The sequence below is a fragment of the Aegilops tauschii genome, chromosome 3 (assembly GCF_002575655.3).
Source record: "Aegilops tauschii subsp. strangulata cultivar AL8/78 chromosome 3, Aet v6.0, whole genome shotgun sequence".
Taxonomy (NCBI): domain Eukaryota; kingdom Viridiplantae; phylum Streptophyta; class Magnoliopsida; order Poales; family Poaceae; genus Aegilops; species Aegilops tauschii.
This window is the reverse complement of record NC_053037.3, coordinates 571,215,999-571,287,432: the sequence shown is the minus strand read 5'-3', so window position 1 is coordinate 571,287,432 and position 71,434 is coordinate 571,215,999. Positions and strand designations below refer to the sequence as shown.

At 45.3% G+C, this 71,434-nt stretch overlaps 5 protein-coding genes across 6 annotated transcripts; 4 read left to right on the top strand and 1 right to left on the bottom strand.

The window, feature by feature from the left end:
* The first annotated feature begins 25,406 nt into the window (after positions 1-25,406).
* Positions 25,407-27,824, top strand: LOC120976044 (uncharacterized). Its single transcript, XM_040402838.2, has 4 exons — positions 25,407-25,463; positions 25,739-26,767; positions 26,909-27,127; positions 27,353-27,824. The coding sequence occupies exons 1-4, from the start codon at positions 25,407-25,409 to the stop codon at positions 27,578-27,580; spliced, it is 1,533 nt and encodes a 510-aa protein (XP_040258772.1). The 3' UTR covers positions 27,581-27,824.
* A 4,721-nt stretch (positions 27,825-32,545) lies between these two features.
* On the top strand, positions 32,546-34,025 carry LOC109744133 (uncharacterized). Its single transcript, XM_020303232.4, has one exon. The coding sequence runs from the start codon at positions 32,622-32,624 to the stop codon at positions 33,849-33,851; it is 1,230 nt and encodes a 409-aa protein (XP_020158821.1). The 5' UTR covers positions 32,546-32,621; the 3' UTR covers positions 33,852-34,025.
* A 4,749-nt stretch (positions 34,026-38,774) lies between these two features.
* On the top strand, positions 38,775-42,116 carry LOC109744134 (uncharacterized). The gene is made up of 2 exons (XM_020303234.4): positions 38,775-40,050; positions 41,706-42,116. The coding sequence occupies exons 1-2, from the start codon at positions 38,836-38,838 to the stop codon at positions 41,742-41,744; spliced, it is 1,254 nt and encodes a 417-aa protein (XP_020158823.1). The 5' UTR covers positions 38,775-38,835; the 3' UTR covers positions 41,745-42,116.
* A 910-nt stretch (positions 42,117-43,026) lies between these two features.
* LOC109744135 (FHA domain-containing protein FHA2) lies at positions 43,027-48,307 on the top strand. Of its 2 annotated transcripts, none has more exons than XM_020303237.4 (4): positions 43,027-43,378; positions 43,636-44,304; positions 45,110-45,267; positions 47,849-48,307. In XM_020303237.4, exons 2-4 carry the CDS (start codon positions 43,707-43,709, stop codon positions 48,056-48,058), a joined length of 966 nt encoding a protein of 321 aa, XP_020158826.1. In that variant the 5' UTR covers positions 43,027-43,378; positions 43,636-43,706; the 3' UTR covers positions 48,059-48,307. The 2 variants fall into 2 exon arrangements, with proteins under 2 accessions (XP_020158826.1, XP_020158824.1); XM_020303235.4 differs by having other exon boundaries at positions 43,030-43,378; positions 43,636-44,349.
* Positions 48,308-49,826: 1,519 nt separating this feature from the next.
* LOC109744131 (DNA (cytosine-5)-methyltransferase DRM2-like) lies at positions 49,827-51,461 on the bottom strand. Its single transcript, XM_020303230.3, has one exon. The coding sequence runs from the start codon at positions 50,997-50,999 to the stop codon at positions 49,827-49,829; it is 1,173 nt and encodes a 390-aa protein (XP_020158819.2). The 5' UTR covers positions 51,000-51,461.
* Between the last annotated feature and the right edge of the window lie 19,973 nt (positions 51,462-71,434).

Sequence of the window (71,434 nt, the reverse complement as noted above, 5' to 3'; positions counted from 1 at the left end):
CGGGTAAGGCATTCATTATGCAAAGCAAGCATGTGAAGGAAACTTTCCTTTTACTTACCCGAATTCGGAGCTCTCCAGGAGCGTTCACAGATCTACCCAGCAGCGTATCGGATGCCGCGGAGTTCTACCGGGCCGAGGAAGGGGGCTCGACGGAGAAGTTGTTCTGGTCTCAGTATACTGGGACCGAACATCCGATACCCTTGAGCGACCAGTTGAAGCAACTGGTCGAGCTTCACAAGGCGGCCGAACTGGCCATGAAGGGTCTCATAGTCCGGATGTGGCCTGGCGAGCCCCTACCTGGCAGCTACTTCGGCTTGGTAAAGCGGTCCGTCTGCATTGAAGGTGCGCGCCGGGCCTTTGCCCGTGCGAAAGTGCACTGGGCGAAGATGGACGCCGAAAGAGGGGTCGCCGGAGGGCAAGGAGCATCGCCACCCCGAAAAGTATTATGACAGTGTCCTGAAGGGTGCTTGCCTTGTGGCGTAGGAATGTGCTAAGGATGTAATTTTTGAATGAATGTACTCATGTGATTATGTAATATGAAAACGAGTTCATGTGCGCTATATAACGCTTGTTGATTTAAAATATTACCTTCTGTGCAGCCGTTTATAAAATCTGAGAGTTGGCTAGTCGTCGGCTTCTGCCCCCATGTAACTAGTACTGACGTGTTCGGAATAGATCTTAAACACTCTTTATCCAAAAAAATTGGTCCTTTAAGGAGGTGTTTAGTGCAGCGAACAAGGCAATCGGACTATAAAGCTTTATCACTCTCACTTAGCCCTAGAAGTCTACAATTTTAAATTTCAGCGAAGCCCCTAGTATTCGGAAGGCCGAACTTGGGGTGCTATGCACGCCTAAATCGGACAAGGCCGACTCCTCGCCCGAAGCGGAAAAAAATCTTTAAGGATTTGAGACCTCACGAACAGCGACCAGCTCTCGCCGCATCATGACAGTCAGTTTTCGGCTTTCTCTACTGAGGTGCTCGTCTGGAAGAACCGGGACACAATCGCAGTAGTTCTCCCAGCGCTACCTTAGCCGATATAGCGGAACGTAAGGTACCAAAACATGGGAGCCGGGCAAACCCAACTATTGACCCAAGACATGATTCGGAGCTGATGCATATAATGCTATAAGTTCGGGGTGCCGCACTGTCGAAAGTGTTCGAACTTTTCTTGTCGTGTTATGGGGTACACTGAAGCCCCTGGCGCACTGGACGTATCAAAATGTACGGGTGCAATTTGTCGTAAATAAGCAGACAAGGAAAAAGATGAAGAAATGTAATAATAAGCTAACGTTGTACATTGTTATTTAAATAATACGTCAAAGCGTATGTATACAAGTAGTGTAATAAGCAAAAAATAGGACTATCTGACATATCCTATCCAAGGGCAAGCTGCGTATGGGTATGTAAAACAGGTATAGCGATCGTTATCAGAGACCACCTGGGGATTCCCTTGTACGTCAGAGCTTCTTGCTTCCTTGGTATTTCCTTCCCGTAATGGGTCCGATAATCAGGCTATCAGAAAGGGCTTTCAGAGAATAGGGTCCTGAAAGAGAAAAAATGATAAAGATATACGGGCCCTGAGGCGGTTGAGCCGCATTGTGGGCCGTGCCATAGTCGTGCCTCCGCCTATGCCCATGGTATCTTGAGTGTGTAATTATGTACGCGCGGCGCAAATTTCGCCGCTTGACTGGGACTATGACGGAGGCCGAATTGCTAGGCGAGCTCTGAACGTGCCGGGCGATCCTGTTGCAGGGTACTCCGGACTCGCTTGAAGGTGTCCGGGGGCTTTATCGCTGAATTGGCGGTTTGTCTCAGAAGGCTGCTTTGCACTTCTGTTGTGAGGGCTGCAGTGTGCTCCTCCGTACGGAGCGAGCGTTTTGTGTTTCCATTAACTGTTATAACCCCGCGAGGTCCTGGCATTTTGAGCTTGAGGTATGCATAATGCGGTACCGCATTGAATCTGGCGAATGCGGTTCGTTCGAGCAGTGCATGATAGCCACTGCAGAAGGGGACGATATCGAAGATTAACTCCTCGCTTCGGAAGTTGTCCGGAGATCCGAAGACCACTTCCAGTGTGATCGAGCCCGTGCAACAGGCCTCTACACCTCGTATGACACCTTTAAAGGTGGTTTTTGTGGCTTTGATCCTCGAGGGGTCGATACCTATTTTGCGCACTGTATCCTGATAGAGCAGGTTCAGGCTGCTGCCACCGTCCATAAGGACTCGTGTGAGGTGAAATCCGTCAATGATGGGATCAAGAACCAACGCGGCAGAACCGCCATGACGGATACTGGTGGGGTGGTCCCTGCGATCGAAAGTGATTGGACAAGAAGACCATGGGTTGAACTTTGGGGCGACTGGCTCCATCGCATAGACGTCCCTTAGTGCACGCTTCCGTTCCCGCTTGCGAATATGGGTTGCGTATATCATGTTCACCGTTTTCACTTGGGGAGGAAATTTCTTCTGTCCTCCTGTGTTCGGCGGCCGGGGCTCCTCCTCGTCGTCGCTATGCAGCCCCTTTTCCTTATTTTCGGCATTCAACTTGTCGGCCTGTTTGAACACCCAGCATTCTCTGTTGGTGTGGTTGGCTGGTTTATCGGGTGTGCCATGAATTTGACACGAGCGATCAAGTATGCGGTCCAAACTGGACGGGCCCGGATTGCTTCTTTTGAACGGCTTTTTCCGCTGACCGGATTTAGAGCCACTGAATCCGGCATTGACTGCCGTGTCTTCGGCGTTGTCGCCGTTGTTGCGGCGCTTGTGTCTGTTGCGACGTGGCCTGCCGTTGCTATCTTTGGCATCTGAATTGCCAGGATTTCTTGATGTGTTGTTGCTGCGAGCCAGCCAGCTGTCCTCGCCCGCACAAAAGCGGGTCATGAGTGTCGTGAGGGCTGCCATGGACTTCGGCTTCTCTTGGCCGAGGTGTCGGGCGAGCCACTCCTCGCGGATGTTATGCTTAAATGCCGCTAAGGCCTCGGCATCCGGACAGTCGACAATTTGGTTCTTTTTAGTTAGGAACCGAGTCCAGAATTTCCTGGCTGATTCCCCTGGCTGTTGGGTTATGTGACTCAAGTCATCAGCATCCGGTGGTCGCACATAAGTTCCCTGGAAGTTGTCAAGGAATGCGTCTTCCAAATTCTCCCAACTGCCAATGGAGTTTGCCGGCAGGCTATTCAGCCAATGCCGAGCCGGCCCTTTGAGTTTTAGTGGGAGGTACTTGATGGCATGTAGATCGTCACCGCGGGCCATGTGGATGTGGAGGAGGAAATCTTCGATCCATACCGCGGGGTCTGTTGTACCATCATATGATTCAATGTTCACGGGTTTAAATCCCTCTGGGAATTCGTGATCCATTATTTCGTCAGTGAAGCATAGGAGGTGTGCGGCGCCTCTGTGCCGGGCTATGTCACGTCGCAGTTCATACGAGTCTTGTCTGCTGTATTCGGCCCGGCCGGATTTGCTTTTAGTATATCCGGCGTGACGGTCGTCATCACGTGTTGGGGCGCGCCCCCGTGATCCGTAGATCGATCTTGTATGTCCTGCTTTGTTTTCCAATACGTCTCGCAGGTCCTGCGTGTTGCCCCGGGCCTTGGTTTTTTTGTTTGACTGGCGACGGCGTGCGGGCTGGACTTCGGGCTGATATGCCGCTTTGTCTCGGCCACGAGGTGGTCGGTCAGCCGCATCATACGCTGGTAGTGCAGGCTTTAATGCTTCCTCCTTGAGTTGGGGTAGCAACCTGCTCTTTGGGTAACTTTTGGTTGGGCGCTCGAGTTCGTATTCCTCGGCCGCCAGGACCTCAGTCCATCTATCCGCTAGCAGATCTTGGTCAGCTTGAAGCTGTTGTTGCTTTTTCTTCAGGCTTTTTGTTGTGGCTATAAGCCGGCGCTTGAAGCGCTCCTGCTCGACGGGATCCTCAGGCACGATAAATTCTTCGTCGCCGAGGCTCACCTCGTCTTCAGAGAGGGGCATGTAATTGTCATCCTCTGATTCTCCGTCTGCTGCCTGTTCCTTAGGGCTAGCTTGCCCGTCGTCCCGCTTGAAGTCTGGCTGGAGGGGATTGTCTTCGTCTTCGGCACTATCCGCAGCGTTATTGTCTCTTGTGCCGGTATCGCTGCTTTTGCTATGGCGGGGCTTAGAGCGGCGTCGATGACGCCGGTGCTTAGGTTGCTTCTCGAGGGGATTATCCTCCGTTGCCTTATTGCCATCGCTTTCTTTGGGGGTGTCCGCCATGTATATATCATATGATGAGGTGGCAGTCTAGCGCCCTTTGGGCGGTGGTTCCTGTTCTTCTCCTGCATCGTCGTCCATACCGTCGATGTCTTCGGAGCCGAAATCGAGCATGTCGGTTAAGTCGTCTATAGTGGCTATTAAGTGGGTGGTGGGTGGGGAACGAATTTCTTCGTCGCCCGCTTCCCACTCAAGCCGGACATAGTTCGACCAAGGGTCTCCTGACAAGGAGAGAGACCTCAATGAATTTAGCACGTCGCCAAAAGGCGAGTGCTGAAAGATATCCCCGGAGGTAAACTCCATGATCGGCGCCCAATCAGATTCGATAGGCACGGACGCAGGCGGTTCGGAGCCCGTGGCCGGGAACGAATCCAAGGGTCCGGCAACACAGGTCTCATAGGAGGTGAAGTTAGTATTCGGCTCTATCGCCACTGAGTGTGCGGCCTCCGTGGCGGGGTCTATCCACCCGTCCTTGGACGGCACGATCTGCTCCGGATTGAGGGCCGGAGTAGCCACAGGTGTGATCTCCCGAACACCGTCTGACGGCAGAGCTAGGTCATGCTCGTCGTGACTGTGCGGCGCACCTGACATGGGCCCGAATCCGTCGAAGATCAAGTCTCCGCGGATGTCGGCAGTATAGTTCAAGCTTCCAAACCTGACCTGATGGCCAGGGGCGTAGCTCTCGATCTGCTCCAGATGGCCAAGCGAGTTGGCCCGCAGTACGAAGCCGCCAAATATGAAGATCTGTCCGGGGAGAGAAACCTCACCCTGGATCGCATCGTTGCCGATGATCGAAGGAGCCATCAAGCCTTTACGCGACGGCACAGTGGAACTCTCAATGAAAGCACCAATGTCGGTGTCAAAACCGGCGGATCTCGGGTAGGGGGGCCCGAACTGTGCGTCTAAGGCTAATGGTAACAGGAGGCGGGGGACACAATGTTTACCCAGGTTCGGGCCCTCTCGATGGAGGTAATACCCTACTTCCTGCTTGATTGATCTTGATGATATGAGTATTACAAGAGTTGATCTACCACGAGATCATAGAGGCTAAACCCTAGAAGCTAGCCTATGATTCTGATTTTTGTTGTCCTATGGACTAAACCCTCCGGTTTATATAGACACCGGAGGGGGCTAGGGTTACACAGATTCGGTTACAAGGGAGGAGATCTACATATCCGAATTGCCAAGCTTGCCTTCCACGCAAAGGAGAGTCCCACCCGGACACGGGACGAAGTCTTCAATCTTGTATCTTCATAGTCCAACCGTCCGGCCAAGGTATATAGTCCGGCTGTCCGAGGACCCCCTAATCCAGGACTCCCTCACTTTTAACGTAAAGCTATACAATGCGGTGACCTACTCCCATTTTGTTGCTCGAATTGGGCAGCACTATGCAAGGCGTATGGTTTTCAGGAGGGTATGTCACCTTTGATCTGGGTGATGATCCTGAAGATGACATGGATGAAGATAATGTCGACGAAGATAATATCGACATTTGGGTCGATGTCCATACGCTTCCACTTCTACCTCTATGTGAGTTTCTCAAACATATTCAATAAGTAATTTATATTGTATTTATGAAAATAGTTAACAGCTTATTTTCATTGACAGCTTATTTCCATTCTTCAAGAAATGTACGAAAAGTAGTAGACAAAACCTACTACAGTTATGGGTCTGAGCTAAATTGCGAGGAGATAAATCATTTTGTTTCATGGATTAAAGATGTTGAGACTTTTAAGACGAATTATCATATCTCTCCAAGTTATTCTCAATACGTGCCACTAGTGCACGTGTTCAACTACGGTAACATCCATCGAGATATCATGGTAAGATTTTTCCTATTATGTCATCGGTGCATTTTTTGCATAGATTCTTTTCAGCTAAACTACATTTTGCTAAGTATGTTATTATGATGTTCTTCAACAGAAACTCCCGGCGGATTGTATACCTAGGTTTATGGAAATGAAAGGTGACATGAGGATTGTTAGCTTACGGCCAAGTTGGCCTACGTACCACCGCAGTGCATACACGATTCATCGAAGCGATGATATCCTCACAATCAAATATTGGAGAAAAGTTCTGAAAGATCGCAGAGAACTACTTGGGGGCAACATCAAGCGCAGCCTACAAATGGGAGACAGGTTCATCTGTATTCTTCATAATGGAGAATCAGGGTTTACCTGTTTTATGCTATTTTACCTTCGAAAGAGTAGGAGGTCTTAGGTATTTATGTGCTACATTGTGCTAGAACGATGAGCTAGTTCTTATATGACTATGATGATGAGTTATGTGCTACCTTTGTGCTTGAATGATGAGCTAGTTCCTATATATATGACTATGATGGTGAGTTGTTATTATAATGATGATGATGATGATGTATGAGTTCTTATATGAATATGATGATGAGTTATTATGATCATGTTGAGTTATTATGTCATTGGGCGGAAGAAACACGGATTAGATTCATGTGACAAAAAGTTGGATTAGTCGTCCTACTAATCCAACTTTTGGTCACGTGAATCTAATATGTGTTTCTTCCACCTAATAATATAATAACTTAACATGATCATAGTGATATAACAATCCCTCATGTTACCAAAATTTATATAACGATGTATAAATACAAAGGAAAATATGCAGCAGAAACTTTTTAGTCATATATGATTTTATGCAGCAGAAAATACCCTCCAAAACCCCTAAACCCCTTCTTTCAAAAAAAAAACAAAAACCCCAGCGCCTGGCAGCTACTGACGCGTGGCTGCCCTTTAGTCCCGGTCGGTGTTACCAACCGGGACTAAAGGTCCTCCTACCTGGGCGCCCCACAGCGGCCACGTGGAGCTCCTTTAGTCCCGGTTCGTAACCCAACCGGGACTAAAAGTGAGGGGTTTTAGTCCCGATCGTTTTGTCCCGGTTGCAGAACCGGGACTAAAGGCCCTCTGAAACCGGGACAAGTGCCCTGTTTTCTACTAGTGGCGGCACCGTTTATGTCATAAGCATGTACAAGACATCACAACAAAAGAGAGGCTAATAAGGCTGGACAATGCGCCAGAAGACAGCACAGATATGCAAACTCAGAGGCCGTTGAATGACAAGTCCAACAATAGCAACGCCGAAACCACTAAGACAGGCGCATGGTGCCATCATCAAGGAGTCACGCCATCACCACCCCCCCTCTCCCCAAGCCATACAAACCCAACATGAGGGTGGTCATTGTTGCGAGGATAGAATGACGATGGAGAAGACTCGTGCTCAATGAGCATGCACATGGACAATGTTAATTCACCCCCGGGAGTGGGGTGTCCGATGGTGGGAATACGCGGTGGAGTGACATGCTCAGAGATAGTGCCTAAGAAACAAAATATCTCTACCAAGAGTGGTCATTAATTGGCCATGGAAAATGTAAAATGAAGGTCACACACAACCTCAAGTTGGCGACAACAAGGACCCAAGGAGTGGCAGACAATGAACTGTAGGAAGCTCAAATGGTGTGAAGCGTTCATCGGGTTTTCGAGCAGAATAACATCATGAGAGTTACCAGATGGTAGCCTTGTGGCGCCAAAGGCACCGCTGCTGAACCCTAGAGAACACTGTCGAAGGCGAAACATGAAGAAGAAGATGCTAGGAATATGTCCTAGATACAACAATATAGTATTATTTATTTCCAAATTCATAATTAATGGTATATTTTTGTGCTATAACTGTGATGATCCTTGAATATGAGATTCATAGAAAAACTCATTACACGCATGGAAGCATAAACACCAAGTAGTTCCCTAGTCACTCATGTAAGACTAGCTCAAGTATTGCATGATGATCCCATTTTCCTCATAGGACATTGTGAAAGTAACAAAGGATGTCGACAACAATGAGAGCAAACTGTTAATAGAACAATGGTATTGGACAGACCCAGCTAAATGATATACTACCGGAACACATCTTCGCAATGTTATAACTATAATCATCAAATGTCAGTACTAGAAAAGTGTTTATAAGTGAGGTCACATTAGTGGCGGGCAGGTTGAGAGCCCCACCACTACTATTTTGACTAGATACTAGTGGCAGGTGTGAAATGATGCCTGCCACTGGGATTTAAATATCAGTGGCAGGCCCATTTCCTTGCCTACCACTCATTCTTTGGACCATGTTAGCCGTGGGCCAACTGTACCAGTGGTGGGCCCAGAACCTTTGCTCGCCACTGGTACTTAGATCATTAGTGGAGGCCCCTGGTAGCAGGCCACCGCTGGTAATTTGGCTACCGATTTAGCCCACGTTAGTCGTGGACGGAGGTATACCAGTGGGGGTGCCTACGTCTGCCTACCACTGATTAAACATGTAGGCATTTCGTTTGTGTTTCGCAAAAAAGAAATGCTTCCCGCTAAGAGGATATTTTCTAATGCGTAACGGCAATAAGATAAAGGTTGCGCACGTGCCAGTATATATTCATATACAAAATAGATAACAAGGACACACAATATCAGGAAAACTCTGTATTCCATTAATTCTTTTGGAGGATTACATCAAATGGTTCCCACGCAAGTACATCATGCTTCTCTACGCAATCTGACTAAATTCTGCGACTGTGTAGCTTCAGATTCCCGGAGCCTCAAAAGACGATCCGGTTAACTACATCCACAAGACACATCTTGTAGAAAACCTTCGATTAAGCTGCTCCCGATGATCGTCGTCTTGAAGCCTATGTAAATTGTCCTCCAAACGTGCATGAACAATGCAAACATGTATTCAACCAAAGCTTCGTCGGTCAATGATGAGTATCATCCGGCACCGCTGGTGACGGGATTTTCGATGAAGTCTACGAGCGAGAAGTGTTCGGCCTCATCGGCACCCAACAAATAAAAGTCCAACCTCGTCGGCTAGGACTAGTTTCCAGCCTCGTCGGTCACGGAAAGACTTCATGGCAAATCACAAGTGCCGTACTCGGCTGCGGATTAATTCTAGTTTCCAGCCTCGTCAGTCACGGAAAGACTTCATGGCAAATCACAAATGCCGTACTCGGCTGCGGATTAATTCGTAGCTGTCAACTACTCCCCCGTTTCTAAATATAGGTCTTTCTAAAGATCTCAACAAGTGACTAAATAGGAAAAAAAAATGAATGAATTTATACTTTAAAACATTTGAAATCTCTAAAAAGACAGAACGGAGGGAGTACACACCATGTCGTTGCACCATGCATGCAACGGAGCTACGGGGACCAGCAGGGGCCACGGCTCCCACCAACATGCAGAATTTTTTTTAATACCTATGCTTATTTATGTAGAGAAGCATGTGGTCTGCTGTATGCCTCTCTCCAAAAGTGCATTTTGACAAAATAGAGTGCTAGTATTGTGCACAGAAGATCCCACTGAAAGTGCCTTGCTTTGTTGACTTTTGTTCTCACTCCCAGCCACACACACGAGCCATCCCATTCTTTTCTTTATCATTCCTGAAGCGTCTCGCTGTCTAGAAATTCCCCAAGAACCGCTCCTTAATTCTCTCTTTCTGCGTTTGGAGCACATCAGGAAGCACTCATCCAGGTAAAAGGTCACAGATCTGTCACTTTGTTCTTCTTATTTGTATTATCTATTTGTGGATCTGGTTTTTTATTAGAACCGTGATTAATCTCTGTAGGATACTCATGGCTAAAAATAAAATGAAGACTATGGACTACAACATTATGAGCTTGATGTGCCTACAGTTTGAGATACTACCCCGCTGACTTTTACCGAGGATCTGGTTTTTTATTTGAGCAATGTATGTTCTCTCGCCTCAAAATACTACCCCGCTGACTTTTCAGAACAAGAAAGAAACAATTTGAGATGTCAACTACAACATAATGAGCTTGATGTACCTACAAATCCAAGGTTTCAGAATCTGTCAAGTGTAGGAGATCTTTGTCAACAACTTGCAAAAACAGGAAAATCAGTGGATTATTATTTGATTGACAGGTCATACAATATTTCCGCTCTTGTATTATTTGCTTTGACCATTACATCAAGTGTTAATTGATTTTATTTGCAGGTTAATTCGACTTGTTCTCACTTTGCCTGTCTCAACCGCAACAACAGAACGTGCATTTTCGGCAAAGAAACTTGTTAAAACAAGACTCCGAAATAAAATGGAAGACATGTTTCTAAGAGATTGCTTGTTGATCTACATCGAGAAAGAGATTGCAGTAGGATTCTCAACTGATGCAATTATTGACGAATTCAATACAATGGACCGTCGTGTGGAGTTCGAGTGATAACTATTAGTTCATCAACGTCTAATTGTACATTTTACTTCCAACCTATCGATGTATAGAGATATGCCTATGTTATGAAGATATGCCTATGTTATCGCGTGGAGATGCTCCAGGGTGGATAGGAAGCAAGCATGGATAACCTATGATGCGGGAGTTGTAGATCATACCTGCATGGTGCCATCGCTTTGCATCTAGAGTACCTACGCCCAGCGGCATACAACAGGAACCCACGCACTCACTGGCACTCATCCTCAAAGCTTGTCTTAGTTGTAGACAGTAGACAATCGATCTGTTCCTTTCCTTAAAAAACCAGGCGAGCAGGGGAAGCACATCTTCATCGCGTGTCCTCCTCAATGGGAACCCTGGCCAGGCCTTCAGACATGCTTGTGGCGTGCGGCAGGGAGATCCGCTTTCGCTGATGCTCTTCATTTTGGCCATTGATCCGCTCCAACATATTCTCCAGTTGGCCTCCGCGTGTGGGGTTCTCAAGCCCATTCACGCTCACACTGCCAGATGTCATATTTCTCTATACACCGATGACACCGGCATTTTTGCGAATCCGGACAAGGAGGAGCTACGGGCGATCTCTGAGATCCTGAAGACCTTTGGGGAGGCTAGCGGCTTAGTAACAAACCTTTCCAAGACGGATGTGTTTCCTATTTTGGTGCAATGGCATCGACCTCCAAGGCGTTCTCTCCATGTTCCCGGCCAAAGTCGCTGCCTTCCTGGGCCGTTATCTGGGGCTCCCTCTACATCGACAAGATCGCGGGTAGGACGGTAGGTTGCCCGGTTGGAAAGGAAAACACTTGAACAAACCAGACAGAGTTGCCCTTGCTAAGACCGTCCTCACCGCCACTGCAGTTTTTCACATCACCGCAGTTGCCCGCCCCCCCCCCCCCCCCCCCGAAAATCCTAGACTTATGCAACTTCGTCACGGAAGAGCATACGGGAATACGTGTCCATCAGCTAATCTCTCTCTACCCCCTGAATTCAGCCGTGGGCCCTCCTATATCAAATCAGCTATTGCCATATCACCCTGTAGGTTATAATTCGTAGGAAACTGTCCGTAGTTCTAGCAAAACTCCCCCCCCCCCCCCCCCCAAGTGGATTGTGCGAAAATTTGACAAGATTACGCGTGGTCCATCTGGCAAAAGGAGGACCAGGAGCAAACCTCAAGTGGGCACTCACTGGTCAACTGGAAGACAATGGCGGTCTTGGGATTGTTTTTTTTTTTTTGACATGGAAACATATTTTCCATTAACCAACGCGCCGAACAAGGTCGTCGGCAATCAAGTCCTGGACGAAGGTAGGAGCATCGCCCGGCCATATGGCTTGGGGTTCCGTGTCCATCTTCAAACCAAACGCCGCAAGGGCATCAGCAACTTTATTACAAATTCTAGGGATATGAACTACTGAAAAGACAGAAAAGTTTAAGCAGCAAAAGCCTTAATCTCTCTAAAAAGAACTCCGTTTGAGGATAGATCATAAGCCAGGGATGTCAAGGCTCGCACCAATTCATGGGCATCTGTTTCAATGATGATCCGAAACATTCCCCACTCCTGTCCAAACTGAATAGCTGCACAACATGCTTCAGCCTCTGCTTGTAAAGGATCCTGAAGGTAGTGCAGCTTCCCTGCAACAGATCCAACCGCGTCCCCTACAGAATCTCGTATGATAAAGCCGGTCGGGCACTAAGGCTTCGTTGGCCATGCATTCAATGGACGGACCCGAGGAGGCCGTGGGTGGGCATGACCTTACCCTGCAACCAGGCCAACGATGTAGAAGACCACGAGCCATGCATAGATTTAGACTGTTTACATCTATGTCTTCTACATCTATGCCCTGTGTCCGGTCGGTGGACAAGCTACGACCACGAGCCAACGATGCCACAACTGATCGACCGAGAAGCTGCGAGCCTGCGACCACTGGCCGACAACAAAATTGCTACACTTACGGAACGGAGCTATGGAAATTTACTTACGGACAAACGTGCCCACTGCTCATTAATCTCTCCCCCTGAATTGCAGGGGGTGGGCCTCTATAATCCCTAATTAAGTGCTGCCACTTCATCCCGTAAGCTTCAGTCTGTAATTCCTATCCGTAAGTGCCGGTAGACGGAGAAGCTACGGCTATAAGCCGACGATGCTACAACCGGTCGACGGAGAAGTCGGGAGGAGCACTAGCCGTCAATGCTACGACCGGTAGGCTGAGAAGCTGAGACCACGAGCCGACGATGCTACAGCGATCGATGGAGAAGCTGTGCCCGCTACCGCTAGCCGACAATGCCCGATCGGTCGGCCGAGAAGCTACGACCACAAGCCGGCGATGCTACAACCGAGGACGGGAGAAGCTGCGGCCACTAGCCGGCAATGATATGACCGGCAGCGGCCGGAGGTGCTTGAACCAGCATCGAGCCATGCTACGAGACGAGCCGTGAGCATCGAGTGGCGCTACGACCTACGAGTTAGTATGCTGCAACCGGCGTCAAGCGGGGTTACGACCGTTGGCGCTAATGCAGCAAGCGCTGGGGCTAGCTGCCGGAGATGCACCCCGCGTGGCGCGCGCTGATGGGGAGGGTTGTGCTCGTCGGCCTCGTCGGGTGCTGACGAGTGGCAAAGTGACAGGATCCCTGCAAAAAAAAGGCACAGTGACAGGATTCGGAGTCTAGCCGGTTGCCCGACGCAGAGCGTTGCCAATCAAAATTTACCAAACTCTCATCTAAATCAAACTTTACTCGTCTTCCTTCACCCATACTCAAATCAAATTAAATCTTGCCAAAATGTTAACTAAATCAAAACTTTCACATCGTCTCCTCTTATACTCAAATCAAAACAAATCTTACCATTTTTTTTTGCATGGTAATACACGCCTCACTTATATCGATCATAGTGTTCATAGTACAAGTCATGTACACACTGCTTGACCCAGCAGTTACAAGTTAAACCTTCGTAGGGTAGGGTGTTCGCCTCATGCGCTAGCAACTAGCTAGCCGATTAGGCTGTTCGCCTCCTGCCGGCGCCGCCACAGGTCTACCCCGTCTTCGTGGCCTTAGGCCATGGATGCGCGGTGGGTCTCGGTCCTTGCCGATGGGAGGGCTCCAGATCTGTTTTTAGTTGTTTTTTTGTGTTCGTTTAGCGTTCGTGTCCTGCTCAGGAAGACGAGGCGGTGGCGGTTTCCTGAAAATGGAATATTAATGTCCTCCCCGTCTAGCCCCCATTCCGCCGGTGTGTCAAGCCTCGTCGGAGGGCGTGTAGAGGTGTGTCTCCGGCGGATCTCGTGCGATTCGGTCAGCGTTTGTCTTCGGCGGATCCGTTTGGATCTGGTCTTTGTTCTTCTGCGTCCGTGTGTCTGCAGGATGAATCCTTTCGATCAACGTTTCACTTCATCAGCGACAGCTGTTATTCTGGTGCGCTGGTCCTATGGGGCCTTAGCACGACGACTTCCCGACTGTCTACTACAACAAGGTTTGCCCGGCTCTAATGAAGGAGGGGCGATGACGGCGGCGCGCCTTCGGCTCGCACCAGTGATTGTGGTCGTCGCTAGGTGGTCTATGGACCTGGATGTAATTTTTTACTTCGGGTGTTCTTTGTACTATCTTGACAGTTGATGAATAGATCGAAAGTTTTCTCGTAAAAAAAAAGTTATGTACACACTGACCAGACAAAACTAAAAAAAAGTAGCAGAACGTTTTGCACAAAGGGACCCCAACCGGCAACCAAGAAGGACAATCAAAACCGAAGAATCGTCTAAGCTTCACACCAACACCCCTTACCTGCCTCTAGCACCACCACAGCAGCCACCAAAGAAAAAAAAGATGAAATACCTCCTTACCCAAGCTCGACACGGCTCCATCGCTGATATGCGGATTTGCTGACCTCCAAGGTGGCTCACCAAAACGAGAAACCATTCATATTGAACGAATCAGACCGGGGTAACACTCTAGACACACAATCAAACTCCATACCAGGCACCTCCACATGACTAAGACGTCGGAGGAGAAAGGCATACCTGCCATCCACGAACCACGAACCCATCGTATGATCCACCATCTTCCAGGTCGCCGATGCAGACCACAATCTGCATCCGCTCCCCAACTAACTCCCAACCTCCGCGTCGACGCTGGAGCAAAATTGTCACAATGGTGGAGCCCGAGGACACAAGTCCACCATGAGGATACTGCTACTGCCATGCCATCCTTGCTTGAACAAACTGATTTCCAAATCCATCCCCAATTATAAAGTCGATCGCCTCGTCAAGGAAGGATCTGAAGATTCTTTATTCAATGCTGCCATCGCCGCCGCCGAAGTCAAGGCGATGAACAGCCTAAAACCTAAGCTACTAGGGCCTAAAACGATCCACACGCGTGATCTGGTGACTCCCCACACCACCGATGACGAGGTCAACGGAGGAAAGCAGCAGCGGAAACTCTCCTGGACAGACTATGGAAGATCGCCTCTCATTTCTTCGACAAGAAGAAAGAAAAGCGAAAATTGTTGTCCAAAAAAATATAGAATATGATGAGTCTAAGATTTATGCAAAACACGATTGATGTTAAAGTCACTGGAATATGTATGCCCCTGCCGCATCGCATGAGCAATTAGCTGGTGGATATAAATGGCGTGAGATTTTATACATCCCCAGTCCCACTTGCAATGAAATGGATATCATGAATTGAGCGAATGTTGCGAAAAAATAGCAATAGCAAACTTTTGCTTTGTGCGAAATATCATCCGGATCTATTATTAAAGTTCATCGGAGATATAAAAAGCATAGAAACATAATACAAATTACATCGATATCCTCAAATCATCGAACAACCATACTATAGTCGACCTGACCTTTCGGTGACAACCAGAAAGCCTTCGTGCACATGCCTCTAAAGGCCCTGGCTTCGGACCAATGTCCTAGAGCCGCAGTCATCACCATTAAGCCCTTGAATCAATCTGAAGTGTGTGACATCAAATCTCGCTGCCGCACACACACACACACACGCACACACACAACAAGAAACCCTAACTCATACTCTTATATTAGTTTACGGAGGGAGTACATTGAAAGCAAAACGTTTCGCTTCAGCGCACCGGCCGAGCGTCTTTCCCAGCAACGCTCACGGGGCCACACACACAGCTCATCCCACCCACCCCTTTTCCCTTATCGATCCACGCACAGATTTCCTCTCTCCTTCCTCTGTTTATTTCCCCATCACCTACTTCTCCGCCATGGCTGCACCACCGACAACACCCATCTCCTCCCCTTTCCGCCATGTGGTGGCCATGGCCGGTGCCCACCCTCCCCCTACTGCCGTTGCGGTGCTGCACCCCCTCCCCGCTTTTTCCGAATTGTGTACCCTGATGTGCCGTGACCCAACGTGGACATCGACGCACTCGCCCCCTTTGTGCCAGATGGTGGCCATGACGCCGGCCGGGGATGTTTCAACCGGTGAGGGCGGCGCAATCGCCGGGTGGCGGAGAGTGGGTGTGTCGTGATGATTTTTTTGCTACAACCGTCGTCCAGTTTTGCTACTACCGACTCAAAATTTGCTACAAGGATTTTTCATGGCGAAGCTGCAACAGTGACTGCGTGATGAAGTTTTGCTACATCCTTCGCCGTATTTTGCTACGACCGGCGAGTTTTTTTGCTACAATGATTTCAAGGGGAAGCTATAACCGCGATGGTGGTGACAAAGTTTTGCTGCATCCATCGTCGGATTTTGCTTCGACCGGCGAGGAATTTTGCTACAATCGGCGTTTGTGGCTGGTGGCGGCTACAACCATGACTGGGAAGATGCAACCACGACCACCGGCATCGCATTTTTGCTAGAACCACGCCGCCTTTTGCTACAACCAGAGTCGCTCTTTGCTACAACCGTCCGTCGGCGATGCGAAACTGGCAATGCGAGGAGCTACAAGCGGCAAATGGGGATGCTACAACCGGTCGCCGGAGATGCTGGAACCAGCGGTGCGAGGAGCTGCGAGTGGCAGCAGGGATGCTACAACTGTCTAGGCGTGAAGCAACAACCCCTTGAAGGAAATATGCCCTAGAGGCAATAATAAAGTTATTATTTATTTCCTTATTTCATGATAAATGTTTATTATTCATGCTAGAATTGTATTAACCGGAAATTTAGTACATGTGTGAATATAGACAAACAGAGTGTCACTAGTATGCCTCTACTTGGCTAGCTCGTTGAATCAAAGATGGTTAAGTTTCCTAGCCATAGACATGAGTTGTCATTTGATTAACGGGATCACATCATTAGAGAATGATGTGATTGACTTGACCCATTCCGTTAGCTTAGCACTTGATCGTTTAGTATGTTGCTATTGCTTTCTTCATGACTTATACATGTTCCTATGACTATGAGATTATGCAACTCCCGAATACCGGAGGAACACTTTGTGTGCTACCAAACATCACAACATAACTGGGTGATTATAAATGTGCTCTACAGGTGTTTCCGATGGTGTTTGTTTGAATTGACATAGATCAAGAATAGGATTTGTCACTCCAATTGTCGGAGAGGTATCTCTGGGCCCTCTCGGTAATGCACATCACTAGAAGCCTTGCAAGCAATGTGACTAATGAGTTAGTCACGGGATGATGCACTACGGAACAAGTAAAGAGACTTGCCGGTAACGAGATTGAACTAGGTATTGAGATACCGACGATCGAATCTCGGGCAAGTAACATACCGATGACAAAGGGAACAACGTATGTTGTTATGCGGTTTGACCGATAAAGATCTTCGTAGAATTTGTAGGAACCAATATGAGCATCCAGGTTCCGCTATTGGTTATTGACGGGAGAAGTGTCTCGGTCATGTCTACATAGTTCTCGAACCCGTAGGGTCCGCACGCTTAAAGTTCGGTGACGATCGGTATTATGAGTTTATGTCTTTTGATGTACCGAAGGTAGTTCGGAGTCCTGGATGAGATCGGGGACATGACGAGGAGTCTCGAAATGGTCGAGATGTAAAGATCGATATATTGGACGACTATATTCGGACATCGGAAAGGTTCCGAGTGATTCGGGTATTTTTCGGAGTACCGGAGAGTTACGGGAATTCACCGGGGAGTGTAATGGGTCTATTGGGCCTTAGTGGAGAAGAGGAGGGGCGGCCAGGGCAGGCCGCGCGCTCCCTCTCCCTCTAGTCCGAATTGGACAAGGAGGGGGGCGGCGCCCCCCTTTCCTTCCTCCTCTCTCCTTCCCCTACCCCTTCTCCTACTCCTACTGGGAAAGAAGGAGTCCTACTCCCGGTGGGAGTAGGACTCCTCCCTTGGCGCGCCCTCCTCCTTGGCCGGCCGCCTCCCCCCTAGCTCCTTTATATACGGGGGCAGGGGGCACGCCAAGGACACAACAATTGATCAATTATCTTTTAGCCGTGTGCGGTGCCCCCTCCACCATAATCCACCTCGGTCATATCGTAGCAGTTCTTAGGCGAAGCCCTGCGTCGGTAACTTCATCAACACCGTCACCACGCCATCGTGCTGACGAAGCTCTTCCCCGAAGCTCTACTGGATCGTGAGTTCGCGGGACGTCACCGAACTGAACATGTGCTGAACACGGAGGTGCCGTACGTTCGGTACTGAGGATCGGTCGATCATGAAGACGTACGACTACATCAACCGCGTTGTCATAACGCTTCCGCTAACGGTCTACGAGGGTACGTAGACATCACTCTCCCCTCTCGTTGCTATGCATCACCATGATCTTTCGTGTGCGTAGGAATTTTTTTTAAATTACTACGTTCCTCAACAGTGGCATCCGAGCCAGGTTTATGCGTAGATGTTATATGCACGAGTAGAACACAAGTGAGTTGTGGGCGATACAAGTCATACTTCTTACCAGCATGTCATACTTTGGTTCGGCGGTTTTGTTGGATGAAGCGGCCCGGACTGACATTACGCATACGCTTACGCGAGACTGGTTCTACCGACGTGCTTTGCACACAGGTGGCTGGCGGGTGTCAATTTCTCCAACTTTAGTTGAACCGAGTGTGACTACGCCCGGTCCTTGAGAAGGTTAAAACAGCACTAACTTGACGAACTATCGTTGTCGTTTTGATGTGTAGGTAAGAAAGGTTGTTGCTCAGCCCGTAGTAGCCACGTAAACTTGCAACAACAAAGTAGAGGACGTCTAACTTGTTTTTGCAGGGCATGTTGTGATGTGATATGGTCAAGACATGATGCTATATTTTATTATATGAGATGATCATGTTTTGTAACAGAGTTATCGGCAACTGGCAGGAGCCATATGGTTGTCGCTTTATTGTATGCAATGCAATCGCCCTGTAATTGCTTTACTTTATCACTAAGCGGTAGCGATAGTCGTAGAAGCAATAGTTGGCGAGACGACAACGATGCTACGATGGAGATCAAGGTGTCGCGCCGGTGACGATGGTGATCATGACGGTGCTTTGGAGATGGAGATCAAAGGCACAAGATGATGATGGCCATATCATATCATTTATATTGATTGCATGTGATGTTTATCCTTTATGCATCTTATTCTGCTTTGATTGACGGTAGCATTATAATATGATCTCTCACTAAATTTCAAGGTACAAGTGTTCTCCCTGAGTATGCACCGTTGCCAAAGTTCGTCGTGCTGAGACACCACGTGATGATAGGGTGTGATAAGCTCTATGTTCACATACAACGGGTGCAAGCCAGTTTTGCACACGCAGAAATACTCGGGTTAAACTTGACGAGCCTAGCATATGCAGATATGGCCTCGGAACACTGAGACCGAAAGGTCGAACGTGAATCATATAGTAGATATGATCAACATATTGATGTTCACCATTGAAAACTACTCCATTTCACGTGATGATCGGTTATGGTTTAGTTGATTTGGATCACGTGATCACTTAGATGATAAGAGAGATGTCTATCTAAGTGGGAGTTCTTAGGTAATATGATTAATTGAACTTTAATTTATCATGAACTTAGTCCTGGTAGTATTAGCATATCTATGTTGTAGATCAATAGCTCGTGTTTAGCTCCCCTGTTTATTTTTGATATGTTCCTAGAGAAAACTAAGTTGAAAGATGTTAGTAGCAATGATGCGGATTGGATCCGTGATCTGAGGATTATCCTCATTGCTGCACAGAAGAATTATGTCCTTGATGCACCGCTAGGTGACAGACCGATTGTAGGGGCAAATGCAGACGTTATGAATGTTTGGCAAGCTCGATATGTTGACTACTTGATAGTTTAGTGCACCATGCTTTACGGCTTAGAATCGGGGCTTCAAAGACGTTTTTTGAAACGCCACGGAGCATATGAGATGTTCCAAGAGTTGAAATTAGTATTTCAGACTCATGCCCAAGTCGAAAGGTATGAGACCTTTGACAAGTACTTTGCCTACAAGATGGAGGAGAATAGCTCAGCTAGTGAGCATGTGCTCAGAATGTCTGAGTACTACAATCACTTGAATCTAGTGGGAGTTAATCTTCTAGATAAGATAGTGATTGACAGAGTTCTCTAGTCACTATCACCAAGTTACTAGAATTTCGCGATGAACTATAATATGCAAGGGATAACGGAAACGATTCCCAAGCTCTTCGTGATGCTGAAATCGACGAAGGTAGAAATCAAGAAAAGCATCAAGTGTTGATGGTTGACAAGACCACTAGTTTCAAGAAAAGGGAAAAGGGAAGAAGGGGAACTTCAAGAAGAACGGCAAGCAAGTTGCTGCTCAAGTGAAGAAGCCCAAGTCTGGACCTAAGCCTGAGACTAAAAGTGCTTCTACTGCAAAGGGACTGGCCACTGGAAGCAGAACTACCCCAAGTATTTGGCGGATAAGAAGGATGGCAAAGTGAACAAAGTTATATTTGATATACATGTTATTGATGTGTACTTTACTAGTGTTTATAGCAACCCCTCAGTATTTGATACTAGTTCAGTTGCTAAGATTAGCAACTCGAAACGGGAGTTGCAGAATGAACAAACACTAGTTAAGGGCGAGGTGACGATGTGTGTTGGAAGTAGTTCCAAGATTGATATGATCATCATCGCACACTCCCTATACTTTCAGGATTAGTGTTGAACCTAAATAAGTGTTATTGGTGTTTGCGTTGAGCATGAATATGATTTGATCATGTTTATTGCAATACGGTTATTCATTTAAGTTAGAGAATAATTGTTGTTCTGTTTACATGAATAAAACCTTCTATGGTCATACACCCAATGAAAATGGTTTGTTGGATCTCGATCGTAGTGATACACATATTCATAATATTGAAGCCAAAAGATGCAAAGTTAATAATGATAGTGCAACTTATTTGTGGCACTGCCGTTTAGGTCATATTGGTGTAAAGCGCATGAAGAAACTCCATGCTGATGGACTTTTGGAGTCACTTGATGCTTGCGAACCATGCCTCATGGGCAAGATGACTAAGACTCCGTTCTCCGGAACAATGGAGCAAGCAACTGACTTATTGGAAATAATACATACTGATGTATGCGATCCGATGAGTGTTGAGGCTCGCGGTGGGTATCGTTATTTTCTGACCTTCACAGATGATTTGAGCAGATATGGGTATATCTACTTGATGAAACATAAGTCTGAAACATTTAAAAGTTCATATAATTTCAGAGTGAAGTGGAAAATCATCGTAACAAGAAAATAAAGTTTCTACGATCTGATCGTGGAGGAGAATATTTGAGTTACGAGTTTGGCCTTCAATTAAAACAATGTGGAATAATTTCACAAAATCACGCCACCTGGAACACCACAGCGTAATGGTGTGTCCGAATGTCATAACCGTACTTTATTAGATATGGTGCAATCTATGATGTCTCTTACCAAATTACCACTATCATTTTGGGGCTATGCATTAGAGACAGCTACATTCACGTTAAATGGGGCACCATCTAAATCCGTGGAGATGACACCGTATGAACTGTGGTTTGGCGAGAAACCTAAGCTGTCGTTTCTTAAAGTTTGGGACTGCGATGCTTATGTGAAAAAGTTTCAACATGATAAGCTCGAACCCAAATCGGAGAAGTAAATCTTCATAGGATACCCAAAAGAAACTGTTGGGTACACCTTCTATCACCGATCCGAAGGCAAGATATTTGTTGCTGAGAATGGATCCTTTCTAGAGAAGTAGATTCTCTCGAAAGAAGTGAGTGGGAGGAAAGTAGAACTTGATGAGGTAATTGTACCTTCTCTCGAATTGAAAAGTAGCTCATCACTGAAAACAGTTCCAGTGATGCCTACACGAATTAGTGAGGAAGTTAATGATGATGATCATGAAACTTCAGATCAAGTTTCTACTGAACCTCGTAGGTCAACCATAGAAAGATTCCGCACCAGAATGGTACGGTAATCCTATTCTGGAAGTCATGTTACTAGACCATGACGAACCTGCGAACTATGAGGAAGGGATGATGAGCCCAGATTCCACGAAATGGTTTGAGGCCATGAAATCTGAGATAGGATCCATGTATGAGAACAAAGTATGGACTTTGACTGACTTGCTCGATGATCGGTGAGCCATTAAGGATAAATGAATCTTCAAGAGGAAGATGGATGTTGATAGTAGTGTTACTATCTACAAAGCTCGAATTGTCGCAAAATGTTTTCGACAAGTTCAAGGTGTTGTCTACGATGAGATTTTCTCACTCGTATCGATGCTTATGTTAGCAATTGCCGCATTTTATGAAATCTGGCAAATGGATAACAAAACTGCAATCCTTAATGGATTTATTAAAGAAGAGTTGTATATGATGCAACCAGAAGGTTTTGTCAATCCTAAAGGTGCTAATAAAATGTGCAAGCTCTAGCGATCCATCTATGGACTGGTGCAAGCATCTCGGAGTTGGAATATACGCTTTGATGAGTTGATCAAAGCATATAGTTTTATACAAACTTGCGGTGAAGCTTGTATTTACAAGAAAGTGGGTGGAAGCACTACAGCCTTTCTGATAAGTATATGTGAATGACATATTGTTGATTGGAAATGATGTAGAATTTTCTGGAAAGCATAAACGGAGTGTTTGAAAGGAGTTTTTCAATGAAAGACCTCGATGAAGCTGCTTACACATTGAGTATCAAAATCTATAGAGATAGATCAAGAACGCTTGATAAGTTTTTTCAATGAGTACATACCTTGACAAGTTTTTGAAATAGTTTAAAATGGAACAGTCAAAGAAAGAGTTCTTGCCTGTGTTACAAGGTGTGAAATTGAGTAAGACTCAAAGCCCGACCACGGCAGAAGATAGAAAGAGAATGAAAGTTATTCCCTATGCCTCAGCCATAGGTTCTATAAAGTATGACATGCTGTGTACCAGACCTATTGTATACCCTGCCTGAGTTTGGCAAGGGAGTACAATAGTGATCTAGGAGTAGATCACTGGACATTGGTCAAAATAATCCTTAGTGGAATAAAGATATGTTTCTCGGTTATGGAGGTGACAAAAAGGTTCATCATAAAGGGTTACGTCGATGCAAGTTTTGGCACTGATCCGGATGACTCTAAATCTCAATCTGGATACATATTGAAAGTGGGAGCAATTAGCTAGAGTAGCTCCGTGCAGAGCATTGTTGACATAGAAATTTGCAAAATACATACGGATCTGAATTTGGCAGACCCATTGACTAAACTTCTCTCACAAGCAAAACATGATCACACCTTAGTACTCTTTGGGTGTTAATCACATGGCGATGTGAACTAGATTATTGACTCTAGTAAACCCTTTGGGTGTTGGTCACATGACGATGTGAACTATGGATATTAATCACATGGTGATGTGAACTATTGGTGTTAAATCACATGGCGATGTGAACTAGATTATTGACTCTAGTGCAAGTGGGAGACTGAAGGAGATATGCCCTAGAGGCAATAATAAAGTTATTATTTATTTCCTTATTTCATGATAAATGTTTATTATTCATGCTAGAATTGTATTAACCGGAAACTTAGTACATGTGTGAATACATAGACAAACAGAGTGTCACTAGTATGCCTCTACTTGACTAGCTCGTTGAATCAAAGATGGTTAAGTTTCCTAGCCATAGACATGAGTTGTCATTTGATTAACGGGATCACATCATTAGAGAATGATGTGATTGACTTGACCCATTTCGTTAGCTTAGCACTTGATCGTTTAGTATGTTGCTATTGCTTTCTTCATGACTTACACATGTTCCTATGACTATGAGATTATGCAACTCCCGAATACCGGAGGAACACTTTGTGTGCTACCAAACATCACAACATAACTGGGTGATTATAAATGTGCTCTACAGGTGTTTCCGATGGTGTTTGTTTGAATTGACATAGATCAAGAATAGGATTTGTCACTCCAATTGTCGGAGAGGTATCTCTGGGCCCTCTCGGTAATGCACATCACTAGAAGCCTTGCAAGCAATGTGACTAATGAGTTAGTCACGGGATGATGCACTACGGAACGAGTAAAGAGACTTGCCGGTAACGAGATTGAGCTAGGTATTGAGATACTGACGATCGAATCTCGGACAAGTAACATACCGATGACAAAGGGAACAACGTATGTTGTTATGCGGTTTGACCGATAAAGACCTTCGTAGAATATGTAGGAACCAATACGAGCATCCAGGTTCCGCTATTGGTTATTGACGGGAGACGTGTCTCGGTCATGTCTACATAGTTCTCGAACCCGTAGGGTCCGCACGCTTAAAGTTCGGTGACGATCGGTATTATGAGTTTATGTCTTTTGATGTACCGAAGGTAGTTCGGAGTCCTGGATGAGATCGGGGACATGACGAGGAGTCTCGAAATGGTCGAGATGTAAAGATCAATATATTGGACGACTATATTCGGACATCGGAAAGGTTCCGAGTGATTCGGGTATTTTTCGGAGTACCGGAGAGTTACGGGAATTCACCGGGGAGTGTAATGGGCTTATTGGGCCTTAGTGGAGAAGAGGAGGGGCGGCCAGGGCAGGCCGCCCGCCCCCTCTCCCTCTAGTCTGAATTGGACAAGGATGGGGGGCGCCCCCCTTTCCTTCCTCCTCTCTCCTTCCCTTCCCCCTTCTCCTACTCCTACTGGGAAAGAAGGAGTCCTACTCCCGGTGGGAGTAGGACTCCCCCCTTGGCGCGCCCTCCTCCTTGGCCGGCCGCCTCCCCCCTAGCTTCTTTATATACGGGGGGGGGGGGGGGGCAGGGGGCACCCCAAGGACACAACAATTGATCATTGATCTTTTAGCCGTGTGCGGTGCCCCCCTCCACCATAATCCACCTCGGTCATATCGTAGCGGTGCTTAGGCGAAGCCCTGCGTCGGTAACTTCATCAACACCGTCACCACGCCGTCGTGCTGACGAAGCTCTTTCCCGAAGCTCTACTGGATCGTGAGTTCGCGGGACGTCACCGAACTGAACGTGTGCTGAACGCGGAGGTGTCGTACGTTCGGTACTGAGGATCGGTCGATCGTGAAGACGTACGACTACATCAACCGCGTTGTCATAACACTTCCGCTTACGGCCTACGAGGGTACGTAGACATCACTCTCCCCTTTTGTTGCCATGCATCGCCATGATCTTGCGTGTGCGTAGGAATTTTTTTGAAATTACTACGTTCCTCAACACCCCTAGCGTTCTTTTGCTGAAAGCGGCCGCGGGTGATGTTACAACCTTCATCGGTGGATGCTACAACCATCAATGGCAGGAGCTACAAGCAGCGATGACGAGATGGAAAGCCGTGGCCATGGAGTCGATTTGCTGGGACGGGGGCACGACGGTGATGGCGGAGCTGCAACGACGGCTGGTGGTGGAGATGCGACGGTGTGCCGCGGTGCTGCAACCACGCAGCGGTCGGGGGAGCTGCAATGGCGACCTCAGACACGACGACCACCTCGGGGACGACGACGGCAACCTCACGCGCGACGACGGTGAGCGGCGACAGCGAGGCGGGCGATTGCGACAGCGCGGCCGGCGGTGCTTCGTAGTCGCGCATCCATGGCGACCCCAACGGGCTCGCTCCTCTCTATGTGTGCTGAAGGCGAGGATAATAAGGTAAGAAAAAGGTAGAAGAGGAGCTGCGATCTGACAGTCTCTCGCGGCCAGATCGGGCAGCTGGGGATAGACCGGCCGAAACTTTCGGCCGGCGCAACGTGCGCCCAGTGCTGGCCACTTTGAAATGGGTGAACAATTCCCCAATCGATAACAATCCCTAAACCCCCGCCTCTCGCCTTCTCCCCTTCCCCTCGACTCACCTTCTTCCTCGCAAGCTCTGCTCTACCAATGGCCCCGAGCCGGAGACCCAAACCGTCTCCCAACGCCCACCCTGAACCGCCAACCGGAGTCCCGAAATCGATCCACTCCGCTGGGCTCATGCAGGCGGCGCAGCGCATCCACCGAGTCCGGGCCAACCTCCGGCTCCACGGCCCGCCCGCGCCGCCCACGAGGCCGGCCTCCGCGAGCTGGGCCTCCTCGACTTCGTCCGCCTCGACCTCCCCTCCTCCGGCGCCCCGCGCCCCGACCTCGTCGCCGAGCTCAACGCCAACCACAGATCCGTCAACTTCGATCTCGAGTCGAGCTCCGTCCGCGACGCCAGGATCGATCTCTCCATCGGCGCGTTCGCGGAGGCGCTCCGCCTCCCATGGCCGCCTACTGAATCCCCCCCGGCCGGCGGCGTGGGCCTCGCCGTCGAGTCCGCCGCGGCGGTGGCGTTCGCGAAGGTGTACGTCATGGCGCATATAGAAGCTGCTGTCAGCAGGAAGCAACGTCACCTGCGGAGCGATTTGTTACCTAATTTGGAGTGGGGCGGCGGCCATGGGGTTAACTGGGCGACTCTGATATGGTGTGAAGCGAGGGACGAGATGGCACACCTGGTTCAGAGGGACAGGAGTGACCATGACTGCTACTATGGCGCATACCTGCAAAGGCTCATTTGGTGGCAGAGGCCAGACCTCTTCCAGTTGCCGCTGGAGCCCGGCGCATCGCGCGCCCAACAGCAACAGGCAATTCGCACCAACCAATCAGCTTCCGATGAGATCCAAACGCTCCGCTCGGAACTGCTGCTCAAGATACATCAGGTTGAAGTGAGATCCAAGCAGATCGATTTGGCATTAGAGAAGATCGACGCCGCCTCCAAGGCCATCGATGCGACGTCCAAGAAATTTGATGCGATATCCAAGCAGCTGGATGCGAGATCAAAGCAGCTGGATGCAAGGTCGGAGCAGCTTGGTGTGATACCTGAACCAAACATTGAGCAAGAAGGGGACGCTCACGCGCTCAAGCAGGTGCTGGCTGCCAAGGAGAAAAAAAGAAACGATGACTTGCAAGACGCTTGGAATGCTCGGAAAGTGCTGATGTTGGTAAGTGAGAAACCAGTACACTTCTTTTTTCACAAGGAAAAATCAAATAAATGAAAAGTGGTTTCTGGCGTGTATGCATTTTGATACAATTGCATCACATTTCGTTATATTTATGACCAAGTTGGTCAATCTTCTTTGCAGGCCTTGCCCTCGGATAAGTCTACAAATGCGCGTGCACATATAGGTGTCAGATGGATGGGTGAGCTTGACCCAAGAGCGTTTGCAAATGCTTGCAGCAAAAATGCAGCACAACAGGATGCACAAGTTAATTATGATACTCTTTGCTCCAAGTGGCAAGATGAAATTGCGAACCCAAATTGGCGCCCGTATAGGGTATTCACTGTTGATGGTAAAGAGACGGTATGTAGGCTGTAGAATATCTCAGCTACCATTCCTAGTTTCCTAGCTTTGGTAGTTTCTATTTTGTAACCTTGAGTCATCTGTAATACAAAATATATTCTGATCAATTCTGCACATTACATCTATCATTCAATTCCATCTGGTTTTGCAAACAGTTTCTTTCTTTTTATCTACTCGCAAATATTTCCATGATTCATCTGATAGTGCATACTTACTTTGGCATAGAGAATTCTCTCCAAGGATGACACCAAGCTTCAGAAGTTAAAAGAAGAGCATGGTCAAGAAATCTACGCCTTGGTAACAAATGCACTGCTTGAGATCAACGAGTACGACCCCTGCTGCCGCGTAGGTGTACCAGAGCTGTGGAACAAGAAGGATGGTCGAAGAGCAACACTGGAAGAAACCATCCAGTTTGTCCTTGAACAGAAGCAGTCAAACAAGAGGAAGCGCTGAGCCCACTTACGATTTATCTGTGATCTAGGGTGCTGCTGCTTTTGGTTGCCATAAAACTATTCGCACCTTGAACTTTAGACATAGTGTAATCATAGTGCTAGTGGACTGTTTCAAGGTATCAGCGGTTTACTGTTTCTTAGCCTTGACCCCCTTTTGTCGGCTAAGTCGATCGAGCTTAGCTGGATTTTCCTATTGTAGCGTTCGCATGGATGCTAGTACTAATCTAAAATGTTGATTTGCTCCTCATCTTTTGTGAATATGGTGTGTGCCCTCAGGACCTCCTGTAGGTATGCTTCTGTCCTGTGTGTGTGCTTTTTTCTTGGTAAGAAAGTTCCTCTGTCACTGAGAGAGAGATACAACTGCCTCATGGACCTGAGAATTGATCATGGATAAGCAGCAGGACATAGGTAAAATGAAGGTCCTGTGGCAAGAATTTTTAGATGATCTGCAAGAAATAATGCTGCTTAATTTAGCACCGCTAATAGGTGTAAGCTTTCCACGTGCTCGCTTATTGTCAAAGCAATGGAGGCTGATTGCAGGTATCTGTTTTGTGTACATATGCTCGTTTTATTTACTTACTCGGCTGGTTGGGTGTGTTACTTCCAGCAAGTGATTTCATTGCTTTGATGTAACAGGGAAAGTAAACTTCCGTAGCTGCCCTTCTGCTTGCTATATATCAACTCTTATTTTTTACTTGCAAAGGTTTGAGTTGGTGGCATCACCTGTTCACCACCTTTTCGTTCTCGCAATGAAATGTACGCATGAGACAACGCAATGCATGCCCTCCAGCTGTATCAAATAAAAATAATTTTATTACCGCGGATTGGCTTCAAATAGTTGGTATTTTGGGCTGTGTTTATGTGTTCTGGAGAAGTAGGATTCATAATTCAAATGTTTTACGGTGTGCCTATATGCTTAATCATGGTTTGTTGTTGGAACTGCGATAAGGTGTCACTGCTTTGTGCATAGTTGTAATCTTGAATATTCCATTCCGGCGTTTTACACCGGTAATGTCCTGTGAATGACCACCATCCAAGCGGGCATGTAGTAACATGTTGAACAAATCTACACTTTGGTAACAAAGGCTCTGCTTCCAGTAGGAGAGCAGAGCAACTATATGCTCTCATGTGCGGATGGGTTTCAGTTCAGTGTTTGGCTCCATTGGATGACAGGCGGTGACTAGCTGCTGGTTGACACATTTTGTGTCCGTGGGGCATACCCTCGTTTTGCTGGTCATAATTGGGTTTGGATGCCACAACATGGCCATTTTCTTCGCGTTGCTGCGGTCGGAGACAATGCCGAGTTTGTATTCTTGGATTATGCAACATATGGTGTTGTCCTTTATGTTCATCTGAGGAGCAGGGTGGTTGAGAAGGTGTATGAGCATGCACAGTATGAACATGGTATCAGCAACATACACATCTCTCCGTTTATGATGATCTGGCTGCCTATTTTCCCTGCACCGGACGATGGGCATGATAAGAGCTATGATCCCAGTGTGTTTGATCTTTGTAATACCGTCACTAGGTACGACTTCTCTAATGAAAAGCTATGTTTTTCTGATGAGGTATGGAAATGGAGGAACAGTCAAATATTATTCAGATGGGTTTGATTGCATTGCATCTCAACTAACAAATTGATGCCATTTTACTTTGTTCATTTTCTTTAGTTTCTGTCATTACTCTGTAATTGACATGTGTAGTTCTATCTGCTATTTGGCAAATAAGTATGAGCAATAGGCTCTTGGCTGGTGCTTGGTTCCGAGTTTGTTTACAGATATTAAGCTTAGCAATTCAAATGTTTAGACTTCTGTTCATTTCACTGAAAAATAAAATCTGAAGTTTGCAGAAGTGTATTGCAAGTTATCCAGCAGAACTACACTGAGACTGAGCCTTCTAAGATTGACCACAGTGTGTATAAGATATTGCCTATATAAGTACTTCTCACTAATGAATATTATGTGGCAATGATTAGCAGAGACGGCCAAACACAACTGGAAGAAAATAACGGGAGGTACAGCTTGTGACAAGAAAGCTTCATTTTGTGTTCTAGGCAATCTCAAATAACAAGAAAAGGTACGCGTGTTGGATGTTATTTGTGATACCCATTTCTTCACATTTAGATTAATTCTATTTTGCAATTTTTATGTCCACAGAACTATAATCCATCCATCGTTGCTGGTTCACCAGTCTGAAGGATAGTGGCATGGTTTTGATATCCGTCCCCGTCGGCCCTCGTCCGGTTTATGATTCGGATACCTACAGATGCATTAGACAAAGGTGTTTTTACCCAATGGCATCCTGAGAAAAATGTGATGCATGAATGTCCACAACACCACACCAATGGTATTCCTTGTCATTCACAATGGTAAAAAGTCTAAAAACAGGCAATTAGAGTGGATCCAATCCTAGCCTATCAGGAGCCTAATGGATTATCGACTCTAATCCATTAGGGTTTGGCAAGCATTCAGCAGAGCTAGGAGTCTAACCTTGAACCTGTGTGCCGATATTTTGTCTGTCCTTTTACACTTTTGTAGTCACTGCAGAATATCATTACAACACAACTGATAGAACAATGTTAGGCTCACTGAAGATAAAAGTTGATTAATCGACTCACACAGGTCAGGTCTATTCTCACATTTATTGCTATTTGCTCCTGAGAAACTGGATGCAGATAGATTTTCACAAGAAAATTTTGTAGTCTAAACCTCGCCTGCTAGTTTTTTTAATTAGTTTTGATGGAAAAGAGAATTTGGAATTTTGGATTGTGTTTGACTAATTTCTGGAAGAGTGGGTTCTTGATATTTACTCTTTCTATTTTTCACTAAATAACTTTGAGAAATTTTTAGTTTTAAAGAAAAAGCGTCTACCTAGGCTGCGCTTGGCATTGCAGTGGATTATTCATTTGTCCAGTAATTTTTAACCACTTTAATGTTTGTTTAAACCTTTTTTCGTATACTTGTGTTGCTATTTATTCATGGCAGGTCACAAAGTAAGTATACATCACAATACAATGCAATTCAGTAACCGCAAAACCTAATGGGTTTAGATAGTATAATTAATAGAAGGTCCAAGGATATTTAGGTCAAAATTAATCTCTTTCTTATTCTACATTTTTTTCGGCAATTCCTTCCCTATCACTAAGAAAGTAATAAATACACGTCTTTTAAGTATACAAGTATTTTTCACTATCAAGTTTCCATGCTAGCTAGTTTGATAGTGTAGTGCGATCTTGGTATCAATGCAGAAGAATTGGACGGTTTTTATTGGTAAGTTTACCCTTTGTATAAACGATCTGATGCTTTTAGGAAGGCTCTACATAATTGGCTGGATGAGGTTGTAAAGGTTTATGCGGAGAAGGATGGATTTGCATGGGGTAAACTCTTGAGGGTGAGAGCTAAATTCTCTATGTAGTTTGAGGATTTTTCCTTCGTTCTTCTCCGGAAGACGAGGAAGGGACTTGGTTTGATAGAGAGAGATATTTGAGAACGATCAGGGCAGTCTTTATTTGTAAGTTTATACACATATTTATCAAAAGCACTGTTTTGTCCTAACTCCTTCTGTAAAGAAATATAAAAATATTTAGATCACTAATTTTTTTAACAAGTCTCCTTTTGTGCAATGACAAATTCATGAAAGCGCAAGTGTATACTCCCTCCGTCCCATAATATAAAAGCATTAGTGCTAAAAACACTCTTGTATTACGGAACAGAGGGAGTATATATGTGTGTGAATGAAAAATCCATAGAAAAAGTTACGATCTTCAGTGACTAAAATATGATCTAGAAAGGAGAAAAAACAGTTAAATAGTACAAAGCGAAGCGCAAATCCATTTCTGCACCCGAGCTCATTTGCACCAAGCTGTTGGAAAAAATCAAAAGAAATACTAGAAAAATTTAAAAAAATCTAATTTTTTTTATGTGGTAGACAATTTCATGCGTGAGCTGCGCTCCAATTTTCATATCATTTGGATATCTGAGCAGCTCTCGAAAAAAAACAAATTGGGGGTCTGTAATTTTTTTTACTGTTCATGTACTGTTTTGGCCCGATTTGTCTTTTTGCTGAGAGCTTCTCAGATGTCCAAATGATTTGAAATTTAGAGCGGGCCTCACGCATCAAATTTTCTACCGCCAAAATAATTTGAATTTTTCTAGTTTTTTTTATGAATTATTTTTTAACTAAGTGCAGATAAGTCTGGGCATCAAAACGCTGTACTCGAAGCGAAGACCTTTTTCCTTTTGAGAGGATGAAGCGAAGTCCCATAATAGTATACTCCCTCCGTCCCAATATACTCCATTTGCCTCCGCCGCCTTCTGGATCATTTCCTCAAAAAAATTAGGGTTCCTTCACCTTTCGATGTTGCTGCCGGTCCGCTTTGTCTCCGGTGGCCTTAGGGTCATGGAGGCGCTGTGGATCCTGGCCCTTGCCAGCGGGAGGGCTCCATTTAGATATTTCTTAAATTTTTATTAGAGTTGATGTCCTATTCAGAAAGGCGAGACGACGGCGACTCCCTGAAAATGGAATAAGGTTCTCCCCCACCTAGCCCCCATTTCGGTGATGCGTCTAGCATTGTCGATGGGCGTGTGAAGATGTGTGTCCAATGGATTTGTCTTTAGTGGATCTGATCTGGTCATCGTTCGTCTACGTTTGTGTGTGTTCAGGTTGGATCATTTCAATCTACGCTACTCTTCGTTGTCGGCGGTTGATGTTCTGATGCATTGGTCCTACAGGGCCTTAGCACGACGACTTTCTGACTGTCTACTATAATAAGTTTACCCGGCTCCAGTAAGGAAGGAGTTCGCTTCAGTGCCTGTAGTTGTCGTTAGGTGGTCTTTGGATCTGGACGTAATTTTACCACAAGATGAATAAATCGGAACTTTTCTTGCAAAAAAATTAATACACTCCATCAAAAATTTTTTATAAAAAAAGGTTTAAAATGGGCGCACCTCTGCTTGCTGAAAATATCGTCACATTCTGCTCTGCTCCCACACCGAAGAAACCAACCCCTCTCCCTCTCCCTCTGCAAAAATCCCCCAAAACACATGGACGGCGATAGGCGGCCTCCGGCGGCGGCCGCGGCCGCATCGGCGGCATCGGTCCTCGGCGACGACGACCTGCTCCGCGAGATCCTGCTCCGCCTCGGCTTCCCCACCTGCCTCGTCCGCGCAGCCCTCGTCTGCAAGCGGTGGCTCCTCCACGCCTCCGACCCGGCCTTCCTCCGCCGCTTCCGCGAGCGCAACCCGCCCCGCCTCCTCGGCTTCTGCCTCCGCTGCCCTGACGGGTATTCTTTCGTGCCGCTGCCACAGCCCCCGGAGCTCGCCGTCCCCATACGCCGGGCGACCTCCTCCTGCGCCGCCGCCTTCGCCATCAAAATCCATCGAATCAAGCACTGCCGGAACGGCCGCCTCATCACCAACTACTTCGACGGCTGCACACATCATCATGCCATCATGGCGCCGCTGCTGCACGGGGAATCCGCAACCGCCCTCCCGCCGATCCCGCTACACTCCCGTGACTGGGCCAGGCGCGCTCAAGTGAGATTCTTTGAGATGTTCCTACCCGAGGATGGGGGCCTCCACGGCATCACCTTGCTGCATCTCTGGATGGTTGGGCGAAAAATCTATGCGGAGGTGTGCGTCCTGAGATCCAGCGGTTGGGGCGTCCCTGCCACCGCAGAGATGGAGCTCCCTGCTCAAAGGTATGACGAAGGCTTCCTTGATGACATGCTACCACCCGTCCTTGGCAAGGTCTTCATGGTGACCACCTCTGGGACTGGGTACGCCCTGGGCCTAGATTTGGCGACGGCGAGCTTTTTCACCCTTGAGCTCCCAGTTGGAGTGCAGAGCAACTATAAGCTCTCATGTGCGGAGGATTCTGGGCTCTATCTTGTCAGTGCAGACGGGTTTCAGCTCAGTGTGTGGCTCCATCCGATGATCGGTGACGACGATGGTGGAGCCAACTGGAGGCTGGTAGACACATTTTGTGTCCATGAGACATGCACACGTCTTGTGGATCGTTATTGGGTGCCCCTTTATAATTTTATTGCTGTTGATTTTGTCGGGGACAATGCCGAGTTTGTGATCTTGTATCATCCAGCAAGCTGCATTTTCTTTTATGTTCATCTCAGGAACAGGGTGGTTGAGAAGGTGTATCAGAGGCCGACGCCTACGGCTATCACTCCGGTCTATGGCCGCTTCCATATCTCTCCTGTTATGATGACCTGGCCGCCTATCTTTCCGACACTGAACAAAGGACATGATCAAGAGGAATGACCCTCCTGTGTTTGATCTTTGTAATATCATCACCGAGTATGACTTCTGCTGTATAGGAGGGTATGTACTTTAAGTTATTACTCTTCCTAGAAGACTGGATATTGCAGTCATGTATGTTGGATACTAAGAACCTCTGTTCATTTCAATAAAAAAGCCTCCCTGAAGTTCGCCGAAGTGTATTGCATCATATCCCGCAGAACTGCACTGAATCTTTTAAGCTTCAACGCAGTCTGTATAAGATATTGCCTATATGAAGACTTGCTGGTAACGGTTGGTGGTGCATAAAAACGTTTGAATATGGCATTTCAAATAATTACCTATGATGTGTTTATAGAAAACTTCAGAGCATCTACCTCTGATGCGTTTGACATTGCAAGGAATTACCTGTTTGTCTAATAACTTTTTGTCTACTTTGATACCTGTTTAACACATTTTTGTCTACTGTTGCTATTTTTTCATAGCAGATAACAAAGATGTTCTACATTGCAATGCAGTTGATCTTCTTTTCATTCTACATCCTTTTCACTAATTTTGATCCCTATCACGGAGAAAGTATGAGGTAGGTTGGGGCTTTCGCGCGCAACAAAGTTTTTCCAATATCAAGTTTGTGCGCAACTGTCACCGACAATGTGGCTACTTTGAAAGTGTCCTAGGATCCTGATATCCATGTAGAGGATTAAAGCAGTTTCCATTGGAATTTTTTCACCCATGTTTGTTGAAAACACCATCGGAGTCGTGATGGCGTAGCATATCATCGTATCCTGAACTGGGTTTTCTTCGCAAGTGGTACCTCCTTGGTGGAATGACGAAATCATGAAAGCAAAAGGAGAACTTGTCATGTATATATACATGTGAAATTCCATGAAAACCGTCTCATGCTGAACTCAAGTTCTTAAAGGTTACAAGTTCTTACAGTATTTCTTAAAAAAAGAAGCAGTAGTTAAGAAAGAGGTTAAAGTGGGGCTTCTGCTTGCCACATCATTGGTAAAAAGTTCCTCCAGTTGGTATGAAGATTCAGTGACTTTATAGCTCCTTTACAATGCAAATTTGTAGATTTTTTTTTGAGAGGGCAAATGTGTAGATTTTGGTGTACTGCAGTCATGCAACTTAGATCTTAAGAACCTCTGTTCATTTTTCACTAAAAAGATAGAAGGCAGACAACCTGGTCCATGGACACAACTTGTACCCATTTTGTTTTCCCTGTACAGAGAAACTATAGATCTTGTAAGTACGAACTGCAACGTACTTTCATACATATATATCCTTAATAACAATGTTCTTCTCCTACTCCTGTGATACTCTTTTTTGACCCTGTCACAATAATGCGCAAAAACCATATATCCTTGTTGTAAACTATTAAGTGCATAACATGTGTATCCTTTGATTTTAAGATAACTCAAGTGAGACAGATGCAAATAAACAAATTAAGATTGGTCGCTGTTTTCATGAAAATATCTTCAGTTACATTTTAAGATAAATTCTCTTCCTGATCAACAAAAAACTAACAGGCATGGCTACATGGCTGCTCCCACATGGCATGCGGAAAGATTAATTAAGTTGGATTGGAATTATACAAAATTCTTATTTGCAGGAGGGTGGCCTGTGGGAGCTGTCATGTGGCCCAGGCCTGTCAGTTTTTGTGATTAGTTTGATGGCAAAGAGAATTTGGATTGTGCAATATATATATATATATATATATATATATATATATATATATATATATATATATATATATATCTTGCCTATATAACTATGGCTATGTGATGAAATTCCTAAGAGCATTTTGTGTGACTAATGCCCTGAAGAGTGGATTCCTCCATATTTACTCTTTTCTTTTTAACTAAATAGTTCAGAGAAGTTTTATTGTTTCTAGAAAACTTCAGAGCACCTACCTATGACGCGTAATTACTTGTTTGGCCAATAATTTTCTTGTCTACTTTCATATCTTTAACCCATTTTCGTCTACTTTTGTAGCAGATAGCAAAAAGGTTCTACATTGCAAAGTGGTTGATCTTTTCATTCCACATCCTTTTCACTAAATGCTTACGCAACAAGGTTACTCCAATATCAAGTTGCCGCACAACCATCACCAACAATTAATATGGCTAGTTTGAAAGTTTTCGTAGAATCATATCCATGTAGAGCACGAAGCAGTTCTCATTGGAATTTTTTTTACCCATATTTGTTGAAACGCCGTCGGAGTCATGATGGCATAGCGTATCATCGTTTCCTGAACTGGGTTTCTTGCCAAGTGGTAGATCCTTCGTGGAATGACAAAATCATGAAAGCAAAAGGACAACTTTTTTTCTTTCTAAAAAGGAGGATAAAACCCCCAGCCTCCGCATCACTCTTATGCACACAAGCAAAAGGAGAACTTGTAGTACATAAGGAGATGAAATTTCCATTAAAACCGTTTCATGCTGAACTCAAGTCCTTACAGTTTGGTGTCTACAAACCTTTATTTAGCCATGAAGCGCAGAGCTAGAACACTAGTTAAGTAAAGGTTAAAGTGGGGCCTCTGTTTGCCGCGTCATTGCTAAAAATACTCTTTTACGATGAGATCTGTTCTAGATGTTGGTTACATGGTACTTTGGATGTAATTTGGGGGCTAACTTGTTGGTACCGAAGTTGAGTGACAGGCTAAAGAATTTCAGTGTCAAGTGCTAGAGAATTTCAGTGATGTGCTATAGAATTTCAGTGTAATCTTTAGTTTTTGCCTTATGCAATCAGTTCAGTTTTTTCTTCGGTAATCAGCTCAAGTGCTTGCCGTTTTATGCTACACAATTGTTCAAAGTTTCCTTCTGTAATCGGTTCAGCTTTTGCCTTTATAATCTGCTCAAAATGTTACAGTTTTATTATGCTACAGAATAGAAGTGCTCGCAGTTTACTTTTATCGTAACTACAATGCTGAAAGAGGCTAATTTAGAATTGTTGAAAATTTGTTTGTGTTCAAGTGATGTTGTGTTATGATACATAATAGAATCGTTTGCAGTTTGTTGCTTCCATAACCGATGGATCGGAGCTGGTGGACGCCCGAATCGGCAGCGGCGGCGAAAATGGGTTGGGGGAGGTGTGTGCTACGGTTTGGGGGCGCGGCGCCAACATTATAGCCGACAGTGGTTGAATCAGGCGGCGCGCCGGCGTTCGGCCATTCCTGTGGGAGGTGAGTGGTTGCTCATTTATCATGAGACTTACCCTAGTTGGAGGAAAAGTAGGGAAGTGAGGCCAAATCGTGGAGGTGGGGGGAGTCATACTTTTGGGAAAATACGGTGTCAGGGATAGGGATCTGGTAGAAGCGATCTAATCCCTTAAAACAAAAATGTTGCCCTCAAATATAACTTTTGAAGAATACACTAGAGATGCCATAGTAGAATTGTTTGCAGTTTTGTTGCTTTTCCTGTAAGTGAAAGAGACCAAGTCTTTTTGATCACCACATCCTCAACGAGCGCTTTGCTGCCGCCCCCGAGAGAGGGGGGGGGGGGCTGAAGGGAACCTTAGCTGCCATCGCCGCTCCCCGACCCTCCTTCCTCTTGCTCCCCCACTGTCATCAGAGGAAGTCTGTGAGCAAAGCTCGTCCAGCAGACGGTGGTGGTGGGCTCGCATCCTTCCTCCTCAAAGGGGCCTTCGGCTGTTCTCGCGATGATGTCCTTGGATCTTGGATGCCTTGCATAGGCAGAGCCTGGGTGCTGGGCAGTGGCTCCAGGGGCCTTCGCTGTGGCTGCGGGGCAAGTTGGTGATAGGCAGTGGACGGTGGATTAGGGCTTCCCCTACCTAGATCCGTCTTGCCGTGGGTGGGTTTGGCTCGGGCGTCGGTAGTTGTGTTAGCGTTTGGTGGTTGCACAACTCTCTTTCTCGCAGAGTGCTTAGCGGTAAGGTGTAGCGAAGTTCTGGAGGCGATGGTGGTCGGCCAGGGGTCCTGGGCTTGCCCTACCTGGATTTGGATCTAGCCAGCGTGGCTTGGTCCGTGGCTGCCGGCAAGCGTGGTGACATTGGGCCTCGGCGACTGTTGGACACCATGGTGGTCCAGGCGGTAGCGCCAACAGCTCAACGTTGGGGTGCTGACCATTTCCAAGTTCCAACGGCGATGTTGGTGGGGTGCAATGATGTGGCTTCATCGGTGAGGTGCTGGGATGGTGGCGGAGCGAACCAACATGGATGGCCTGCCCCATTTCCGTTGGGCAGGGATGCATGTGTGCGATGACTTAGATGAAAGTCCTGCCCACCTTCGATTGGTGCCAGCGGTGACGGCGCATGTGGGTGTCGTCCCCTCCTTGGAGGCGTCGATGTGGTGTGGCGGCACCTCACTCTCCCTCACTTGGTTGGTTGTCTCCCGCATTAAAATCTAGGTTCAGTTTCAGATTGGCAATGGTGGTGTCATTGCTTTGTTGGGAGCATTATTTGTGGAGACATGAGTTGGAGGTTCTATATTGTATTCCTTTGGTGCCCGCCGTTGTTCTAGATTGTTCGGCCACTATTCTAGAGTGCTTGTGAAGGGTGCTAGGTACGTCATTGCGGGTGAGTTCAATACGATGACTTTCTTGGAGTTATTTGAGTCTCAGCACCCACCTTTCAACTCTTTTAGGCAATCATGGTGGTTGGTGCGTCCGCAAGGATAGTTCGTTTGGAGTTATTGCTCTTTGGAGGTAATCGGCGTTGGTCGAAACACGACTTTGTTGGTCTGTTTGCGACATGCTCTGATGGGTTGGAGTTGTATTGTGTGCCTTTGAGTTTGAATGGTGTTTGCTTCTCATCGGCTGTGGTGCCTTCTATAAAACTACGGTATGCAATTCGCGTGCTCTAAAAATACAAGTCTGAAGATTTATTTTTTATTTTTTGCCTTTGCCTCATCTCTGCCGTCAGATCTGGATTGGACGGCAGATGTGGTGGGCTTAGTTCTGCAGCGTGTATGGACGGCAGAGGGCGACTCTGCAAAGTCACCAGATCTGCGACGGAAATCCTTCTCCGTCTCAAAATCCCCCAAAACATGGACGGCTACAGGCGGGCTCCGCCGCCGGCGGCGGCAGCCGCATCGGCGGCATCAGTGCTCGGCGACGACGATCTCCTCCGCGAGATCTTCATCCGCCTCGGCTTCCCCAACTGCCTCGTCCGCGCCGCCCTCGTCTCCCAGCGGTGGCTCCTCAACGCCTCCGACCCGGCCTTCCTCCGCCGCTTCCGCGAGCGCAACCCGCCCCGCGTCCTCGGCGTCTGCGCCGGCTACTCGGTGAGACCGTTCAAGTTCGTGCCGCTCCCACAGCCCCCGGAGCTCGCCGCCCTCTCGCGGCGCGCGGCCTCCTCCTGCGCCTACGCCTTTGCCCGAGGAGGCCAGCGCATCGAGCACTGCCGGAACGGCCGCCTCATCGTCGAGTCCCTCCGCAAGGGAACATTCAAGCACTCCGTCCTCGCGCCGCTGCTCTACGGGGAGCCCGAGGCGGTCCTCCCACCGATCCCGCCGCCCCGCCGTCATCCGCAGGAGCTCACTCAAGGGTCATTCACTCAGATTTTCCTGCCCGAGGACGGGGGGCGCGAAGGCATCACCTTGGTGAATCTGTGGAAGGTCCAGCGAGAAGTCCGTGCGGAGGTCTACGTGCTGGGAGCCGCCGGATGGGGCGTCCCTACCACCGCCATCACAGAGATAGAGCTCCAGTATGCCGCAACCTTCTTTGCAAAAATGCTACCGCCCGTCCATGGTAAGGTCTTCGTGGTGACCGGCTTTGGGTACACCCTGGGTCTAGATTTGGCCACGGCAACGTTCGTGATGCTACAACTACCAGCTGGAGTGCGTTACAATTACATGCTCTCATCTGCGGAGGGTTCCGGGATCTATCTTGTCACTGTGGACCGGTTTCAGCTCAGCGTGTGGCTCCATCGGATGGCAGGCGACAACCATGGTGCAGGTGGCTGGCTCTTGGTGGACACGTTTTCTGTTCTCGAGGCATGCGCACGTCTTGCGGGTGACAGTTGGGTGCCTTGTGAATATCTTAATGTTGCCGCTGTCGGAGACAATGCCGACTTTGTGTTCTTGGATCATCCATCAAGCGGTGTTATCTTTTATGTTCATCTCAGTAGCAGGGTGGTTAAGATGGTGTATCAGAGGACGGCAGATGAACATGAGTGTAGAAGTGTGGCTGTACGCATCTCTCCTGTTATGACAATCTGGCCGCCTATATTCCCAGCACTGAACATAGGACATGATCAAGAGGTATGATCCCTATGTGTTTGATATCTTTAATATCATCACTGAGTATGACTTCTGTAATATAGGAAGGTATGCACTTTCAGTTATTTCTCTTCCTATAACACTAGATGTTGCAGTCATGTATGTTGGTTCTTAAGAACCTCTTATTCATTTCGATAAAAAACCCTGAAGTTTGCAGAAGTGTATTGCAAGATATCCTAAGAACTTTGGTGTGTAAACTTCTTTTCATTTCAATAAAAAACCTTGAGGATATAGATATTGCAAGATATTGAGCTTAGCGATTCAAATGTGTAAACTTTGGTGTGCCGCAGTCATGTAAATTAGATCTTAAGACCCTCTGTTCATTTCACTATACAAATTGAAGGTACTATATAAACCTGTACCCCTTTCATTTTCCATGTATGAAGAAACTATAGATCTTGTATATAAGTACTACTTTCCATACCTATATCCTTAATAACAATGTTCTCCTACTCAAGTGGTTTTGTTGTTGTTGCTTTTTTAAGCCTGTCAGACAGTTAAGCAAACAGTATATCCCTGCTGTAAATATTACTCGCATACCTTATATCCTTCTGATTTAAGATAATTGATTGAAGTGAGACAGATGCAAATAAACAACTAAGATTTGTGACTGTTTTCCAGAAAATGTCTTCAATTAGATTCTCCAATTTGTGATCAGGTCCCAGAGCTTGAAGCTGTAAATAATTATTCAAAATACAGATATGGATATGACAAGTCTTAGTAGCCTACTCCTGAAATTACATACTTACGTAGTGGAAATTCCTACTGATTGGTAGATCTCCCTGCTGCGAACACCTGCAGAGCTTTGTATGGTTAAGCAATAGATAACCCAAGAGCAGTCCAATTCCATAAAAGGGGAAACTCTTATACATGACTGGAATTTCTGATGTGTTTAGTAACATGTGGAAGATGTATTGGGAAATTACATTTTCTTTGGCAGTGTGGTTAGTGGTGTTTATAGCATTATAAGAAGTGGTCATGTATCTATGGCAGTGGCCATGGTCATCTATCTATGGGTAGTGCCCTTGTGCCTGACAGTTTTATAGCTCATCCACTGGCTTATCAGCATTTCACATGCACTTTAAGCTCAGTTTTGGTATATTGAATAGGTTCAGAAAATTCATCCCATCCCCTTCTGCATGCTTTTATAAGTGATAGTGCACCTGAATCCGTTCAAAACGTAGAGTCCAATTTTTTTATAAGCTATCAAATTTTCATGATATGTTAAGAAGTATATGCTCTACTGAAGTGCCCAATTGATGGTGTCTCAACAGGTCAGGTTAATGAGGATGTTGAGCATATATTTCTACATTTGGCAAGTTCAGTAGTTCAGTACATAGATGGGAATGGTATTAGACATTTAGACTCATTGCAAAAATGATGATATGCAGTTAAAGCCCTCCCTATTGGTACTTCAGATCATAAGGGTGATCATAGCTGCTGCTACTTCCTTATGAGTTTTGCACTCCAGTTCTGTTACTTTCAACAACTGTTTTATTATGAACTAACTGAAAGCATGTATTCGTTTTATTCAGCTGGTAGCATACAACCTTGTCGCGCTTCTCATACAAAAGCAACTAATGTGTGGCCGTTTTGCTCTTGGGTCTGAAGTTGCTGACCTTTGCTTCTCCGCGCAGGGGATTGTTAGGGCTGTCAGATCTCTCGACAGAAGATGACCCGAGTGTTCGAAGGCAGCTGACCAGGGCCATCGGGAGGCTCGAGGTGGTCCTGCAGCAGCTGATCCTGGCCTCCAACTCTATAAGGTGAGACCGAGCTCGAAGCAAAACTCGAGGACGCGGTTAGTAAGATCAAGAGGGATGTGCAGTGCCCGCCATGTATGCTATATCTGCTCTGCTCTTGTTCTTGGCCTTTGACTGATTTACCTTCACATGGACGGAGCGTTGTAGCTTGTGCAGCAACTAAAAATCTAGGTAAATTGATTAGTGTTGGACTGTTGGTCCAAGGATGAGCAACTTGTACTCTGTACTCATTCTTTTCCCTGTACACAAAAATTTATAGTTGTATGTGAAATTCAGATTTGTGGAGCATGAGTGGGTGTAAGAGGGCATGTTGTTGCTCTTCGATGTTGTTGCTCTTCGATTTCACTCGAGATATCAGACATTCGACATTTCTGTACAAATCATTGGTTCACCGTCATTACGACTTCCACAAAAAACGTAGTGGCCCTCGCGTGCTGCTGCCGAAAGACGCTGCCCATGCCAAAAGAAGTGGCCCTAAAGCTTCATTTTTCTATTTTAATTTTTTTGACATTTTTAATTCATGAACATTTCTTGAAAATTGTGAACATTTTTAAAACTTATGAACACTTTTAAAATTCTTGAATATTTTTTAAAATTCATGAACATTTTTAAGTACATCAATATTTTAAAGTTTATAAATAATTTTAAAGTTTGTGAACTTTATTTCAGTTTTTTTTGAAATCCATGTGTTTTTAATTCTCAAACATTTTCTGAAAAATCATGTTTTTTCTAGTATGCAACATTTTAAAAATAAAAGTATTAAAAAAAAAATCTGTGAACATCTTTTGGTTAACCGAAAAAATTCAAATAAAAAGGATTGCCAGCCTTTTATCATATAGCAATGGACCGATCAAAAATATACAAAGTGAGCAAGAGGTTTGTGGGCGGGCCCATGTGAATGTTATAACAACAATTCCATGATTTTTTAGCGTGGAATAGTAGCCCCAACCGTAAGGGGCTCACACTCCGAGCCAGCACCGAGGGCAAAATGTATAAGGACACCACCACACACCGAACAACTCCGCTATCCTTTCAGAATAAATACCGTCTTCAACAGCACCCCGGGACGATAAATGAAAAAAAGAATAAACACAGCCATAACATAATTAAAACCCAGTCAACACAGATAAAATCAAAATGAAGCAATTGACCGCAACAACTTGCCCAACTTTCATGAACATTCATGTTTGTAGTGTACGCAGCAGATGGCCTGATGGGCCTAACTTTCATGTAGCAGCCACTGCCTTCCGCACACTCTCGTGGCCGTGCTCACGCCTCGAACCCAACCAGATCGGAGCCGCGCCGGCCTGCCGCCGCCGCCGCCGCCGGCTTCTTCTCCAATCGGCAGGGATCTCCCTGCGTCGCGCCGCGGCGGAGTGCCGGGCCTGGGACCGGTCTGTCTTGGCGCCGGGGACGGGAGAGGAGCAGCGCCGGCGACCGGAGTGGGGGAAGGAGCCGCGCACATCGGAGACGCGGCCTACATCCATTCTTCCCCGCGACGGCGACGCCGGAGAGCGAAAGCGGTGGCAGGCTCCGCTGACGAAGCTCCGGTAAGAAGGCAGGTGCACTACAGCTGAAATATCACTTGGCATGAATGAAGATTAAGGGGACTTCAAACTATTGTAGTGTAGCACACCACAGCATAGAACACACAACTTCAAACTATATTTACTTGGATTCTGTATTTTAGCTCATTTGAGATCTCAACTCATCAGTGCTATCATGAATAGGCCCTAGTAATTAATTGATTGCTCGCCGCTTGGTGCCCTACTAATTAACCTGTTCCACACATCCATGGTTCGATTAGGTCGGTCGGCCTGAGGTGGGGTGGGGCGCAGCTAATCTTGCCGAAAAATCGGGGATTCAACTGAAGATAATATGCCTCACGTCGAGGGTGCTGGTGCAATTCCTATTGGTGGTGGTGAAGTGGGGTTCGCGAAGCTGCAGGGTGAGGATTTTGAGTACTACATGCAGACCTACTCGATCATGCTGGGCCGCAACAGCAAGAAATCGACGGTGGATGTCGATCTTTCCAGCCTTGGTGGGGGCATGAACATCTCGCGCCACCATGCACGGATATTCTACGACTTCCAGCACCGCCGCTTCACGCTCGATGTCATCGGGAAGAACGGCTGCCTTGTTGAGGGTGTCCTGCATCTCCCTGGGAATCCTCCTCTTAAGCTTGACTCGCAGGACCTCCTTCAGATTGGGGACAAGAAGTTTTACTTCCTCCTGCCTACAAGGTCTATCTTTGCCTCGCTTGCCGCTGCTCGACAAGCCCCTTTTATTCCGTCACATATCGCACCGCCATCGTATGTGCAGCCAGGGCACCCTCGTGTGTCCGATTTCCATGACGGCCTCCCTGAAGGTGATTATGGCCGGGACAGTGATGACATTGGGAATGGTGTCAGTGCAAGTGGAATGAATGGCAAGCTGAAGAGAGCCAAAAAGTCTCCGGGAGATTTAGACATCTATGGTGGGCACATAATCAATGTTGAACCAATAGGAACAATCGGCGAGGGTGATACATAATCCTTGCTCTGCATTTTTACTGTGTATACTTTCCCTTCCTTGTCGTCTTGTTTCTCTTCTGAAAAATATTTAGAGCTGATGATGATTTTGCTTGTTCAGTCACTCAATCTGGCTGTACGCGTTATTTGCATGTTTCAACTCATGGCTACAAAGTAAGATAATGTTGATATTGCGACATTACATATTAGAGGTAGATATGCACATTATAACACAGATGTAATGTTGCGGAAATATCCCTTAAGCAACTCTCACCATATGTTTACTGCAAGTACACATACATTATTAGTTGCTATTGCAAGTGGTGTTATGTAAGAACATGATGCTTTATATCTGAATTGGCACATCATGATGTGTGAACATAACTGCATCTCTTATGTTTTTACCTTTTATAGGAGAAAAAGAGTAGCAGAGATGCAGTTATATTCGCACATCGAAAGATGCACACCAAGATGCTTCAATCTGAATGTCTTCCACACCTTCCAATCTTAGTTTCTAGGGAGAAATTAAGTACATTATCTATGATATTTCTATCACTGAAGCAGCCGACATACTATCAAGAATTATGAATTAGGAAATGGTATGATGCATGTTTTAGAAGCTGTTAGTGACCTTTGTTCTTGTTTCCAGACTTCCAGCTATGGACCTTTGGAGTTCTGTCCAGTGAAAGACCAAACTCATTATCTTTTACCATGCGCAGGGAAATATATTTGTTTGATCTGACCTGAACTTGCTTCTTTTTGTGTGTGCAGACAATAGACCAGAAATAAGGTTGAGGGGTGACCGGGATGTGGACAACCAGCACATCCTTCAATTGGAAGAGAAGGAAGTCGTGTCATCTGTTGCGACTGTGTTATCTGACCTTTGTGGTCCTGGACAATATATGCCTATGAGAAAACTTCACACAGAGGTTTGTCATGGAAAAACACACATATTTCCTACCCAACTTCTATCCTGAAGCTAAAGTACGCCTAACTTAATTAGTCTTGCTCTGGCCTGGAAAAGTTAAATATACTGAAAGTAGTTCACTGTGTTTATACATTGATTGATGGGATGGTCATCACAATTTATGACACTAAAAAAAGTCTTCCTGATTCAAAAGAATAATAATGCAAACTGCATACTGAGAATATCGTCTGCGGATGGAAGTCAGGTGCTAGCATCCCTGCCTGTGTAATATAGCTTAGTTGTAGCCTGTAGGTGTATGTACTATGATGTGGAAGGTTTCAGTGAAGGATAGAAAAAATGCGACCTCCTCTTGCTCGTCCGTGCCACCACCACGCGGTGGGTGGGTGGGCAGCCCTCTCCACCCCCACCCTCCTCAGTCACGCCGCCGGGCGAAGCCTGGTTGCAATGGGCTGCGGCAGGGCTCTCCTTCCTCCTCATGCAGTCCCCGCGGTGCAAGGTGCTATCGGCTGGCAGTGGCGCTGTGCTGTGCGTGGAGCACTGCGGCGGAGCTGTGCGGGCGCGCTTAGAGCCGCGACGGCTACACGGTGGGTGGCCCGTCCGTGGTGGCCAGAAGTGGTGCCACGGTCATTCGGGAGGCACGGGCAGCTCCCCCGATGGCGTGCGTAGCTCCGGCGTCCAGTATCTTGCAGGATCTAGGGTTTCGTCGGTAGTGGGTGGCGTCTAGTATCTTGCACAATCTAGGGTTTCGCCGGTAGCGGGCCTCGCCATTGTTCCTTAGTCAGATCCGAACGGCTGGATCTGGCCCGTGGAGGTCAGCTACTCAGGCGGTCCGCTTCGGGTGGGTGCCACCCCGGCATTGCATGGTGGGCCAGCCTGCGAAGTGATGCTGGTTAGAGCCGATGATCCTCATTCCCGTCCATGGCGGGGCTGGATCCAAAGGGGATCTGGCACCCATAGCAATTTGTCCTCTGCTCGTGGGTCAACATCTGTGTTGGCTGGCCCTGACTGTGGTGGAGCTACGACACGACGGTTCCGCCCTTGCATTGTCTGTCTGAAGGTGCTTGCTTTTCGGCGGCCTGGTGCCCTAACGATGATGGTGTGTCTCTCCTGGATGCCAGGGCGGTGACCCTGGATGTTGAGGCTACATAGTTGGCTCTGCGGCGAGCAGTGTTGCAGTAGTGGTGGCGTCTCCTTTTGGGCTATGAGGATAGCAAAGGGAGGGGTAGCGGGTGATCCTAGTGTCGTTGTGGCTTTGGTGGTGGCGGCTCCCTGGTCTCGATCTTGAGGCCTTGCGCTAGTGGCAGCGGTGCCCTCCTCGCGGATCGTGTCGCAACTTTGGCTCCGCAGGTGGCACTTGTGAGGGTCCTAGCAAAAGCTCCGCGCTCGAGCGCTGCCGAGTGCCTACGAGTGTCGCTTCCTTCATGGATGCATTGTTGTGGGTCCCCTCTCGATGCAAGGGCTCCGGGTGAAAAGTGAAAACCCTAGTCCGTCCTTTTGGGCTCGACTCTGTCGCTTGGCGTCATCACCATCTTGAGGGTGTCAGTGCGGAGCCCTGGTCCCTTTTGGTTGCAACTGGCCAGCGGCTTCGGGCATGCCTTGTCCCGGACTTGTAGCATCCTCGACTTTGGCGTGGGATGGTCTAGTGATCTCCTGTCATTTACAGTGTCTCCGTGGTATCTGTACTCGGTCCTTGCTATCTCCTAGCAGGAGCTGAGCTCCATGGCCCGGAACAAGGAGGCTATCTCAAGTTCTCAACGGCGAGTTGGCCCACTATGGTGTACGGTGGTTTCTCAAAGTGGTGAGGGTCCAGTCCTATTCAGTAGTCTTGGCTGTCTTTTGTTCGGTGTTGCGTCTCCTGTTTTCACGCTCGAAGTGGGGTAAGGTGCACTTGTGCCCTTGCTCAGGTGCCATACTATTTTTCTTTTGACCTGCTTGTATGAGGGTTTCCTTACCACGTTGTATCGGTTTGGCTGTTTGGCTTATATATATAAAGCTGGGCGAAAGCCTGTTTCAAGAGAGGTGTATGTACCATAACTTGTCAAAACTATCATATAAATCCAAAGGCAGTTAATTTTAGGCTCTTAGGCTTTAAGCCTGTTAATGCATGACTCTGCCTGCTAGCATCCTTCACTTGTCACTCCAAACATGTTTTGTGCTGAATCTTGTCGCTTCGTTTTTGTGGAGCCATGACTCGCTACGGACGATTTTATACTGATATTTACATTTTTCTTCTACAATTAGTGGGAAAGACTTGCAAGTATATCCTGTGGTAGCTATCCTGGAAAACTTCATTTTTCATTAATTAATCATGTCACATACTGGGATATCCCTCCTATTCTGTATCATGTCACAACACAATTATTATGATGATATTATTATTATTATTATTATTATTATTATTATTATTATTATTGCCATTTCACTATAAATTCAGAGTACTTGTTCTCCTTTTTTCTGGCAATTTCCCTTTTCTTCACTCACCCAGCCATGTAAAAGATTAGCAATGAAGCATGATCAGACTATTTTTACACAGTTACAATCATTGTACATGCAAAGTCTTATACTTGTTTGTCTACTCGCAGCTTGTGGACCGGTTTGGCAACGTCTGGCACCACACCAGGGTGCGGAAGTACCTGACCTGGGAGGAGTGGTCGCCAATTATAGCCAAGGGGAGGCCATGGTTCGGGCTGCTGGAGCTGCTCAGGAAGCACCCGGAGCACTTCGTCATCAACACAAAATGGAAGGGCAGGGCGATCTCGGAGTTCGTTTCGCTGGTTTCCTTGCTCTCCTAGACGGAACCAGACCAGCAAGGCTGTGTCTAAGCTTTTCTTGTGTTTCGTTTCGCACCTGTAGTGTAGTTTCCAGAAGGCCGGGTGGTGTCCTGATTTGTGTATGAGAGAGCAATCAGTTAGATGGAATTGCTGTGATGCATTGTATCCCGAGTTTCTCTGTCTTAGCTCTGTAGTGTTGAGAATGTTGTGTGGAAACTTAGACTTTTAAGTGGTATTCAGTTCATATCTTTTCATATTTGAACTACAGAACTTAGCATGTCCTTATGGCCGGACACGGCAGCCTGTCGCAGTGAGGCGGTGGCCCACTGATGCTTGGACCATGGTGCAATGCCACAGTGGCTCCCAGCAGCAGCAGCCAGCATGGTGCACTGTATCCTGAGTAATCTTTTTTTTTTAGAGCAACAAGCTTATATTGTCAAGTGAACATGGTTACAGACTTACAGTCATGTTGGATGCAATGTTACATGAATAAAACAGAACCCAGGAAGGACCTTAATAGTCTGGATCAGTTTGAATTTGTTAATACTAGCAAGATGCCCGTGCATTGCACGGAACATCAAGATGCATTTTTTTACAAAACACCTGTTGTGATTGACCCATGCGGGAGTAATCCCATGTGTAAAAACTAATGATATCTCGAGAAACAGGAGAGATAAGGTGAGGAGGAGTGGGGCGTGGTGGTGATTGATGGTCGGACTGAGCGGAGGCATGGGGATGGACGACGCCGATAGTGGCCACCATGCTAGATTGTTCTAGAGAATTCCTTTTTTAATTGCTCAACAATGAGGTTGTGGGAGATAAGGATGAACGAGGGAAGGGCTTATCTGCAAATGTGGAGAGAGGTGCGGGTATCTTTTTGCAAAATTGCCATCGTTTGCTTTCTATCCGTCAGATATAGATCTGACGGTCTATATTGCAAGATGGCAGACACACAATCATCACCAACTCGGTTTTTTATAAGAGTAGAGATGAGCTGCTTTGTGGTAATATGAGCTGCCATATGGGCACCTCTTTTTTGGAAGAATAGGCATCCATCCTTCAGACTCACTCACAGCAAGGTCCAAGGCTTCAGGGGTGAAAGCAACGAGGACCAGGAGGCTTCCAATGAGGAGGAGCAGCAATGCGCGGCAAAATATTTTGTTTCGACTGTTTCAGAATACAATCTGAACAGAAAATGGAGAACATAACAGTGTAGGAAACCCTGAATTTGCACGTCTTAAATCCTCCACTGCCTCTGGATGCAGTCTCCAAGAAATATGTCAGCAACAGAAACTCCGCTCCGCAGCTAGCAAAATTATGTTCAGATGCAGCGTATGCAAAAAATTAAGAAAACAATCTGTTCTACTGCCAGCAGAATGTCAGTCTTCTACCTCTACGCGGAATGCATGCGACGGACATGTTTGCAAATAAATCAAAGATGTACAAATTCTGTTGGCAAAAAGAGCCCGCTGAACAGAATTTGGAGCAACCAGCACTAAGGCATTTTTCTACAAACTAGAAGGGAGGGAATTCCTAGAACTAAATGTACTCCCTGCCTGCACAAAATTAGGCTCTGAAATAGTTGAGGGGACCAAGAATAGTCTTTTCCCAAATAAACACGAGCAAGATCTAAATCAGTTAGCAACCATAAACATCGTATGGCTAAATGTCAATATGATATTTCTCCCAAATAAAAACCCTCCACATCAATTCAATGTTTAAACACAGATAAGTTGCGCTTCCTAGATATAAAGCATTGAATGATACAACAAGAACTGCAATGATTAGGCTACTTCCTGGCCATAGCTGACTTGACGGCATTCAAGATTCTGACATAATGGTGGAACAAAACAGATTGCTTGCCCTCCAAGCCATGACGGCTGGATCGGTTGCACCCAGCAAGATTGTTACATGGGCTGCCCCCAATCACCAAGTCGAAGCCGCCAAATGTAGTAACGTATGTTGCAACTTGATCATCAGTAAGAGATTTCACGTCATCAATCTCAATCAGCGTGCCTGTTTGAGTCTGATCCCACCAATCCCTGAAAATCCTCTTACTAGCTTTGTCTATTTCAACAGAAACCACTGTCCTCATGTTGATTCCCAACCTGTGCAAAGCTACCTCTCCTCCTCCAATACCAGTGAATAAGGACAGCACATTAACACCATTGGGAAACATGCCTTTTAGCACTGACAAGTGGTAAGCAACAGTATCAACATGGAAAGAGTTGCCGAGAGATTTGTGCCTATTTGTGCTGGCAAGTCCCCTTGTGTGGTCCTTCGGGAAACCTAGTAGATATTCAATCTCTTCAGGTTCCAATGCAGCAACCTTGTTCTTTCCTATCCAGACAAGATTGTACTCTTTGCACTGTTTGATCATATCTTTTTGAATATTTCGAGGCGGTGGATTCCCTGTTCTTGCAAGAGCACCAATGCTTCCTGTCAGCTGTTGACATGCCACACTTGTTCGCAAGCAGTTGAACTGCGTTCTCGTGTCCCAGGAAGGCCACCACTTCTTGTACCGAGGGAATGCCTCAAGTATCGTCATTGGAGGCAGAGGAAGAAGAGGTGCTCTGTTCTCAATCGGCAAATTGTGGATGTAGCCTCTTTTCCTTGCAGCTGCACACAAATGCTTCGAGTCCACATACTCAGGTTGAATGCCATACAGACATCTTGAAATGGTCGCCCATACACCTCTGGGAGCTTGGGCCACATTTTCATAGTAGAAAAAAGGTCGCCCGATAGCTTTTTTAGGAATTTTTCTGTCCACTGGTAGTTGTCTATAATTGGGCAGGCTAAATCCAACCATTGGATTTGGGGGAGGCATATGTTCATCATGGCTGCCATCCAAGAAGATTTGATTGCCATGTGCTGTACCTCCATACTGTTTCCTCTTTTTCTTTCTATCTTCCAACAATCTTATTTTCTTTGTCCCTCCAAAGGAGTTAGAGCAACTATTCATAACCTGCGAAATGTACACATATTGCAGTGTCCTTACGTCAAATTAAATCAAAGAGATAAGGCATTTTCTTATTCAAATGTACATCAGACCACAGTGTACCTGATGAGATAAGTCAAAATCCTTTTGTAACAGACGAGTTTCCGGATGAAATCCTGATACTTTGAAAGAGATTGTCCGTTTTGTACACGAAGTGCATCCAGTTTTTGCCGTAACCCTCTCAACTTTCTTGCACATGCTATGTGGATGAAATGATGATATCATGCCAACTTTCAACCTTTTCAGAGTTCATTTGAAATGCTTTTCAATTTTAGGGTCTTATAGCTTAAAATAATTAGTAAATGCATGAAAAATAACAAATGAAGTCAGAAAGGATTGAAAAATGATGATGTGGCTTTGAATGGTGCATTTTGAATAAAAAAAAGTCAGGAGTTCAAATAAGTTTTAAAAAATGAAATCCCTTTGTAACAGACGAGTTTCCGGATGAAATCCTGATACTTTGAAAGAGATTGTCCGTTTTGTACACGAAGTGCATCCAGTTTTTGCCGTAATCCTCTCAACTTTCTTGCACATGCTATGTGGATGAAATGATGATATCATGCCAACTTTCAACCTTTTCAGAGTTCATTTGAAATGCTTTTCAATTTTAGGGTCTTATAGCTCAAAATAATTAGTAAATGCATGAAAAATAACAAATGAAGTCAGAAATGATTGAAAAATGATGATGTGGCTTTGAATGGTGCATTTTGAACACACAAATAGTCAGGAGTTCAAATAAGTTTTAAAAAATGAAATCCCTTTGTAACAGACGAGTTTCCGGATGAAATTTAAACTATTCAAATTTGGAAACTAATGGAGTAACAGAAAGTTTATAATTATTCTGAGCTAAAAGCAAAAAGAATAAAAAAATAAAGCAAAAATCAAAAGAAAATAAATAATTCAAAAATAAAAAAATACTGGAAAAAATAAAAAAATGCCGCCTAATGGGCCACACGGCCTGCATACGACTAGAAACCCATCTGCACATGGGCCAGGATGCAGGCCCGCAGGCCCAATAGGCCCAACATGGCAGTGACAAAGGTAGGCATGTAATGCCTGCATATTAGAGAGGAGCTCAGCACCTGAGCTGCAACGCAGCTTATAAACAGGTGCTGAGCTCTCTCAGCTAGCGAGGTGGGACTAAACTTCCCACCGCACCGCGCCAGCACATTAGTCCCGGTTGGTGGCTCCAACCGGAACCAATGCTCCCCTTTGGTCCCGGTTGGTGCCATCAACCGGGACCAAAACCCTCTGCTTCCCGCCCTTTGCGCTGGTGAAAAGAGGCCTTTGGTCCCGGTTGGTGCCACCAACCGGGACTAAAGGGTGGGTATTGGTTCCGGTTTGTGCGTTGAACCGGGACCAAAGCCTTTGCTATATAAGCAGCACTTAGGAAATTTTCTGATTTCCATCGCCAGTGTCCCCCCGCCCGACGACGCCGCGAGCTCGATCTACGCCGCCAGGCTGCCCCGCCGTCGTCGCCGTCGCCCGTGCCCCCGAGCCCACGCCATTGCCTGTCGCTGTCGTCCTCCGCCACGCGCCCCCGAGCCGTCGCCCCGTACGTCACCGTCGCCGCCCTCCGCCCCCGGCCCGCCGCGGTCGCCGTCGCCCTCCGCCACCCACGCCGTCGCCCTCCGCCACCCTGTGAGCGCCGCCCCGATCCCCTCCTCCTCCTCCCTGTAATGGCCGCCGCCGCTGCCGCCGCGCCCCCTAGCTATTATATATGTGTAGTTTAGATTTGTAATTTAGTTGTATTAATTTGGATGTGTAGTTAATTTAGTTGTTGTAATTTAGATGTATTAATTTAGATGTGTAGTTTAGATTTTTTTTGGTGATATTATTATTGAATATGCAAATGTTTGTATGTTCATATGCAAAGAATATATAAATTTTTTCATAGAATTTTTATGATTTTTTCTGTTGTAATTTTGTTCATAGAATCTTTATGAATTTTTTTGTTCATAGAAATTGTGTATGATCAAAGTCATTTATGTATGTTCATATTTAGAAGAAAAAGAAGGAGAGAAAAAAGGAAAATAAGAAGAGGAAGAAGGAGGAGAAGAAGAAGAATAAGAAGAAGAGGAGAGGAAGTAGAGGAGAAATAAATAAGAAGATGAAAAAGAAGAAAAAAAAGAGTAGAAGAAGAAGAAATAGAGGAGAAGAAGAAGAAATATAATAATATATTATTCTATTTTTTCTTCTTCTCCTCTTTTTTCTTTTCTTTTCTTCGATCTCCTCCTCTATTCCTTTCTTCTTCTCCTCTTTTTTTTCGTCTTCTTCCTCTTCTTATTTTTTATCGGGTATGTCGTTGTCGATATATGTACCCCCCTCCCCGATAACTTTTAGTAAGTACTACTTAGAAAGTGTTTAATAGAATTAGTTAGAAAAATAATAGAACTAGTTAAACTACCTAGTTTATTTTTAGTAAGTACTACTTTATTCTATTTATAGTAAGGAAATTAATAGAACTAGTTTTTTTAGTTAAAGCAATTATTCCCGCATCGACGTCGACGATGCCTATCCCGCATCCTCGTCGTCGACTCGGCGGAGGAGGCCGGCTTGATCAGAGGGGCCATGTCCGGGACTGGGCTCCGCCGGGCTGGTTTTGGGAGGTGCTACCTTCCGGTGGGCGTAGGTTGGTGAGGAACCAGCCCGTCGTTGACCCGATCCTTGTTTGGTGGCGCTCGCGTGGGCCAGTGACGGTGCCGAGGCTTCCGGACACCGCGGAGGTGGTACGTCACCGTGTCAGCGAGGAGGACCAGCACGTCCGTCGCTACATGGTTGCGTTGGAGGGCAGGTTCGACAATACCTGGCAGGTTCTTCAGGGATCTCACTGGAGCTATGATCCTGTGATGGTTCCGTCCCTTTGGGTGTCCACCGCCCACGCCGATACCCGTCGAGCGCTACTGTTCTAGCTGTACTAGCGATGCTATATGTATGATAGTATTCGAGGTGTATTAGTGATAATATTCGACGATGTACGGACGCATGGAGATGATGTAGTTTTGCTTATAATTGAATGCATCCTAATTTGAATACTACTTTATTTTGTGATTTGATTTTGCTTATTGAATGCTCACAGTGTAAAACTACTCCGATCCTACTTTGAATGCTAAAATTGGAGAGCACTATGATTAGTTGATAGCTTATAGGGTTTTTGTTTTCGCAGAAATCTAGGAGCCCCCGGCCCCTCCATCATCCCCGCCGTCGTCCCCGTCACCGCCCCCTCCGACATCGAGGTGAGACCAGCCAAATCCTCTTTTAGAAAGATAATTAAACGATATTTCGGGTTGACTGTAAGTCTGTCGAGTCTCCACCATATATGAGAGGACGAAGAATCCCGACTGTTGTCGTGGGGGTAGCTTCTCCTTCGTTCCCGTGTGCTAGACAATTTGGTGTAATGCACTCGAGAACGAAAGGAGGAGCTACCATCACCGACGGTCGCAAATGTCAGAGAGGAATCAGTGAGGGAGAGTTCCACCATATATACATGAGAGGACGAAGAATCCCGACTGTTGTCGTGGGGGTCGCTTCTCCTTTGTTCCCGTGTGCTAGCTAGACATTTTGGTGTAATGCACACGGGCACAAAGGGAGGAGCGACCATCACCAACGGTCGAATGTATACACCACGTGAGCTGAGAGTTTTCAAGAAAAGACTCGACAAACCGATAGTCAACCCGTGATGAATAATAATGATCTAACTTAGGTTTTTTAGTACATATATTTAATTATAGATGTTTAATATTTGAATTATGAACATAGGAAATGTCGTACTCGGACGACGAAAGTCTCCCGGGGGAGTGTGACTGGTGCCACGACGACCGAGGTCAGTGCGACAGGCCTCACCTGGACGAAGATCGGCGCTTCAGTATTAAGCTGGAGGAGACGTTCGATGTTGAAACGGTACGCAACGACGACAAGTGTTATTTTTTCGTAATTAAGCACGACTTCAACTATTTCAACGTGTACTTTTCATCTTTTACAATTCGGCTAGCTTATCCCATGCCATGCAAGACGCTACGTCTTGGAGAGGATGGGTTTTGAAGACCATGAAAGTATGGAAACAAAGAAAATTCACCTAAGGACCCATCATGATATAGATTTTGAAGTAAAGCTGTATAATTCTGAGAGCGTAACCCATTTTGGTTGCAAAAATTGGGAAGCATTTTGCAAGATGTATGGTTTTGATGAGGGTATGCTTGTCACCATGGATCTTGGTGATCCTGACATCAAGCAAGACAATATGGACATTTGGGTCCTTGTTGATACGCCTCCAATTCTACCGCTATGTGAGTTTCTCAAACATAGTTATTAGCTAATTTATATTGTTCATTTCAAAATAGTTGATAACTTATTTTCATTGACAGCTTATTTTGATTGTTCAAACAATGTGCGGAACATGGTAGACAGAACCTACTACACCGATGGCTCTAAGTTAACTTATAAGGAGAAAACTCATCTGGTTGGATTTTGTACTGATATTGAGAATTACAATATCTACAATCAAACTCCTCAACATTATGGTCAATACGTACCACTAGTGCACGTGTTGAACTACGGTAACTACTATGGAGATACCCTGGTAAGATTTCTTACTATTACTACATCCGTGCATATTTTGCATAGTTCTAAAACTAGTACATTATCATTGCTAACTATGAAGTTATTACTATGTTTTTCAACAGATAATCCCAGAGGATTGTGTGCCTCATTTGATGTATCAGAATGGTAGGCTTGATGTTTTGAATATACAATCAGGTCATCCTACGAATCTCAACTGTCCATACCGGATTTCTAAAAGAAGTGGAGACATGCAAATCAAAGAATGGAAAAAATGTATGGACAGTCGCAAGGAGGTTCTTGGAAGCAAAAGGAAGCGAGGCGCAATAATTGGAGACAGGATGATCTCCATTCTCCATAATGGAGAGTCAGGGTCTATATTGTTTTATGCTATTTTACCTTAAAGAGGGTATTTCGGTCCTATCTAATACTGATGATCATGTGCTAAGAACAATTAAGTAGGGTTGGTTCGATGACTGTGAGGATGATGATCGTATGACTTGTTATTAATAACGAGTAGAAGTTGTATGATGATGATTAGTAGGACTTGTTATTATATATGATGATGCATGATGCGCGCATGAAGAGTTATTATATATCAGCGGGTGAAATGAACATGGATTGGATTGAAGTGAAGGCAACATGCATGTGGTGTGTGCCGAAAGTAGTACAATCCAAACTTGATCAAGTCCGGATTAGTATTACTTTCGACATGCACCACATGTTGCCTTCACTTCAATCTAAGCCATGTTTAGGCATAGCAGTACGTAGCGTTGGTAAACCAAGCACGGAGATATAAGAGAGGACACTTCTCTCTAATAGCTACCTAATAACAACCTAAATTAACCCCCCAAAACCCCCAAACCCCCCCCCCCCTTTCAAAAAAAATAAAAACCTCAGCTCCTGCCAGGTGCTGACGCGTGGATGCCTATTGGTCCCGGTTGGTGGCACCAACCGGGACCAAAGGCCCTCCTGCCCGGGCTCCCCGCACCGGCCACGTGGACGGCCTTTAGTCCCGGTTCGTGTAAGAACCGGGACTAAAGGGCTAGGGCATTAGTAACGACCCTTTAGTCCCGGTTCCAGAACCGGGACTAAAGGCCCTTATGAACCGAGGTAAAAGCCCCTTTTCCTACTAGTGGTTACATTCCATGTTTGTTCAAAGGAGTTCCAGTGTGTCATCATGGGCAGCACATAGTCAACCATTTTGGATCTATTATGTACTAAAACCACTTGATAGGTTAACAAGAGAAAGGATAGCCATGCTAGAAAATCGGACATGAAAGCAAAAAATCAGGCCATTAATATACTACCCTACTTCAATCAACAAAGCACAACCATTAGATCATCGTAACTACAACTAAGTCAACCGTGGGCCCATTTTATTTGACTCAGAAACACAATTGGACAAAACAATAACAAACATTATATCCTTCCTTTTTTCTGTATTCCCATGCAGATATCACACTACGATCTTAATAACAACAAGTCATGGCTATCTCTTGTATTTAAATACAAAATCAGTTACTACCTGAGGTACCAGCATGGACGAGCCAGGAGCATCTAAGTTCCTAAAGTCCGGAGACCATGAGGGTTCAGGCTCAACAATACTTTTCCCCTTATCACCGTCATCATTACCATTCCTCCAACCCTGTGACATTAGTTAAGCATACATCAATAAATATTGAAGGCAAACCATGAGAAAAGCAATTCGTACTTCCACATTTAAGCGTGTAAAACATGGGTATGAAATACCCTACTGTACATAACTTTGTCCTCCAATGATTTTTCTATTGTGTGCGAGCAAGAAAAGCCACACTCCCTAAAACTATTACACCATGTTTCACTATCTTACCATCCTCACATGGAAACATGATAACAAAGCCGTCAGCCTTATTTTGGGCATACATGATGCAATCTCCATTTCATGTAGATTACAAGGTAGAATATAGGGATCATGCCCAAAAAAGAGGGAAAGCAGAACCAAGTCAAGATGATATGGGTCGCCCATTCTTCATGCGCCAAAAATCTTACCATTTCCGAAGGAACTGGGGCTACATTTATTTTCAATTTCCATTCAAGAATTGCTTTTCTTTCATATTTTATTCTTTCTTTTATTTTCTGTCTTCTTCCTAGAAAAACTGTTAGACCAAAACTCTTTTAGGAAATAAAAAAAATCAAGATACAATCTACAACCCAAATGGAAACCAATCCTTTTGTGGTTCAAAAAGGTTCATATACGCGTGTCATTGCTGAGATGTGTCTAAGGTGATGACCATACATGATAACTAATTATGTGAAGTCTTACTTTCTAATCAATTTCATGGGCCATTGACAAAATAAGACATACACTCACCGTTAGCAAGAGAAGAAAGATGTATACTACTTAATGTTTGATTGGTCTTGAGCGAGTCTATCTAGCAACTTGCTAAATCAGTACTTTACCCTTGGTAGAGATGTACTTTAAGCCACATAGTTACAAGCGGTTTATGAGCGTCCTATGGAACCTGGTTGTCCGGAGTTTATGGAGATGAAAAGTCCCTTCCCAGCATGACAACAATCGAGTGTTCCTTGGCCATACAGTCAAGTTTGATTGATCTTGAGTTGTTCCAGCTAGAAACATTCTGTATTATTAAGTTTCTCTTGGTAGCGGCATAACTCATGCCACATAGCTACCTGCAGTACACGAGCATGTTGCAGAACTTGGTCGTCCGAAGCGCATAACAATGAAAAGTCCCCTCTTGTTAGATGTGGTGATACTTGAGTGGTATCTTGGCTAGAAAATTGTGATAATAGGAATAATATGATGTTTAGCGTCGAATATGGACTATCTCTTCCCCACTATTTTGAGGGGTAGACCACCCATGAGCAGGCGATACTCGAGTGGTCACATGGAAATGGGACGTAGAACACATGATTTTCCTTAAACTGAGAAAAGTGACGCGTAAACATAATAAGTGTTTTTCCTCATGTTAAATTGAGCAAGTGAGAGCCCACATTATAATGTTCCGATGACAGCTCTAATGAATAACATTTTTTAATTAGGGAAGAAGACATCACTAGCGCAAGCCAATCCTCCCAACTCAGCATGCATTCGAGGAACAATTGGCGGGAGCCAGCAGGCAATTATCCATCATGTCAAGAGAGAAAATAACAAATAAACTCCATCATGTCTAATTGATCTTTACTCGATGCATCAATACAAAAATACATACAAAAATAAAAAGGAGGGTGGAACGACGACGTACCGCCATTCTTCAACAGACGTACGCACTGCCCTTCGCTCGACGACGGGGAGGCACTGTATCCCTGCGGCGACGGCGAGGATCCTGACTATTTCCCTGCGCGCCTGCAGCCAAAACTAGACGGGTTACACGTACTCCATCTCCATTTTGAGGCATATATATAGTCGGGGGTTAGGAGCTGTAGAATAATACTACTATTATTTCCATTAATACCTATATCTATTAATATATATATAATTTATTATATTTAATGTTATTAATAACGTATTATTCTTATTTCCAAGGATAAATGGGGGTAACTATATAAAATAGTAAGTAGTAAATTTTTTCTAACTTTGGCTACCTATCTACTCCTTCTGTCCCGAATTAATTGTTTTAGATTTTTCTAGATACGGATGTATCTCCACACGTTTTAGTGTTACATACATTCATATCTAGACAAATCTAAGACAACTAATTTGGGTCGGAGGTAATATTATATATATAATTTTATTTTATTATTATTATTAATAGTGTTTTATTATCATTTCCAAGGATGAATGGGTTTGATTTTTAATATAGGGATTTTTTTCGAGCAATTAGGTTGAGCCACATAGCCTAAAATATCTACGTCATTAATCTTTGATTTTAAGGACTAAGATAACAAAGAAAAAGGTTACATAATACTTGGTCAAACACATACAACCATCATCCATCTAACACGCAAAAGTAAAAAAAAAATCATCTATTTACTTGAATTGCTACATATTTAAATTAAGTGCACCTGGATTGAGATATGTATAGTAGGGAGTTGCATCTTTTCATATGTAATGTTGCAAAGATGTTTATTTTAGAAACTACTAAAAGGCTTGGTCTACATAGATTTATCTCAAATTGGTAATCTAATTTTCGAATTCTTATAAGGCCGTGCACGAACTCAATCACACGTCTTTCCCTTATGAGTTTAGGAAGGGCAAAACATGCGTCTGTCGTGTGAGACCCATCAATGTACTGGCTATATATATAGGGGAGAAAACTTAGCATGTCACAACAAAAGCATTGATCCGGAACACAAATATTTGTCCCTAAAACAAAATCCTTAGTACCCTGGGACAGGGTCACGGGGCAGCCCTACGTAGATAACAACATAACCTTTTCTATGACGTCCAAATCGAATCTTTCAGTTGGTTTTCCCATGAAGAATTTTTTGTGTGTGCGACAAAGAAAGCACTTCTAGATGCTTCACTTGCTCCTTTCTTATGGTTTCATGACGTAAACAAACGAAGGTGAGATTATCCAAATCCATTGATAGGGTGTACTAACATGATATAATGTATGACCAACCCACCAACTTAGTATAGGTGATCACTCGACAGAGACATGTTCCAAACTTTAATGGCACATACTGATCTAAGGCCATGTACAATCGACCCACACATATTTTTTCAACCAACATTTCAATTCAGTAGGATCAATACAACGAGGTTTATCTTCAATGTTAACATAGATCTACAAGAATTATTAATTAATAATTTTCAAAAGAACTTTGTAAGATTATAATTGTTGAAATTTTTTTATATAGATTGTTTGCTTTGTTGGATTATAAATCTTAGGAATTTTATAGGTTGTTGTAGGATTATCATTTTTGAAGATTGATTGTTGTGTAATATGTCAGAATAATGTGGTCCAGGTATGTGTACTCACACTACACGGCACAACAAACACATGTGAGCAATATCATAGAACAACTAAACTCAAGAATGGGGGATACCATTGCTAGGTCTAAAGAAAAATAGATAAAACTAATGCTACATCTGTTTATAAAAGGTGAAACTCTAGAAAGCATGCATGTAGCCATACTTGTCTAACAGGGACTACCGATTATAAACACTAGTACAAAAAACGCTACTGGTGACGAGCCAAAACCACGTTGGTGGCGTGCAACACCCACACCACCAACGTTGTGCCCTGATAAATGTTAATGGTGGCATGGTACCACCTCTTGTGAGTAGACACAGTAGTGGCGTGGTATTTGTTCGACATGTCACTAATTGGTTGACATGCATCTGAACTACACTACCACGACAGACGTGGCAGCATATTCTGCTGACATGGCAAAGAATATGATTATCAATGTACGTGTTTGCACGTCATAATTATATGTCAATATAGAAACAATGAATTTAAGAACCATAATAAGTAAGACAATTAGTAAACAAGTTTGGAATAACGTTAATTAACACACAACGACAATTGTTCTAACAAAGTAGTGAAGATGATAGATAGCCATGCAAGTTAGGAACAACGTTAACACATAATGAAAACTAAATGAGTACCCAAGACCCCGTCATTTTTACTCTCCTATTCATAGCATAAGCATCATTTTGGTATTATTGCAATCCGATGCTAGCAGGCCAAACATCAGCATGGCAGATCTATTGCTTTGAGTGATCGGATATCTCCTCAGAATTTGCCGCGCTGCAGTTGAACCTCCCGTGGGCATGAATGGCATGCTGGTTGATGATGATCACAATCTTATATGTTGGATGCATATGAACTCACTAGTAGAAAAAGGGCCTAATGTGAAGCTCATTAGTCCCGGTTTGTAATTGAACCGGCACTAATGTGACCATTAGTGCCGGTGCCAACGGCTAGGCGGGCGGCGCTCATTAGTACCGGTTCGTGGCGAACCTACTAAAAGAGGTGGTGGCAGGTTGTTGTCAGGCTGGGGCCCTGCCAGCACCTTTAGTACCGGTTCATCCAACGAACCGGTACTAGAGATGCCACCACTATATATAGTGCTTCGTCCATCCCGAGTCGAAGCGCTCTGTTTTTTCCCTCCTCTCTATTTTTCTTCCCCTCTTGCTCGAGCTCACCTTCATTTTTGCCAAAATTTGTGAAGATTTGAAGGCACCCCATCCATCCAAGTGATCACAAAGGTTAGCAACTTTGTCCTTTTATCTCTCATTGCTAGATTAGCTCTTGCAATGCTCTATAAGTATAGTGATTTGTGGGTTTTTGAGTTTGGGAGGAATTATATGTGGTAGTTTATTTGATTTATATGCAATCTGAGGTCAAAATAACTCTTAGTTTGCCTATGTAGGTGTGGTTTACTTAGTGCCTTCCCGTCTTCGTCCTAACCACCGTCGATCGTCCGCACCGTCCCATCGCCGGCACCACCTTGTGGTGAGCCTCTTGTTCTTATCTTTTTTATATAAAAAAATCATGTTTGTGTGATTTATATATATAGTTACTTGGATAATTATCTTACCCAGCTCGTACGTTGTTTGTTATACATAGTGCCATGGTTTTGATATCCGTCCCCGTCGGCCCTCGTCCGGGTTATGATTCGGATATGGTATATTCTATTTTAAAACTATTTGTTGCATTTCGTGTTTATGAAAAATTATGCCCATCAAATTGACATAGATATTTTTATCTAGGAGGTATGTGAACCGGAAATTCCAACCAACCCTATTGTCGAGAGGTTAAATTTTGTTGAAAAAGAAAATGAGTATTTGAAAGAAAAATTGAAAAGAATTGAGGGGGAGAAGATGGAATTGGAGTTGCATGTTGTCGATGTCGTCGATAATCACAGGATCAACATGGAGAAAATGCGCTTGAAGATTAGAAAATATGACATCGATAGTGAGGCTTGGTATCATTATGTTGTTGGATCAATTGTTACCTTAGTTACGAGCTTGATCGCATTTGTTGTTGCATTTAAATGCTTTAGCTAGAGAGTTATTTGTATGTTGTTTTATGAGAATAAGTGTTGTATGAACTTTATGTATGAACTTGTATTAATTTGGTCTTTTCGGTGATGTGTAATGAAGATGAGCCGACAATGGATGTACGATGACCGATGCTCTCCCCAGTTTGTTAATGGCGTGCATATTTTTCTGCTTGCGGCTGAGGAAAACAAGCGGGCGGATGGTTTTATGCCTTGTCCATGTGCTGGCTGTAAGAATGATCTGAATTACTCTACGTCAAGAACCATTCACATCCACCTGTTTGAGTCCGGTTTCATGCTCCACTATAATGTTTGGACCAAGAACGGAGAAAGAGGGGTTATGATGGAAGACAATGAAGAAGAAGAGGACGACAATAGCTGTCCTGGCCATGGGTTCCCTGAATACGGTGGTACAATGGAAGGCAAAGAATGGTGTATCTGACAAGGGATTTGAAAAGTTGTTGATAATGTTAAAGGAGATGCTTCCAAAGGACAACGAATTGCCCGAGAGTACGTACGAAACAAAGAAGGCTGTCTGCCCTCTAGGATTAGAGGTGCAGAAGATACATGCAAGCCCTAATGACTGCATCCTCTACCGCAGTGAGTACGAGGATTTGAACGTGTGCCCGGTATGCGGTGCATTGCGCTATAAGATCAGCCGTGATGATCCTGGTGATGTCGAGGGCGAGCGCCCCAGGAAGAAGATTCCTGCCAAGGTGATGTGGCATGCTCCTATAATATCACGGTTGAAACGTTTGTTCCAAAACAAAGAGCATGCCAAGTTGATGCGATGGCACAGAGAAGACCGTAAGAGAGACGGGAAGTTGAGAGTACCCGCTGACGGGTCGCGGTGGAGAAAAATCGAGAGAAGTACTGGGAGGACTTTGCAGGTGATGCGAGGAACGTATCGTTTGGTCTAAGTGCAGATGGCATTAATCTTTTTGGGGAGCAGAGTAGCAACCGTAGCACCTGGCCCGTGACTCTATGTATGTATAACCTTCCTCCTTGGTTGTGCATGAAGCGGAAGTTCATTATGATGCCAGTGCTCATCCAAGGCCCTAAGCAACCCGGCAACGACATTGATGTGTACCTAAGGCCATTAGTTGAAGAACTCTTACAGCTGTGGAATAGAAAAGGTGTACGTGCGTGGGATGAGCACAAACAGGAAGAATTTGACCTACTTGTGTTGTTGTTTGTGACCATCAATGATTGGCCTGCTCTCAGTAACCTTTCAGGACAGACAAACAAGGGATACCGCGCATGCACGCACTGTTTGGATGATACCGACAATATATATTTGGATAATAGTAAGAAGAATGTGTACCTGGATCATTGTCAATTTATTCCGAGCAGGCATCCCATAAGAAAGACAGGCAAGAATTTCAAAGGTGAGGCAGATCACCGGATGAAGCCTCGCCACCATACTGGTGATGATGTACATGATATGGTCAAGGATTTGAAGGTAATCTTTGGAAAGGGTCCTCGCGGACAATCTGTTTCGAATGATGCTGACGGACACGCACCCTTGTGGAAGAAGAAATCTATATTTTGGGACCTACCATATTGGAAAGACCTAGAGGTCCGCTCTGCAATGGACGTGATGCACGTGACGAAGAATCTTTGCGTGACCCTGCTTGGCTTCTTGGGCGTGTATGGGAAGACAAAAGATACACCGGAGGCACGAGAGGACCAATAATGTATGCACGGAAAAGACGGCATACATCAGGGTCATGCCAGCTACGCTCTTACCAAAGAAGAGAAGGAAATCTTCTTTGAATGCCTGCTCAGTATGAAGGTCCCATCTGGCTTCTCGTCGAATATAAAGGGAATAATAAACATGGCAGAGAAAAAGTTCCAGAACCTGAAGTCTCATGATTGCCACGTGATTATGACGCAACTGCTTCCAGTTACATTGAGGGGGCTTCTACCAGAAAACGTTCGATTACCCATTTTAAAGCTATGTGCATTCCTCAATGCAATCTCTCAGAAGGTAATCGATCCAGAAATCATACCAAGGTTAGAGAATGATTTGGTGCAATGCCTTTTCAGTTTCGAGTTGGTGTTCCCATCCTTCTTCAACATCATGACGCATGTCCTAGTTCACCTATGCGAAGAGATTAACGTTCTGGGTCCTGTATTTCTACACAATATGTTCCCCTTTGAGAGGTTCATGTGAGTCTTAAAGAAATATGTTCATAACTATGCTAGGCCAGAAGGAAGCAGCTCCAAGGGCCATGAAAATGAGGAGGTCATTGAGTTTTGTATTGACTTTATTCCTGACCTTAAGCCGATTGGTGTTCCTGAATCACGGCATAAGGGCAGGTTGGATGAAAATGGCACGCTAGGACCGAAACAAATAATATGTATGGACGAGCATTCTCTCACTCAAGCACACTACACAGTTCTACAAAATTCCGCCTTGGTGGCTCCGTATATGGAGGAACACAAGAATATTCTACGCTCCAAACACCCAGAGCAGTCTGACGACCGGATTACACGTGAACAAACGGGGACTTTCGCCGGTTGGTTGCAAACACGTGCCATGCATGACGACACTGTTGAAGATGACCTGTATTTGTTGTCCCAGTTACCGTCTTTGAATATGATGACTTTCGAAGGGTACGAGATAAATGGGAATACATTTTACACGATCGCCCAAGATAAGAAGAGCACGAACCAAAACAGTGGTGTTCGCTTTGATGCAGCAACCAAGAGGGGAGTGGACACATATTATGGTTACATAGAGGAGATACGGGAACTTGACTATGAACATGGTTTGGAGGTTCCTTTGTTTCTGTGCAAATGGGTCAATCTGACACGAGGCGGGGTAACGGAAGACCCGCAGTACGGAATGACAACAGTGGATCTAAAAAATCTTGCGTACGCAGACGAACCATTCGTCCTAGCCAATGATATGGCGCAGGTTTTTTATGTGAAGGACATGTCTACGGCCAAGCCGAGAAAAAGAAAAGATAAGGAAGCGAATACATCATACGATGAGCCAAAGCGACACATAGTTCTTTCAGGAAAAAGAAACATCGTGGGAGTGGATGACAAGACACACATGTCAGAAGATTATGAAAAATTTCATGAAATAGCTCCCTTCACAGTGAATATTGACCCGAGCATCCAGTTAAATGATGAAGATTGCCCATGGTTACGACGCAAAGGGACACACGTGAAGAAAAAGTTTCACATCCAGAGATCCCAGTCTGGGATGTGACCGGCTTCACTGTCATCACTTTCTTCTCTAGTGAGTTTCCGGATTTATATATCTGGAAAGTCCCACTTTGGACAAACCATAGGGAATCTTTGTAATAGTTAGGGTGCTTATGTGTTTTGGCATTTGAAACGTGTACTTTTGTGCTTCGGACAAACGTCATCAATTTTCAACCCTTTATGACTTTATTTGCTATTTTTCATGCATTTACTGATTTTTTTGAGCTAAAGGACCCTGAACTTGAAAGGCACTACAAATGAACTCTGAAAAGATTGAAAGCTGGCATGGTATCATCATTTCATCCACATAGCATGTGCAAAAAAGTTGAGAGGGTTATGGAAAAAACTGGATCCACTTTGTGTGCAAAATGGACAATAAGTTTCGAAGTATCAGGGTTTCGGACGAAAAATCATCTGTTACAAAGGCATTACTTTTTAACTTATTTAAACTCCAGACTTTCTTTGTGTTCAGTATGCACCATTCAAAGCCACATCATCAATTTTCAACCCTTTCTGACTTCATTTGCTATTTTTCATGCATTTACTGATTTTTTTGAGCTAAAGGACCCTGAAACTGAAAAGCACTACAAATGAACTCTGAAAAGGTTGAAAGTTGGCATGGTATCATCATTTCACCCACATAGCATGTGCTAAAAAGTTGAGAGGGTTACGACAAAAACTGGATGCACTTCATATACAAAATGGACAATCTCTTTCGAAGTATCAGGGTTTCGGATGAAAACTCATCTGTTACAAAAGGAATTTCATTTTTTAAATAACCTAAGTATTGCCAAATTGAATATAATGATAAAACACACTAATATTAGAGAGAGTAAAAAAGAATCACTGAAAAATCTATTATTAAAGTAAAGTTATTCACAAACTAGTGATTCACACAAATTTCAAATAATTCATATTTAAACTATTCAAATTTGAAAACTACTGGCACTAACAGAAATTTTATAATTTTTTTACCTAAAGCAAAAAGATTCATAAAGAAACTCTAAATAAAGCAAAAAACAACTCAGAAACAATAAAAAATAAATAATGAAGATTTTTTTTTAAAAAAGCCCGCCTACTGGGCCACAACGGCCTGCATACGACTAGAAACCAAACCTGTAGTTGGGCCAGGATGCAGGCCCGCAAGGCCCGATAGGCCCACAGGGCATCGCAGCAGAGGTAGGCCCAGAAGGCCTGCAATAGAGAGGAGCTCGAAGGAGCAGCCGCGACTGGGTTTATAAACCAGTGCGGCTGCCCTTTGCTGGGTGAGGTGGGACTAAACTTTTGCACCGCGGCTGGCAGTGCATCATCCATGCCGAGAAGCAGCATGGGTTCCACCCCGGGCGATGAGGCACTGCTGGATAGATACCCTGTGGATGACATCATGGATAACACTAATTGTGAGCTACACTTCAAAATGAAGAACATATCCATGAAGGTGGCGGACGCCGTTGCTTATACAAATCCCCCTAAAGCAACCTTCCATTGCAACCCGATTCCAGCTGGCTATGCTTGTGTCGTTGTCAATGAAGTGGTGGCAAAATATTCGGGGCTAGAGCTTGACATTCCTGGAGGTGACGACGAGAACACACTGGGAGAGGCCATACATCGTATCATTCTATGGAGAAAGGATTGCATCATCTTTCCAAGGCCACCGACACCGCGTCAGCCGGCTCCTCCTCCAAGTCCGCCACCGCGTCAGCAGACTCCCACTCCTCCATGTCCGCTACCGCGTCAAGCCACTCCTCCTCCAAGTCCGGCACCGCGTCAGGCCACTCCTCCTCCTCCAAGTCTGGCACCGCGTCAGGCCACTCCTCCTCCTCCAAGTCCAGCACCGCATCAGGCCACTCCTCCTCCTCCAAGTCCGGCACCGCGTCAGCCGTCTCCGCCGTCTCAGCGGGCTCTGCCGCCTAAGCAACAGCGGAAGAGAGCCACCACAGCTATGGCGGCTAGCAGTACAAGTACATGAGGCAAGAGATACCAATTTGGTCCAAGCCTCGCGCCTCTTCCGAAGAGGCCTTACAACATGACCGACGAGGAAACCGATGCCCAATGCAGGGCCGAATTGGACGCCCATTTTGGACAGAGACCGCCACCGCCGCCAAAGGAGAAAGTGCCTGAGCATGTCGTCAACCACTTTATTCGTATGGCTAAAGCACCAGCTCCCAAGCCTATTGACTCGGACTATGAGCATCAAATCAGGAAGTCTTATCAAGCACAACAAAAGAAGGGCTCGAGCTCGAGCTCGAGCCAAACAGCTGCCAAAAAAAGCAGGAAGACTGTTCCCCAGCTAGGACAACAGGCGGTGCAATCGATCCCCCCGCTAATTGTACCAACACATGTGAGTACCGGCGCGGCCGATCAGATGGTAATAACCGACGATCATAGAAGGCAGGCTGAAGAGATCGGATGCACTATAGAACAACTCCTAGGCATGGAGCCCATGGAAACCTTTAAAGAGGAGGAGCTAAAACGGAAATATGCCCACGGCGAACCTCTGATCAAGCCTACGGAGGTCAAGAAGCTCTCAATGAGAATGTATGAATTGCACGAATGGTACATGAAAATTGCCAAGACTACCAATCGAGAGTCCATCATGGTGAAAGTCAAGCCAGAGCATTACTTCCATGCGAAGGATTTGTATGTTGAGTTTACATAACTGTTTCAGTTATTCGATCAAGACGCACTCGACAAATCTATCTTCAGTTGCTATTGTCTGTAAGTGATTTCTTTCTGTAATTGAAGTCTCAAGCTAGCTGTAGTGTTCGTTGATCATTACTTGTAATTATCCTCACTATATTCCTTTGTGTGGTATTATGAAGAATGAAGATCTATGAAATGAAAAAAGGTAGACGCTATGGCATTGGGTTCATTGACCCAAATACCATTAATCAAGAGATATGGACAATAGAATGGTCGAGAAAATACACAGAGAAAAGCTTGCTAGAGTTCTTGAAGCGCCTAAATACCAATCGAGATATACTACTTCCTTACAACTTCAGGTGAGTCACACTGTCGTGTACTATAAATTTTGTTTTTGCATACTAGCTAGATGTTAATAAGTGTATAGGGTTTAGGGTAGTTGATGAGTGTTATGCACATGCCCGCTTAATTTATACATGCAAACCTGTGCGCATGCAGTTTCCACTGGATCTTGTTAATCATTCAAGTTGAAGATGGAAAAGTTGAAGTACTGGACTCACTACTTAAACCAGTTACTGAGTAGGAAATTGTGAAGGGGATGGTCAACAGGTAATTTCAATCATTATCGAACTATATGGCCTCTTTACTTCGCCATTTCCTGATATCAACTAATTAATAACTCCTTTATTCGTTTAATTTTCTGGCGGGCAGGGCTTGGGAAAAGTTCATCAAAACGGTTCCAGGCCAATGGAAACAAAAGTTGTATTGGTCTCGACCCAAGGTAATTAATTAAGTATAGTACTAGCTAGCTACCATCTCTTTAATTCTAGTTTCAATACCATTAATTATCATGCTTGATTAATTATTATCTGATTGAATTCTATTCTCGTAAATGCCATAAAGTAGGCGTCCGGGACTAATGTATGTGCATACATCGTTTGCGAGAACATTCGCATGATGGCGTCCGAAAGGAGCAGATGTGATAGACAGCTATGGGTACGTTTGCCAGAACACTATTCACAATTTTTACATCATTATCGATATCTAATATATATATACACACAACTAATAAATGCATATTGGTCTCCTTTCTTTAAAGTTCATGGAGACACTACTGGGGAAAACCTTATACACAACATCTTAGTAGTAGCGCTAGACAAAACAGGGCGCTACTGCTACTTAGTAGTAGCGTTTTCAAATAGACCGCGCTACTGCTACTACTTTAGCAGTAGCGCGTTCTGCGAAACCGCACTGCTGCTATATTTGTACTGGGCGCAGACTAGCCCCACTTAGCAGTAGCGCGTACCACTGACCAGCGCTACTGCTTACTTACCTTATCCTGGAGCGGTTCACCCTCTCACACTCACTCCCTCTCACTCGCTCTCGCCCGCGCCGAACCCGTACGTCGTTCGCCACCGCCACGCTACTCCTCGCCGAGGTACTCCCTCCTCCCTCTTCCCCTCCCTCCTCCTCCTCCGGCCGCCCTCCTCCTACCGCCCCCTCCCTCCTCCTCCTCCGGCCACCCTCCCCCTCCTCCCCCCGCCCCTCCCTCCTCCGATCCCACCGGCCTCCTCACCCTCCTCCTCTCTCCTTCCTCCTACCTTCCCCTCCTCCCTCCATCTCTTTTTTTCTATTTTTCACTGTAGTTTTTTACTATTGTATAATGTAGTTTTTTTACTGTTTTTAGTAAGTGTTTAAAATAATTAGTAAGTAAATTAATAAACTAGTTGAACTAGTTTAGTTTTAGTAAGAACTAGTTGAATTAATAGAACTAATGTATTTTTAGTAAGAAAATTAATATAACTAGTTGTACTACTTTATTTTTAGAAAGAACTAGTTTATTTCTATTTATAGTAAGTTTATATTTAGTAAGAACTAGTTGAATTAATAGAACTAGTTGAACATGTCACATTTGTTATTATTTTTTTAGTTTAAGCAATTATTCCCGCATCGACGTCGACGATGCCTATCCCGCATCCTCGTCGTCGATACCCATCGTTCGCTAGGTTTTTAATTGTATTAGTGATGTTATATGTATGATACTATTCGGGATGTATTAGTGATAACTTATAGGGTTTTTGTTTTTGCAGAAATCAAGGAGCCCCTCCATCATCCCCGCCGTCGTCCCCGTCATCGACCCCCTCCGACCTCGAGGTGAGACCAGCCAAATATCCATGTCAATATGAGTCCTATAAGATATGATGTAGATAAAAACATGTATATCTTGTGTTGCTCAAATAGGATATGTGGTTGCCGAAGTGGCCGGTCATGTTCAGGTTACACCTTTGAGTGGCCTATGTTTTGCCGGAGTGTTGATTAATTTCCGTTCCGGCAAATTTCAGGCGCTCGATATGTCCTGTTTTAGCAAAGGTCATGCCGGAATTTTCCGTGAATTTTGGCATGACTTGTGCTAGAATATGTGGGAAATATCGAGTGGCCTGGATTTTCTAGAAAGATAATTAAACGATATTTCGGGTTGACTTTAAGTCTTTCGAGGCCGAAGAATCCCGACTGTTGTCGTGGGGGTCGTTTCTCCTTCTTCTCCGGGTGCTAGACCTTTGTTATGCACTAGGGGAAGGGGGAGTAACGACCATCACCGACGGTCACAAATGTCAGAGAGGAATCAGTGAGGGAGAGTCTCCACCATATATGAGAGGACGAAGAATCCCAATTGTTGTCGTGGGGGTAGCTTCTCCTTCGTTCCCGTGTGCTAGACAATTTGGTGTAATGCACTCGGGAATGAAAGGAGGAGCTACCATCACCGACGGTCGAATATGTACACCACGTGAGCTGAGAGTGTTCAAGAAAAGACTCGACATACCGATTGTCAACCCGTGATGAATAATGAACAAGCTGAGAGTTTTAATTGTACAAGTTTAATCTTTGAATTATGAACATAGGAAATGTCGTCGGACGAAGAAGGTCCCGGGGAGTGCTCCTGGTGCGGCGACAACAGGGGTTTCTGCGACAGGCCTCACCTGGACGAAGGTCGACGCTTCAGCATTAAGCTCGAGGAGGCCTTCGAT

Coding starts and splice junctions, on each gene's coding strand:
- LOC109744135 (XM_020303235.4), top strand. CDS start 43,707: ATGCCTCACGTCGAGGGTGCTGGTGCAATTCCTATTGGTGGTGGTGAA. Junction 44,350..45,109: donor AATAGGAACAATCGGCGAGG/GTGATACATAAT, acceptor TTGTGTGTGCAG/ACAATAGACCAGAAATAAGG. Junction 45,268..47,848: donor TGAGAAAACTTCACACAGAG/GTTTGTCATGGA, acceptor GTCTACTCGCAG/CTTGTGGACCGGTTTGGCAA.
- LOC120976044 (XM_040402838.2), top strand. CDS start 25,407: ATGGCGACCCCAACGGGCTCGCTCCTCTCTATGTGTGCTGAAGGCGAG. Junction 25,464..25,738: donor CTGAAGGCGAGGATAATAAG/GTAAGAAAAAGG, acceptor CGCCCACCCTGA/ACCGCCAACCGGAGTCCCGA. Junction 27,128..27,352: donor CTGTTGATGGTAAAGAGACG/GTATGTAGGCTG, acceptor ACTTTGGCATAG/AGAATTCTCTCCAAGGATGA.
- LOC109744134 (XM_020303234.4), top strand. CDS start 38,836: ATGGACGGCTACAGGCGGGCTCCGCCGCCGGCGGCGGCAGCCGCATCG. Junction 40,051..41,705: donor ACATAGGACATGATCAAGAG/GTATGATCCCTA, acceptor TTCTCCGCGCAG/GGGATTGTTAGGGCTGTCAG.
- LOC109744133 (XM_020303232.4), top strand. CDS start 32,622: ATGGACGGCGATAGGCGGCCTCCGGCGGCGGCCGCGGCCGCATCGGCG.
- LOC109744131 (XM_020303230.3), bottom strand. CDS start 50,999: ATGAATAGTTGCTCTAACTCCTTTGGAGGGACAAAGAAAATAAGATTG.